This window comes from Pocillopora verrucosa, chromosome 1 (genome assembly GCF_036669915.1).
Source record: "Pocillopora verrucosa isolate sample1 chromosome 1, ASM3666991v2, whole genome shotgun sequence".
Lineage (NCBI taxonomy): Eukaryota > Metazoa > Cnidaria > Anthozoa > Scleractinia > Pocilloporidae > Pocillopora > Pocillopora verrucosa.
The window spans coordinates 10,649,481-10,720,857 of record NC_089312.1 but is presented as its reverse complement, the minus strand read 5'-3'; the positions used below and the strand labels follow the sequence as shown (position 1 = coordinate 10,720,857).

The 71,377-nt window shown below is 37.2% G+C and overlaps 4 protein-coding genes and 1 long non-coding RNA gene across 7 annotated transcripts in view; 1 reads left to right on the top strand and 4 right to left on the bottom strand.

Moving 5' to 3' along the window:
* LOC131774768 (major facilitator superfamily domain-containing protein 12) overlaps positions 1-8,849 on the bottom strand; it is a 9,300-nt gene extending 451 nt beyond the window's left edge. The window contains exons 1-11 of one of the 2 annotated variants that reach the window (XM_059090845.2): positions 8,531-8,849; positions 7,445-7,969; positions 6,691-6,799; positions 6,326-6,430; positions 5,121-5,181; positions 4,304-4,929; positions 3,385-3,477; positions 2,682-2,774; positions 1,538-1,711; positions 1,246-1,343; positions 503-636 (exon numbers count right to left, since the gene is read on the bottom strand). In XM_059090845.2, coding sequence (XP_058946828.2) covers positions 503-636; positions 1,246-1,343; positions 1,538-1,711; positions 2,682-2,774; positions 3,385-3,477; positions 4,304-4,929; positions 5,121-5,181; positions 6,326-6,430; positions 6,691-6,799; positions 7,445-7,944 — 1,993 coding nt within the window. In that variant the 5' untranslated portion in view covers positions 7,945-7,969; positions 8,531-8,849. Of the gene's footprint in view, positions 1-502; positions 637-1,245; positions 1,344-1,537; positions 1,712-2,681; positions 2,775-3,384; positions 3,478-4,303; positions 4,930-5,120; positions 5,182-6,307; positions 6,431-6,690; positions 6,800-7,444; positions 7,970-8,530 lie in introns of both variants that reach the window. The other variant, XM_059090844.2, reaches the window with a different exon arrangement.
* An 8,760-nt stretch (positions 8,850-17,609) lies between these two features.
* On the bottom strand, positions 17,610-27,233 carry LOC131780598 (major facilitator superfamily domain-containing protein 12-like). Of its 2 annotated transcripts, XM_066167945.1 has the most exons (13): positions 27,149-27,233; positions 26,861-26,890; positions 25,940-26,464; positions 25,178-25,286; positions 24,511-24,615; positions 23,311-23,371; positions 22,520-23,118; positions 21,602-21,694; positions 20,750-20,842; positions 19,542-19,715; positions 19,251-19,348; positions 18,493-18,626; positions 17,610-18,051 (listed from the first exon to the last, which is right to left on the bottom strand). In XM_066167945.1, the coding sequence occupies exons 3-13, from the start codon at positions 26,437-26,439 to the stop codon at positions 18,002-18,004; spliced, it is 2,016 nt and encodes a 671-aa protein (XP_066024042.1). In that variant the 5' UTR covers positions 26,440-26,464; positions 26,861-26,890; positions 27,149-27,233; the 3' UTR covers positions 17,610-18,001. The 2 variants fall into 2 exon arrangements, with proteins under 2 accessions (XP_066024042.1, XP_066024041.1); XM_066167944.1 differs by lacking the exons at positions 26,861-26,890; positions 27,149-27,233 and adding an exon at positions 26,712-26,804.
* A 9,340-nt stretch (positions 27,234-36,573) lies between these two features.
* LOC136283156 (major facilitator superfamily domain-containing protein 12-like) lies at positions 36,574-45,344 on the bottom strand. The gene is made up of 12 exons (XM_066171510.1): positions 45,255-45,344; positions 44,194-44,718; positions 43,440-43,548; positions 43,077-43,181; positions 41,870-41,930; positions 41,053-41,678; positions 40,317-40,409; positions 39,607-39,699; positions 38,480-38,653; positions 38,188-38,285; positions 37,444-37,577; positions 36,574-36,870 (listed from the first exon to the last, which is right to left on the bottom strand). The coding sequence occupies exons 2-12, from the start codon at positions 44,691-44,693 to the stop codon at positions 36,821-36,823; spliced, it is 2,043 nt and encodes a 680-aa protein (XP_066027607.1). The 5' UTR covers positions 44,694-44,718; positions 45,255-45,344; the 3' UTR covers positions 36,574-36,820.
* Positions 45,345-47,641: 2,297 nt separating this feature from the next.
* On the top strand, positions 47,642-53,461 carry LOC136283105 (uncharacterized). Its single transcript, XR_010718553.1, has 3 exons — positions 47,642-48,065; positions 52,565-52,713; positions 52,837-53,461. It is a non-coding gene; the product is annotated as an uncharacterized lncRNA (long non-coding RNA).
* A 1,139-nt stretch (positions 53,462-54,600) lies between these two features.
* LOC131774759 (major facilitator superfamily domain-containing protein 12-like) lies at positions 54,601-66,444 on the bottom strand. The gene is made up of 11 exons (XM_066171365.1): positions 66,344-66,444; positions 62,395-62,503; positions 61,567-61,689; positions 60,517-60,577; positions 60,078-60,337; positions 59,178-59,270; positions 58,299-58,391; positions 57,578-57,751; positions 56,160-56,257; positions 55,412-55,545; positions 54,601-54,971 (listed from the first exon to the last, which is right to left on the bottom strand). Exons 2-11 carry the CDS (start codon positions 62,491-62,493, stop codon positions 54,922-54,924), a joined length of 1,185 nt encoding a protein of 394 aa, XP_066027462.1. The 5' UTR covers positions 62,494-62,503; positions 66,344-66,444; the 3' UTR covers positions 54,601-54,921.
* Positions 66,445-71,377: the final 4,933 nt, after the last annotated feature.

The following is a 71,377-nucleotide window of genomic DNA, read 5'->3' as shown; positions in this document are numbered from 1 at the left end:
GATTCTGGCTATGCCTCGAGCATTTGTGTAATTCCTTTTTTAAAGGTTTTATCATTATCTTATCTTGAAGATAAACCATACTTGAGTGTAACGCAAATGTGTTAATTGCACAGTTTGGCGGGAATGTGGAAAGGGAAGGGGGGGTGGGGGTGGGGGTCTCTAGAATTTAAGAAACCACCTTTTCGAGCTTAAACCGTGACTCTAATTTTGAAGAGGGAGAGAGGAGGAGTATAGCAATTGAAATCCCTTGGAGTAAGATCTTCACGTTTGAGAAAAGAAAAGGAACTTGAGTACAAAGCGGATCCACATAATCTAGGGGAAGAGGGAGAAGTCTGGAATTGTTCTGCTTCTCAGTTGCTAACACTCTAGCTATGCATGTTTTGTTTCACTCTTCTTCCTTCTCTTCAGGAAGTGAGCCTTTATTACACGATTCTTTAGAGTTCACCCATATACAACTACACGTACAAACACGCCTCTAAGTCACCTAAAAGCTTCATCTCACCGTTTTTCCCGCGGATTGTCTCGTTAACTTGAAATATTATTACAATCAGCAAGCTAAAAGTAGCGAGTGAGCTAGGTACCAATGAGAACACATTTTGTACGTAACTCCTACACTCTTGGCAATCGGCAGATGCACTAGGAAAAAGAACGAAGCATTCCAAATGTTTATGTTTTGGAAAATATTTCTAAAGAGAATAACTCTTTTTTAATAACTGTATTGACATCGATACCTGAGTTATATGAAAGCTATTTATCTTCTTGAGTATCTATTTTGCTTTGGTAATTCTTCTGAATAGCCCTCGGGCGTAATTACTTTTTCGAATGAAAATTCCCCTTCGTTTACTCAAAATTTATCTTAAGCCTTTGTAGCCTCCTTTTGTTTCACGAGAATATCCCACTGATTTTAATACTCCTGGAACGCATTTTATGCACCATAAAATGCTGGTGGAAGTTACTGTTGAACAGGATGGAGGAAGGAGCCTGGTAGGGACGAAGGATGAACAGAAGAAAAGACTAATAGCAGCAGCGTTGAATAAAAAGAAGAACAAAGAGTCAAGAAGAAGAACATGTATAACACCGAAAAAAAAATGCTAACGAAAATGGAAGAAGAAAGAAACTAAGGAAGAACAAAGAACAACGAAGAAAAGAAGAATAAACAGTCTGGGAATATTTTGTTTCAAAATCACTTCATATTTTTCAGGGATGAAAATAATTCTAATTTTAAAACAAAAAATCCAAATTTACCTTCCTTCAGGAAATAAAACTTGTATGACGATATAAAGAGTTCCTGAGGTCAGGCTGGAGATCGTACCTACGACAGAAATCACAAAACCAGAGCTGCCCTGCAGGAAAATTGATTTAACAAAAAGGATTAGTTTTAAACCAGAAGAAAGGTGAAAAAAATCTTAACTAATAAATACACTTTTCGTAGCGTGATCTTACAATCTTAGTATTATAGCACAATTGGATTTGTATAGTTGTCATAAGTTCTATGGAAATTTAGATCAAAGCCAAAATAAAGAGTTCTCCAACTTACTTTGTTGTCTCCAATAAGTTCTGTTGCAAAACCAAGCGCATTAACAAGCATGGCGGAGGACCCTAACCCCAGTAGAACGACAGCCGGGTAAGTGAACACTCTCGATGACTGGTTAATACGCAGAAACCACATACACGATCCAGTCACGGTCAGAGCAGCCACAATGAAGGACCACTGAAACAGGATGAGGAGCTTCAACAGATAGCTAATGCATAAATCATTAAATTCTCGTTTCCGACTCCAGTTTTCTGATCTAGGTGCTGGTCACCAACTTATATACCGAATAACCTTACATGGAAAATAACCATCCAAGCTTTGCTGAGCTGGGTCAAGAAATACTAGTCAATGTGATCTCGGTAATAATAAAAAAAAGCTTAAGTAAAACTACGATATGACACTATAAGTACGTAACGTTAAGGTTTTTCGAAAAAATTACAGCTAAATCCAGGGATTTATGGTATAGAAAAAGTATAGCCACATCAGGCAAAAACAGCTGGTTACCTTAAAAAATTTCAGGATGACTCACAAATTTTCCCTAGAAATTGTCCCCTCTGGCTAGACCTTTAGTTACAAAAGCTTATTCACGCGTCTCACTCCGTTTGCTACCACACAGCAAAACATTTGTGAATATGCAAAAAGCTTCTTGATAAGCTGGAAGTTTTAGAAATTAAACCTTGAACCAAACGATTGTCTCGATGCGTTTGTAAATATAGTTTGTACATTTGGAGCAGGAAATATTGAGTTCAGTATGTCTAAGTGAGGGTCGTCTCGATCGCCTCATTTTCGGTTTCGTGAAAAAAAAAAACAAGCAAACAACAATTGGACAAACTGTACAGAACTTTAACGCTTGTTAACTATCTGGAACCGAAAAACACTGTCCAATGCTTGTCTCGGATAAATTCTTGCGCGTGCCCTCGCAAGAACGTTTTTTGGACTTTAAATCAATTTATTTTGTGTCGTGGTCAGATCCAACTGCGCAAACTGCTTAGCGTTTGAATTTCATTCAGCTCCGGCTTGTTGGCGTTTCAGACCAGACACAAAGAGGGTAATTAAATTGCTATTCGGTTATCAGCTTTCAATCTTGTCCACGATCATCGCTTACATTTGAAAATTACCTGGAAATAGTTTTCTTTCTTTTCATTACCTTTTTTCCTACTTTTCCAGAGAGCTTCCTTGATATTTGAGTGGACAATGTGGCGCTCACTAACAATATCAATGGCAGATTGGCAATCGCCTCCTTCAAAAAAAGCACAAACGTCTGAGGTTGTAGAAATTACAACCTAAAACCTGAAGGAGGTTTGTAGTTATCATGAGGATTGTTTTTCGCTCTTTGGTAATGCATAAACCAGCATCAAGTCGTTCTTACCTTGTAACTTTCCGCTCTTAGTAAAAGTGGGGCATTGACAGAGTAAGTTTCTTGGCTATAAACAGTAGAGTATGAACGCTAACAGGAAAGTGATTCTGGATGTTTTACTCGTAGTCTAACCTAAGCAGTAATTTGGCACAATTACTCCATATTTCAATTCTTTCAAATATTTAATAAATTAAATGATGATCTTTCTGCCTGTCTGCCTATCTATCTGTCTGTCGTGTGTGTCTACCTGTCCGCCTGCCTGCTTATCTGTTTGTCTGTCTGTCTGTCTGTCTGTCTATCTGTCTGTCTCTCCTTCCGTCTTACTGTAAAGTTGGCTAATTGACGGTAAAGAAGGAAGAAAGGAAACGGGAATGGACGAGTAACCAGGTAATTGGTTAACCATTGCAGAAGATCGTGTATAACTTTTACTATCTTTCAAGCACAGAAAAATTAATCAACGAAATCAATTCCTTAAAAGTTTGCTGGTACATACTTTTTCAAATTGCAGTTTGTCAGTCAGGAGAAGTGGCAGGTAAGCGTAAAACACATCCTCTGAACCCTTTGTACACGCGTAAATAATTGCGACCTGTAAAATAAGAGAAGTGATCTGCATTCGTACAAAAGTCACATCCAACCGTGCCAGAAATTTACTTATAACAATATACTAATTTACGATGTATTACCTGCACTAAAGTTTCCTACAATATAAAGACGGAGAAGTGTCCCGGAAACCACTTTGTCTTTAATTACGCCATTATGAAATCCAGTGTGTATAGAAATGTTTTACTCACGGCGTTTTTAGATTCCAAAAAGTACCCTAACTGTTCAAATTTTATCTTCCGAGGAGGCCGGAGAATATGGATGCCGTCAATTGAAAGCAACTCAGTAAGCTGGCCGCTTGCGCAAAATTGCAACACGCGGCTCACAAATAGCTGCTACATTGGTTATTGCAAGAAAAAAAAACTTTTTTTTTTAATTTAAAAATAATTTTTTCAGAACTCTTAATTGTGCAGAGAAATCGCCATGAAAAGGAAAACATGAAGACTGAGACTTTTTCACGTCACAGGTAAGAGGCCAAACATAGCGGGACTGGAATCGGTTTTTCAGCACCTTTACGGACAATTTTCGAGAAGTTAGGTTACCTTTTGAAATCTCATGGTCGGTGTCTTAATCTGTAAAACACATGTATTAATGGTGGAGAGAAAAATCATGTGGTTCAGGGTGTGTATTTCTCCTTGGATCATTTGCAATAGGCTCGCTTAAATTTCTTAAAATAAACTACTTAATTATGTTCATTTTTTTAGTGTGAAAGCTGAAGATTAAATTGCAAGTACATACGAGAGTTCAAATTACATGCACACAAAAATTGAAATTAGGCAAAGACTTTTTGATCGTACTCGAAATTAAGTTACCTTGTACAAATGAGGATCTTTGAGCCAGGTTTTCACTGCCTTTCGTTTTGGTGGTTGAGCGGATTCAATATCAGAAGCAACAGATGGCACGGCTTTTCCCTCATCCTGGCTATCATCTTGAGAATGTTGGTTAAGCTGTGTTTCTTTTGTATCGAATCCTTGATTGTCAAGACCAGAGTTCAGTTTGTGACCTTGGTCGTACACTTCTGACTTTTGTTGTCCATTTTCCATTACTCCCTGGCCATCCTCTTTGCTTATATCATTTACAATTCTGCCATTGCTTGGCTTCGCATCGTTTTCTTTTGTAGAATCTTCTTGTTTTGTCATGAGTTTATCAAAGATGCTCATCATGAGGCTTAGTTTTCGCTCTTTAGGCAACGTCTTAACGAACGCCAAGTCGTCTTCACTTGTGACTGCCATTGGCACAACAGCCATATTCGGTGTAGGATCATGAATTTCCTTATCCAAGGTCTTATTTTCAGCAGCTTCCCCAGTTTCACTTCCTGCAAATATGGCCTCGAAAAAATTTTGGAAGAAACTCCTTTCCCTAACAGGACCGGTTTGTTCTTCAAATAATCGTCGACTGTGAATGACTCTATCTCGAACATTTTCCTTTCGCTGCTGATCTATGGGAAATAAAAAATCAGAAACGGCGTCATATATCAATTTAAAAACATTAAGATAAAAAGAAATCACATAACAGGTGAAAAGCTATGGAATAAAGAAATGTTTTAGGGAGTAAAATGAAAGGAAACATTGCTGTAAACAAAGCAAGCGAGTTGTTACACGGTCTTATAAATGATGAATAAGAACTCACATCTGTCAAAATACACCAATGAATGTAAGTCAACGGGTGATTGTATGAAGGAGGTTTTTCTCTGCAACAAATGTAAGCGGTACATCAATTAAATGAGATCATTAAAGATGAAAACAGAGTTTACAATCGTTTAATAGTTAGTTAAATAAAACGCGCACTTCTCTCAAAAAATCAGTGGACATAGTCATGATAACCGGGAATCATAATTCCGGTAAGATGGGTAATAGTGTTAGTGGAGGTTAGTTCTGTACTGAGGAAAAATCCCTTCTCCGATGCAGTGGCAAGACTCCAAATCAAATATTTGTTTCAAATTGTACCCGTTGGGCCAACGTTAACATTTACGTGCAAATAAAGACTTCGGTAGGCACATGATTTCGAGGGAAATTTGGAATAAATCAGCACTCGCAAATTTTTCAAAGATAAAAATTTAACTCTGTTTTCCTTTTAGTTGTGTTTATTTTGTGTCATGGCTGGTTGGTTTGGCCACTTGCCTTGACGTTGTCGCTAGAGAAGTCGAGGTTTTCCAGAAAGAGCCTGCTTCGAGCTTTTAAACTTAAAGTCACGAAAATCGAGGATTTGGGTATCGCTTTAATAGCAGTAATCAGTAAACGGCTTGAATAGCAGTAATCTGTACACGAAGGCTATCACGCTCGTAATGTTCCCCGTCTTTCTTTTTACGAACCGTCGCGAGAACTCAAGACGAATTCTCCCCATAATGCCTCCGGTTTGTCCTCCTCAATACTTTCGTTACGACCGTTTTTGGTGCCCAAGATTTCCGCATCTCTAGCCAATTGTTTGTCCTTTCTTGGGTGTTTCATTCTTAGAGCTCTCCTTCAAATCATAAATTAAAACGTTCAACTTTCTCTCGACCTGTCTGCCATTTTGTTCACATATGGTATCGCGACTTACCAGTAAATCAGTTAAATGTCAACTTTCTGCATTGATTGGGATAAATTGTCGTGTTCTCAGCCAATGAGCGTGCTCAAATTTTTGCTTGCATTTTATTAAAAGGGAAACGATTGACAAATGTCCATTTAATGTGTGGTTATTCAAGAAAGGTAGTTCCTTCTCTGTCTCTTTTCTTAAAGTAGACAAATGAACGTTTCATCGTTTTTCTCATAATGTAGAGTCAGACTAAACAATTTTACTGATCGCAACGTTTCGAATGCTAGTCTTCTAAAATTTACCATATAATCTCCAATTACCCTGGACCGCCTGTTTTTCCCTGAATCGTCTGAAGGTTCGTTGGTTCCAAAATAGAAAATGGCAGAGCAAATCAGTCCAACTCCTGTCATGATCAGGGTTATCACCTGTAGATGAACAGACATCAGAACTGCAGTTAAGTGAGTTCATTGATAGACACTAGAAAGATAAAGTTATCTCACGCGATAACCCTAAATGGACATAAGCCCATCAACCACAAGCTGAAACCTCGGATACCCCTTGGTACTCTGTGTCTCAGCTGAAGGAACAGGAAGCTATACAGGAAGAAAGTGAGTAGAGAGAGAAATAACAGTGGAATAGTAATAGTCAGCGGCAGCACTAGAATCATGTGGATGTTATTAATTACCATAAAATCCATTGAGCTTTCTTTTGTTAATTGATCACGGCTATCTTGCCCAAGAATTAGCCATGCCACAAGGTAGGAAACGATGCCAGTTAAGTACATGAAACTCGTTCTGTTGATAAGAAGTCAACTGCGAGTGAGCTTTGAATAATGTTAACACTTTGTAGAGACAAGAACGGCCTGAGAATTTACTTGTAAGTTATTAAGTGTAACTGTTTCGGAAAGGAAATGAACTTCGACTAAGATAAATCTACAGAAGATTTGTCCGAAGTAAGATCTTGGGAAAACTTTAGACCCGAATGCAGACATACCGACGAAACCGGGAAGTCACACATGATTCATATAACCATTATCGCTATATCTATATTTGTCATTATGATTACTATCATTTTTAATCATTATTAATACTATTATCATTATTACTATCATTGTTTTACCCACACCATTTTAAGTACTAAGTACAATCGTGACGAGGGCTGTGCAACTCCCCTGATTTATTTGGCTCACAGCCAAGTTGGAAAAAAATAATCGTAATGATGCAAATACCTTGACATTATACCTTATGCTACGTCACAAAAGTACACGAATGTATGGCCTGGTTACTTGTCCCAGTCCCCAGTCACAGTCCGCGGGGAACACCCCCGTTTTGACCTAATCTGACTTTTAGGCTTATTGAGACTTTCAGTTCGAGTATAATCAACAAGTCCCAACATGGATATGAGTATATAAGTGTAGCGATCGAAAGAGTTTCACCAACCTCAAGGCAGTAAGTTTGGCGGCCTCACTTTGATCCTTTGCCAGAACCAAAATAATCGACAGGTGCGATATGTCAACGAAGTTGATGGAAAATGAGATTACGGTGGCGATGGAAAAGTAATACAACAACACCACCCACTCGCTGGTTCCACTGCCACAAACTAAACATTGGCTGAAAAGTAGCGGAACACCGATTGTAGCTGCAATAGTTCCAAACAAATGCCACGATTTTTTCTTTCCAAGCCTGCGTGACAGAACCGGAATCTTAACCTTATCACATAAAAAACCTGCCACTGGAGCAAATATTAATGCACCGGCAAAGAAACCGTAGAGAGTAAATAGGCCGGCATAGGTTGCAGAGATGCCAACGACTCTCATGAGAAAAATCATTCGGAATGACTGCAACAAGCGGCGAGTGACATCATTAATCACATGCCCCACTCCGCAGGAAAATTGCTGCAGGTAAGACATGCCTCTCTCAGGATTTTTCTCGATCTCCATGTTCACATCCGCAAACACCAACAGCCTAAAACGGAAACAAGGGTGAGAAAAAAAAAAAAACAAACAAAAAATAGTAACACTTAGTTTTGAGTCAACTTTTCAAACTGGGTAACCTATACCATTTCAGATATAATATCTTGACATCATTTCTCCAGATTATTTCATTAAATCCAGAAATCACAAAGTAAAACTTAGGGGGGCCAAGGGGACTGAAAGAAAATAAAATCTCACGAAATAATCTACTCTTAAACCTTGCCTACTTTTCGAGAATTTTTATGGGTTGTTAAAGATAACAGATAAGAGATATGAATAAGCCTAAATACGCGAAACAAATTGATTCAATTATTTGATTAATTCACTTGCTCGATTTTGCCTACTTTTTGTTATGAGCCTCCCGCTCCAAAGCCATCGGTATTTCCATCAGCTAATTAACCTTTCCGATTAACCGATACCAAAAGCTAAATGTAACGAATGCATGCTTAATTTTCAAATTACACGACGATCCCAGCCTCGAAATGCACACTAGAAAACAATAATCGAACGCTTTAACTAATATTTAACTTCAAGTAACAATCACCATACTTACGAATAGGCTAATGATCCTTGAGAAAGTTCTCTGGTGTGGTGAAAGGAAGAATGTTAAAGTGTTATCATCGCAAGGTGACAAGAGAAGATAGTTATACTTTCTTGATAGTGATTATGAATTGTTCAAAAGATTGAATTACGTCAAAGAGGTCAGGAAGCGGGATGAAATTTGACACTTCATTTTTCATTTGAAGTAATCTGTGCATCGCACTGCTACAACAAAGGCTGAATATTTCATGGCCCGTGTTAGTATAACTGCGACGAAAAGTATTGCAGAACGCAGACCTAACACTGAGGATAGTATAATTTCTCAAAATCGTTTCTTCAGATGATGATAATGACGATGTTAAGTCATAAAGACATTGAGAAAGTTCTCTGGTGTGGTGAAAAAACAATGTTAAAATGTATCATTGCACGGTGACAAGAGATGATATTTATACTTTCTTGATGGTGATTATGAATTGTTCAAAAGAATGAATTGCGTCAAAGGGGTCAGGAAGCGGGATGAGATTTGACCCTTCATTTTTCATTTGAAGTAATCTGTGCATCGCACTGTTACAACGAAGGTTGGACATTTCATGGCCTGTGTTGGTATAACTGCGACGAGAAGTATTGCAGAACGCAGACGTTACAGGATAGTATAATTTCTCAAAATTGTTTCTTTAGATAATGATAATGACGATGTTAAGTAAGACGTCTTCTTTTGAAAAAGTGCCAAATACTTTCGTAAAAACAAGTTGTGGTTATTCATCGTGGTGAATAACAATAAAAGCTAAGTTTTTCGTTTGTCTCACGATGTTGTCACGTGTGATGTAGATCGCGATGTTTCGACTGCATACTGCTGGTCTTCTTCATTTTATGTGCCAAACACTCTTTATTTTCTTCCATGCTCGAGTGAACTAAAATCGGTTGCGATAGATCAGATTCATAATGGTAGTACTGTAGTTGGGGTAGAACCACCCAACTACTATTCTACTGGCCCCATATAATATCCAATAATTTTGTGGTAATAGCATAGTCAAGTTTTGATATGAGATATTGGATGAAGTCACATTTTGTGAAGTCCCATTTTTGGATATAAGATGTTGTGTGAATTCACGTCCAACTTTCTATATCCCACGCATTTACCACGATGAATGAACAGGAAGTCGTTCATATGTTATATAACTTTTTAAAGCAAAGTTTATTCCAAAAGTTTATCGAAGATGGTGAGATTACTTTAAGGTGATCTAACATTTGAAATGTCCATAAGCGTAACTCATCATTCCATCTTCATGTATTTATCTCTTATCATCGAAGCGTGACAAAGACACTTAATTTAGTTCGTAACTACCAAGTTGATGGTTCTTGCTTCTAATTTTAAACATAGTAGGTTGTGTGAAGTCACGCGCAACTCCCTATATCCCACGCATTTGAATTGCGCATGCATAACACGAGCTATTGAGGGTAACGGGAAAATGCGGTCGCTCGATTGCTCATTGGGCTGCAAATGAGGCACGTGCGCTACTTACCTATAAATTGCTGTCCATGTTTTTTAAAGCTCCTTGAATTCGTAAGACCGTACAGAAAATTTTGAGAGCTCAGCTATTCACAGATTTTCTGTGCAAAATTGCACGCAGTCGTTCAGCTGGAATTTTTATTACGTGTGTGTAATGACAGCGATATTCAGAATAGGTTTGATGCTTCTCTGGTTTACAGATTTAATGAATGTAACCGACGAAGTTACAATTCATAGACCCAACGTTTCAGGATCCTTGGGTTGTAACTGGTTTTTGGCAGGTTTTTGTATGGCCAATTGCCTTTAGGACATTGGAAACATATTTCCTCCCCTCAGCCTTCGAACAGCGACTGGTTTTGCTGTTATTCCTTACATTTGAATCGCCACAACGTTAAAGTTGCTCAAAAAGCTTTTGAGACTTTGGGGCATATTTTCGCCAAACCAAGGGATCCTGTCACGAAAGAACAAAGAACTGACGCCATTTATTCTATTCCTTGCAATGACTGCGACAACGAATACATCGGACAGACCAAACGTCAGTTTGGTACACGTTTAAAAGAGCACTGAAAAGCGGTTTTCCTTTGCAAAAAGGAAAATTCAGCTTTATCGGAGCATGCATGCCTAACCAACCATACAATTGGGTGGGATAATTCTAAAATTATCACCACTAATCGGCGTTACCACCAGCGCCTTTGTTTGGAGGCTTGGCATTTTAACTCAGCCCACGCTCCTTTAAATCGTGACGATGGCGGTTTGCTTCCTGACGCCTATTTACACCTCGTCAGAAAAAAAGGCCGCTAATTAGTGATCATATAAAAGGACCTCTTGTTGCAGCGTTTAAATCACCCCTGATGAAGGCACTAGACAGGAGTGTCGAAACGTTGGGTCTATGAATTGTAACTTCTTCGGTTACATTCATTAAATCTGTAAACCAGAGTAGCATCAAACCATGTCTGATTGTCCACCTGGTTGCCGTGTGAATTTTAATATATTTTTTTGACAACGATATTAACAACGCATGTAATGAAAAGAAAACGTTTACCGTACCGGAACTGCACCGCGATGTAGTTTAGTCTGTAATTCTTTTTGTAATTCAATTTTCTTTTAAGTTTCAAGACAATTGAAAATTCAAACTAAATATTACCAACTCAAATGCGATAGTTGTACACCCCAAAATTGATAAATGGGCCTGGGATGAAATGTTACTTGTTCTTGATTATACGTTGCCTAGCACATGACCAAAATCTACCCAGGCGGAGAGTCATCAATGTTTTCATTACTCGGGCTCTCCGAAGGAAACGGCAGTGTTATAAATTCGTTTTTTTCTATTGTTTTTTTTGCCTTCAGTCACAAAACGGGGTTCCACTACAGCGTATGCGTGAAGTGTAAGCGCATGCGTAGAATGAACCCTAGAGCACATGGTTTAAAGCAATGGCTGCCTTCGTGGACAATTCCTTTCTTGATGTACGCGAAAGAAATTCGATGCCTATTACGCTCAATATACATACAAAGTCACACACCGGTCGCGGTAGACCCACACTAATACTTGTGGAGCGTTTTGGGAACGGTTCGGTCCGCGACACTTTACGAGAGATCAATTTACGAGCGATCCTTTACGAGTGAACCTTCTGTCGAGAAATATCAAGCGAAACCTGCTATATCAAACACGGCAAAAAAACAAGCGTTCACCGTACGAAAAACGAAGGTTGAATTCACAGAAAACGTGGCAATTTACTAACGTTTACCCGTGTTTTGCCTACGGAAAATCCGACGTTTTCTGCGCGTTTTCGCATCGGTGAATCCCAGTATTCGTTCCATTATTCAGTAGTTTCCTTCGCGGTTAATGTAGGTAAACAATTCATTTTCCGGCATTAACCGCTCGGTTAACACATGGCAAACAGCGTGTTTTCCTTTCGTTCATTGGCATTTTCCGAGTGAACAACAACGTATTCACCGGAGTTAACAGCTGAAAACACACATTTTCCGGGAAGGTTAATGTGTGTAAATACGGGAAAACATAATATTTTCCAGAGTTTGCAGTTCGTATAACGCATAGAAAATGCCATGTTTTCTTTTATTCGCAACCATTTTACGCCCGGTGAACGAAATGTTCACAAGAATTATCCAGTCGAAAGCATGCATTTTCCAACGTTTTTCCGCAATGGTGAATTCGAGAAATTTCGTGAAAACGCATTTTCAGGCGTTTTACCTTTTATTGTTGTTCGGTTAATCTATGGAAAAACAACATGTAATCTGCCATTTACAGCCATTTTGCGCATTCTAACGTTATATTCACTGGTATTAACCAGTCGAAAGCATGCATTTTCTGGTATTTTCTGTAACGGTAAATTCGTGCAAGGGATGCATTTTCCCGCGTTTACCGCCGCACGGTTAATTGCTGTTCGTCAAATTTCACTTCCTGGACTCAGCTCTACTGCAGGTTCTCAAAGCATTTTGTCCTATTTCCCTCTCCCAGACAGGATCAGCACTCCTTTAATGATTCTTATCAAGTTTATTAATGCACAATGATGTTAGCGGTACAATTTATTCAGAGTCCAAAACGGAGCCTGATAACAATCATGTTTGTCATCCTTATTTCACTTTACACATTTTTTTCTCTCTAAAGCCAAAAGAGGCAAAACTTAACCCGTATAGTATAACTGATTTTATAAAATTGGAAGGATGACTGTCTAAAAAATTATGTGTGGGTCTATATATATAAACTATAAACATTTTGCAAAAATGAGTGTCAAGGTTTGAAGAAAATATAATTATGTGAACTTCATGTGCTGAGGGAATCAAGGCAACATTCTGAGAATACCACCTTACATTTAATTTTATACCTTAGATCTATTTGAAACACTTCTAATCTATTTATCCAATGTCCATTGACAGATTTGATTGTCCATCCAGAGCCCTGAGATATCCATGTTGTGTTCTTGTTTTGAATCTCTTGGTGGAAGTTATAAGATCGTCTTCCAAAACATAAACATTCATTTCAGTTTTGGGTGCACTGTTGAAATAGGCTGTTTCATTTGATACACCATCTCGTGACATCTTTTCAAATGTGATGCGGATGGTCTCAACAAACGTTTCGTTTCTTTCATTTCTTGTGTCAGTCTTTATTGAATTGCTTTTCTTGTTTCCGTTTCTGTGTTTTGTCTAATGGATCCGTATCATTTCTGATTGTTATTTCAAATGATTTAGTATATCCTTTGAGAGCTTTACTTTTTTCTTCTATTTTTGTTCTTGATGCTGCAACTGGTACAACATTTTTTATTGCTCTTGGTTTGGGTGTTGGTTTCCATCCATCTCTAAATTCAAGTGGTGCATGGAGGAATAATATTATCTTTATATTCTTGCACCATCTGTTTGACACTTTTTCGTGGTGCTGGAATTGGTCCTAGGGTCTTTCCGGTTTCATATTTTGTTTCAACAATAATTTTATTAATTGAGATTAGGACAATTCTTCAAATATTTTTTATTCAACATATTCGATTCTTTAATTTTCATCATACTATATTATAATAAATAATTTTTATATGTCTTATTTAATCCGCTTTAAAAATTGAATAAAACATTTTAAAATAAGATTATTTTCGTGCGTTTTTTGATGCTTCTTACTTTTTTGATGTGTCCACCAAGTTTATAATCATGATTGTTATTTCAAATGTCATAATACCATTCTACCATTCTTTTCTAGACAAATAGTTTTCTTTTGTTCTTCTTATTTTGTGTTGCCTCGAACTTTGCTTTGTTTCCACATTCTCTGTTTTATTGTTCGGTTCCATCTTTCGACAACATTTGAGTTTTCTTCATTTTTAACTCGTGAATTGCGCGCATGCGCAAGAGCGAGTTATAGATACGATGGAATGGCATTCGCTCGCTCGCTCGATTGGTCGATTCCTGTAAACTTTTTTTAGATTTTAGGCTTTTGAGTGCATTTGATAGTTTTTGGCGAGCAATAAACAGACGAAATGGCGACCTTTGTTGCTAAGAATAGTGGTGGGGTGAAAAAGAAGCCAATGATAATCTTAAAAGAGTTTTTTTTTTCGTTTTAGTTTCAACAAGCGGCGCCAGCGACTAGCAGGCATGCAAGGATTCACACTGAAATAACAGAACAACCTTCGTTTTTCATAATTTAATTTACAGTCCTTGAACTTGAAAACAATCCGAAGATTCATTGAAAATATCACTTACTGCGAAGCGCTCGGAGTTTACAGATGTTCAAAAGCTTTTTCTGTGAGATTGAGGACAAAATTGATCATTACGTTTCGTCGCGTGTATTTTTCCTGTGTGAAGCAACAGAAGATGCCGACGACTGACGAAATTACAAGTTAACACGAAAATCAAATAACACCTGAACAAACAATTTTTTAGCTACCGATTTTCAGTGAATTTTTAAAGAACAATTTTCTTTTAAGTTTCAAGACAATTTGAAGATTCAACATACATACAACGTACTAAAATGCGAAAGTTACATACCACAAAATTGATAAATAGGCCTGAAATGAAATTCTATCTTGTTATTGATGATACGTTGCCTAGCACGTGACTTAAATCTACCCAGGCGGAGATCCAAGATGACGGTGGCAGGCTTGGCTTAGTTATATCACTCAAAACTCGTCCCCTTTTTTCTCATTTGATAAAGAGGGAATCGTTAATGTTTTCATTAGACAATATTGCCTTTATTTTCTAATATTTACAATGAAAGACAGTAAATTTCACTTTTCACCCACATTTACTTCCAACCTTTTCTTTTGAACCAGAAACAAAAATGATAGACGTTTAAAACACATGACATCATCCACCCTTGTCAAATGTAATAGCATGATCATTTCAATTGTAATGCCTTCTTATCCCAACGTTACTTTGTTTCTATGCTACATTAGCGAACACTGAAGTACTGCTCGTACTCTAGATATGACAATCAACCACAAAATTCCCTAAACCAGATAACATTAAACACAATCTAAAAAATCATATGTCAATTCACGAGTTTACTCACAGAGCACTTTGATCTGTTGAGTATATTGTTATATCATGTTTATCTAAAAACTCTTTAAGATGTTTATTATAGAACTCCTTACCCTTATCAATCCACACGCATTGGGGTTGTCTCTCTTCTTTGAAAATGGTCTTAAATGCTTTAGTTTCAGTTTCACCTTTCTTTTTTATCCAACCATATTTACTGAACACATCAATAACCGTAAGCAGATAATTTTGCATTTTAACAAGGTCTGCACTCCATATTTCATCAATTTGATTTACAATAACACGTCGTCGAGTAAAATCCCTCGACGTAGGTTTGTGTAATTCCTCTGATAATTGTTGTTGCCAACGTATTTCTTTACTCGAAGGCTTTTTTCGTTTTTTGAAACACTAAGATAAACTTTCTGTTTTGTGTTTATCATGTTTCGCGCCAAGAAATGTCCCTACTGTCTTTCATTATAAGGAACTGCATCAAGAGCTTGGACAATTTTCGATCTACTTCATTTTCGCACTTTTTGTTATCTTTGCATACAGAATAGTCAACATTATGCTGCATTGCAATGGCATCTGTCAAGTATTTGACCAATGTTTTTGTCATATTTCAGTTGTTTGTCAAGTGGGTTGTATGATCCTGTGTGTTTATGTCCAGGAAGTGTGAAACCTGATTTTAGTTTTGGTAATTTATCAATTGCTTTGTGGATATCAAGACTGCCACCTTTATATAATGGATCTTTTGGATCATTTACACCTTGAGGTGAGTACATACTCATTGGACACCATTTTGAATAATCAATCTGACCACCATGATGAAGAGGATCTAATTTTTTTGATACGTATTTATCAGCAATTTCTCTTATCGTCTTTTTTGCAAAATCAGATTTGATAGCCTTTGAAGCACCAAGTCGACCAAGATCATACTAACCTTTTACACCAGCTTTCAATGCCATTTCAATGTTTCCTACGAAACATAACTTATGTGTTGAACACGGCAGATTTAAGACAAAGATCTATTCAAAGATGCCTGGTATGTATCGTTGGATCAAGTAGGAATTCAAAGTTACCATGTTTGTGGCCGATAATGAAAAGATACGGGGACTCCCCGATAAAAAGGGTCAAGCTAATTTCAATGATTTAGTTATGACGGTGTTCTCTGAATGCTGGTGGAATTAATAGTTTAAACGCGACGGAGTAAGGACTCTCATCTGAGAATATTTTTTCCGGTTCACCACTCTAAGTTTGTTTACGATTAAGTAGTACGTGGTATGGTATGGCGCCTTCATCTCAGTGCCCAAAATATTAAGATAAATTAACCAGAATAATGTACTTTTCTGCAGGGAAAACTTCCTAGTTGATGTTGAATATGACTAACAACTTGTCAATTTTGTACTTCACAGAACATTATGGTTACGCTATTGCTTAACAGGTTCATTTTAATGAAGGACCTAGTTGTCTCTCGACGGACATTCTAAAAAGAATATCGTTCACTTATGATGAAAAGGAATTCTGTTTCATACCGGTGCATGGCATTAAAACAAAATAATATTATAACAGTACTGCTGAAAAATCACCTCAGTTTGCCAGCTAAGTCACAAAAGGTGGCCGATCGCAATTAAATTTGTGTTGTTTTTCATCATTACTATTATTTTCAGGTCAGTTTTGCATTATTATTAGGTTCCCGCAATTCAGATGTGCGCATATCAGTTAATATTATGAAGTAACACCTCATAGCTTGCTAAAAATAGACAATGTTTGATTAAATAACGCATTTGAAAGCCGAGAGAAGGAAACTCCGAAAGACCGGTCAAATGGAACTCAGTTAATGACTCACTTTTTTCTTTGATAAAATCTCACAGACCTACTTGTCAAGTGTATCACAAAATCAACGTTTCTAAAACGGAATGTGGATTCTTTTTTTGTTAGAATTAGATATAAAGGTATTTATAAACGTTTAAAATGGTTTTCAGTTAATCATTTAGTTTAAAATTGTTCCCACAACACTTTCATTTGCGCGTCAACTAGCCAGAATTTTCGAATCCCTTTCCATGTAAAACATTGAGACTGTTAATACAAAAGAGATTTAATAGATTATCAAGACGTTATTGATATCAGATTCAATTTAGGCCACGAAAACAAAACTTTGTGACGGAAAAGTGGATTTCGCGTACCTGCGACAAACTTCATCGTAAACTGCCCTCGAAGCTGGTGAAGACACGAAGTGTATTCTCCTTTGACTTAAAATTTTCTCCTTGTTTAGGAACAATTCCCTCCTTTTGTAAAGATTTTGCTACTCGTGCAATCACAAGAAGTAAAGAAGAATTGACCGGTAGGCCTCATATTTCTATCTGAAGGATAGGTCCATAACAGTTACTCTTATTTTTAGAAAATATTCAATATCATAATCTTTAAGATCTCGGTTGCTCGAGAACGAAGTTACATGGTTGCGATATTTATGCTTGTTGTGTCAGCAATTTAAAATACCTCGTGTCTGCGCGCTGGTTTGTTTAGATCGGGTGCACTGCAATACTGAACCGTTCTCCTACAAAAGCAACGTTTTGACGTGTTGTAAACAAAACAATTTGACAACCAAACATGTTATTGAAACTCTTTATTATGTAAAATGCGACTAAAAAATACATTTCGTTGTATTTCAGTATCAGAAAAATGTCTAAAAGAACAGAGAGTATCAGTGCTAAAAAGAAAAAAATAGCATGACTACCTTTTTTCACGAGACAAAGTTTTCAATGAAAAATGCTCAAATCTGTCCATTTTCAGTAAAAAAAATTATCAGAAGATAATCGGTCTGCGATACTGACAGTCCGCTCACAAGCGCCAAGTTCATTAGTGAGAAAATAAAAGAGAAATACAACACAAGCTTGAAATTACTGTCATTATTATAGAGAATATAAATGAGGTAAACGTAATTAAATGCCACCAAGTTCAGCCAGCCAGCATCTCAACATGTTATTTCCTTCGAACAATACATTACAGATGAGTTGTAAAGCCTAAGTCTGTTCCAGTCTCCTTTTCGGTTCCTTTTTAGTGTTGGGTAAAAAATAAGAAATAGATCTGAAATTGGATCTTTAATCATTAATGATATTGATAATTAACAATTCTGGCTATGCCTGGAGCATTTATGTAACTCCTTCTATTATCTTATCTTAAAGATAAACCATAAACCGAGCATTAGCCCTTCGCTCTGACGAAAGGGTAAGGCTCGAAACGTCAGCCTTTAAACTCTTTACGATGGCCAATTTACGTTATCAACTCAGTTGCTAATACTAAATTACCTTGTTATACTCTCCCATCGACACAGTACCGCGGTTTTTCTATTAAAAACTTACCCCCGTTACATTTTTTTTAATTCTTCCTTTTCTTCAGGAAGTGAGCCTTTGTTTTATGATTGCTTGGAGTTCATCCATCTTCAACTACACGCAAAAATACGGCTTTAAGTCACCCAAAAAGCTGCATCTTACCTTTTTTCCCGCAGACTGTTGGGTGAACTTGAAAAATTATTAGAAGCAGCAAGCTAAAAGTAGCGAGTGAGCTTGGCACGAATGAGAACACATTTTGTACGTAACTCCCACACTCTTGGCAATCGGCAGATGCACTAGGAAAAAGAACGAAGCACTCGAAATGTTTACGCTTTGGAAAATATTTCTAAAAAAAATAACTATCTTTAATAACTGTATTGACATCGATACCTAAGTTTTATAAAAGTTATTTTATCATCTTGAATATTTATTTTGCTTTAGTAATTCTCCTGAATAGCCCTTGGGCGTAATTACTTATTTTTAATGAAAATTCCATCTTCGTTTACTCAAAATTTATCTTGAGGCTTTGTCGCCTACTTTCGTTTCGCGAGAAAATCCCATTGATTTTAATGCTCCTGGAACGCATTTTATGCACCATAAGATGCTGGTAGAAATTATCGTTGAACAGGATGGAGGAAGGAGCCTGGTAGGGACGAAGGATGAACAGAAGAAAAGACTAATAGCAGCAGCGTTGAATAACAAGAAGAACAAAGAGTCAAGAAGAAGAACATGTATAACACCGAAAAGAAAATTAGAAACGCGAAAGAAAATGGACGAAGAAAGAAATTAAGGAAGGACAAAGAACAACGAAGAAAAGAAAAATAAACAGGCTGGGAAGTCACATTTTGTTTTAAAAATCACTTCATATTTTACAGGGATTAAAATATTTCTTATCTCAAAACAAAAAAATCCAAATTTACCTTCCTTCAGGAAATAAAACTTGTATGACGATATAAAGAGTTCCTGTGGTCAGATTGGAGATGGTACCAACGACAGAAATCACAAAACCGGAGCTGCCCTGCAGAAAAATTGAATCAGGAAAATAGATTAGTTTTAAACCAGAAGAGAGGTGAAAAAATCTTAATTAATTAATATACTTTTCCTAGCGTGATCTTACAATCCTAGTACTAAAGCACAATTGGATTTGTATAGTTATCATAAGTTTTATTAAAATTTAGATAAAAGCCAAAATAAAGAGTTCTTCAACTTACTTTGTTGTCTCCAATGAGTTCTGTTGCAAAGCCAAGCGCGTTAACAAACATGGCGGAGGACCCAAACCCCAGTAGAACGACGGCCGGGTAAGTGAACACTCTCGATGACTGGTTAATACACAGAAACCACAAACACGATCCAGTCACGGTCAGAGCAGCCACAATGAAGGACCACTGAAACAGGATGAGGAGCTTCAGCAGATAGCTGATATATATATCATTAAATTGTCGCTTTCGAATATTATATTTCCAGTTTTCTGATTGCTTAACTCGGTGCTGGTCACCAGTTTATATACCGAATAACCTTATATGGAAAATAATCACCTAAGCTTTGCTGAGCTGGGTTTAGTTGCTTTTAGCTGCAAGAGAACACTTCTCCGGAGCAATAGAAATTAAGTAAAAAGAAATACTAGTCAATGTGATCTCGGTAACAATAAAAAAAGCTCAAATGAAACTACAATGTGACACTATTAGTACGTAACGTTAACGTTGTTGAAAAAATTGTAGCTGAATTCAGGGATTTATGGTACAGAAAAAGTATAGCCACAACAGGATAAAGCAGCTGGTTACCTTGAAAATTTCAGGATGACTAACAAATTTTTCCTAGAAATTGTCCCCCCTGCCTAGACCTGTAGTTGCAAAAGCTCATTCACTCGTCTCACTCCGTTCGCGACCACACAGCAAAACATTTGTGAATATGCAAAAAGCTTCTTGATAAGCTGGAAGTTTTAGAAATTAAACCTTGAACCAAACGATTGTCTCAATGCGTTTGTGGCTATAGTTTGTACATTTGGAGCTGGAAATATTGAGTTCAGTAAATCTAAGCAAGGGTTGTCTCGATCGCCTCATTTTCGGTTACGTGAAAAAAAACAAAAAATCAGTTGAACAAACTGTGCACAACTTTAATGCTTGTTGACCAAGCTTTGACTAGTTGGAACCGACAAACACTTTCCAATGCTTGTCTTAGATGAATTCTTGTGCGTGCCCTTGGGAGAACGTTTTTTGGATTTCAAATCAATTTATTTTGTGTCGTAGTCAGATCCAGCTGCGCAAACTGCTTAGCGTTTGAATTTCATTCAGCTCCGGCTTGTTGGCGTTTGAGACCAGACACAAAGAGGGTGCTATTCGGTTATCAGCTTCCAATCTTGTCCACGATCATCGCTTACATTTGAAAATTACCTAAAAATAGTTTTCTTTCTTTTCATTACCTTTTCTCCTATTTTTCCAGAGAGCTTCCTTGATATTTGAGTGGACAATGTGGCACTCGCTAACAATATCAATGGCAGATTGGCAATCGCTTCCTTCAGAAAAAGCACAAACGTCTGAGGTTATAGAAATCACAAGCTTTCTCGGGGGTCGAATTGTTGGTTTTGCTGTCATCAAGAAGCATTCTGTCAATTGGATACGTGTAACTTAATTCCCCCATAAAAGGAACCAGTCTTCCTATGGTAGAACTTTGGTAGTCATCATGAGGGTTATTTTTCGCTCTTTTAGTAACGTCTAAACCAGCATCAAGTCGTTCTTACCTTGTAAATTTCCGCTCTTAGTAAAAGTAGGGCATTGACAGAGTAAGTTTCTTGGCCATAAACAGTAGTGTATGAAAGCTAACAGGAAAGCGATTCGGAATTTTTAACTCTTAGTCTACCCTAAACAGTAATTTGGTACATCTACTCCATATTTCAATTCCTTAAAAATGGATGTTTAATAAATTAAATAATGGTCTCTCTGCCTGTCTACCTATCTGTCTGTCGTGTGTGTCTACCTGTCCGCCTGCCTGTCTGTCAGTCTGCCTGCCTGTCTGCCTGCCTGCCTGCCTGTCTGTTTGTCTGTCTGTCTGCCTGCCAGTCCGCCGGTCTGTCGGCCTGCCTTTCTGTCTCTCCTTCCCTCTTACTGTAAAGTTGGCTGAATGACGGCGAAGGAGGAAGAAAGGAAACGAGAATAGACGAGTAACCAGGTAATTTGTTAACCCTTACAGAAGATCGAGTATAACTTTTAGTATCTTTCAAGCCCAGAAAAATAAATCAACGAAAGAAATTCCTGAAAAGTTTGCTGATACATACTTTTTCAAATTTCAGTTTGTCAGTCAGGAGTAAGGGCAGGTAAGCGTAAAACACATCCTCTGAACCCTTTGTGCACGCGTAAATAATTGCGACCTGTAAAATAAGAGAAGTGATCTGCATTCGTGCAAAAATCACATCCAACCGTTCCATTTACTTATGACAATATAATAATTTACGATGTATTACCTGCACTAAAGTTTCTTACAATATGATGACCGAGAAGTATGTTCCGTGAACCATTTTTTCCTTAAATAAAACAAACTAAGTAATTATGAAAATCCAGTGAGTATAGAAATGTTTTACTCACCGCGGTTTTAGATTCCAAAGAGTATCCTAACTGTTCAATTTTTATCTTCCGAGGTGGGAGACTACGGATACCGCCAGTTTGAAAAAAACTCAGTAACCTGGCCGCTTGCGCAAAACTGTAACGCTCTCGAATAGCTGCTACATTGGTTATTGCAAGAAAAAAAAACTTTTTTTTTTATTTAAAAATTCACTTTTTCAGAACTCTTAACTATGCAAAAAAATCGCCATGAAAAGGAAAACATGAAGACTGAGACTTTTTCACGTCACAGGTAAGAGGCCAAACATAGCGGGACTCGAATCGGATTTTCAGCACCTTTATAGACAATTTTTGAAAAGTTAGGTTACCTTTTGAAATCTCATGGTCGGTGTCATAATCTGTCGAACACATTTTAATGGAGGAGAGAAAAGCCATGTGGTTCCTGGTTATGTGTTTCTCCCTAGATCATTTGCAATAGGCTCGCTTGAATTTCTTAAAATAAACTATTTATTATGTTCATCTTTTAGTGTGAAAGCTGAAGATTACATTGTAGGTACATAAGAGCGTTCGAATTATATGCACGCGAAAATTGAAATTAGGCAAAGACCTTTTCACTGTACCCTAAATTAAGTTACCTTGTACAAATGAGGATCTTTAAGCCAGGTTCTCGCTGCCTTTTGTTTTGGTAGTTGAGCGGATTCAATATCAGAAGCAACAGGTGGTACAGCTTTTCCCTCATCCTGGCTAACATCGTTAGTATCGAATCCTTGATTGTCAACACCAGAGTTAAGTTTGTGACCTTGGTTGTACACTTCTGACTTTTGTTGTCCATTTTCCATTACTACCTGGCCATCCTCTTCGCTTATATCATTTACGAGTCTGCCATTGCTTGGCTTCGCGTTGTTTTCTTCTGTAGAATCTTCTTGTTTTGTCACGAGTCTATCAAAGATGCTCATCATGAGGCTTACTTTTCGCTCTTTAGGCAATGTCTTAACGAACGCCAAATCGTTCTCACTTGTGACTGCCATCGGTACAACAGCCATATTCGGTGTAGGATCATGAATTTGTTTTTCTAAGGTCTTATTTTCAGTAGCTTCCCTAGTTTCACTTCCTGCAAATATGGCCTCAAAAAAATTTTGGAAAAAACTCCTTTCCCTAACAGGACCGGTTTGTTCTTCAAATAATCGTCGACTGTGAATGACTCTATCTCGAACATTTTCCTTTCGCTGCTGATCTATGGGAAATAAAAAATCAGAAACGGCGTCATATATCAATTTAAAAACATTAAGACAAAGAGAAATCACATAACAGACGAAAAGCTATGGAATTAAGAAAATGTTTTTGGGAGTAAAATGAAAGGAAACTTTGCTGAAAATGAAACAAGTGAGTTGTTACACGGTCTTATAAATAACGAATAAGAACTCACATCTTTCAAAATACACCACTGACTGTAAGTCAACGGGTGCTGGTATGAAGAAGGTTTTTCTCTGCAACAAATGTAAGCGGTACATCAATTGAATGAGATCACTAGAGATGAAAACGGAGTTTACAAATATTTCATAGTTCGTTAAATAAAGCGTGCACTTCTCTCAAAAATTCAGTAGACACAGTCATGATAACGTGATATCATAACTCCAGTTAGCTGGGTAATAGTGACAGTGGGGGTCAGTTCTGTGGTGTGGGAAAATCCCTTCTCCGATGCAATGGCAAGATTCCAAATTCCGTTTGTAAGGATCAAATATTTCTTTCATATTGTACCCGTTGGGCCAACGTTAACATTTACGTGCAAATAAAGACTTCGAAAAGTATGGTTTGGCACATGATTTTTAGTGAAGTTTTGAATAAATCAACACTCGCAAATTTTTCAAAGGTAAAAATTTAATTCTATTTTCTTTTTAGTCGTGTTTATTTTGTGTCATGGCTGACTGGTTCGGCCGCTTGTCTTTACGTTGTTGCCAGAGAAGTCGGGGTTTTCCAGAAAGAGTTTACTTGGAGCTTTTAAACTTAAAGTCATGAAAATCGAGCATTTGCTTGCTTTCTCAGTTAGGTATCGCTTTAATAGCAGTAATTAGTAAACGGCTTGAATAGCAGTAATCAGTACACGAAGGCTATCATGCTCGTCATATTCCCCGTCTTTCTCTTTACGAACTGTCGCGTGAACTCCAGGCGAATTTTCCCTATGGCCTCCGGTTTGTCCTCTTCAATACTTTCCTTACGACCGTTTTTGGTGCCCAATTGTTTGTCCTTTCTTGGGTGTTTCATTCTTAGAGCTCTCCTTCAAACCCTAAATTAAAACTTTTTAAAACTTTCTCTCGACCAGTCTTCCATTTTGTTTTCATGTGCTATCGCGACTTACAAGTAAATCAATTTAATTTCAACTTTCTGCACTGTTAGGAATAAATTGTCGTGTTCTCAGCCGATGAGCGGAAAGGGAAAAGATGGACACATGTCCATTTAACGTGTGGTTATTCAAGAAAGGTAGTCCCTTATCTGTCTCCTTTTTTAAAGTAGACAAATGAACGTTTCATCGTTTTTCTCATCATGTAGAGTCAGACTAGAAAATTTTACTGATCGCGACGTTTCGACTGCTAGTCTTCCAAAATTTACCATATAAATCTGAAATTACCCGAGACCGCCGGTTTTTCTCTGAATCGTCTGAAGGTTCTTTGGTTCCAAAATAGAAAATGGCAGAGCAAATCAGTCCCACTCCTGTCATGATCAGGGTTATCACCTGTAGATGAACAGACATCAGAAATGCAGTTACGTGAGTTCAGTGATAGACACAAGAAAGATATAGAGAACAATACATGGGCGCGCGTAAATATGGAATTTCTCTCCGAGTGTTCAACTCGATAGCTCACGAGTTAGCGCAGCGAACGAGTGAGTTGTCGAGTTGAGTTTTGTCGAGTTGTTGTCGAGGTGAATTTTGTAATCATGATTCAACGCATTTTTCCATCTTAAGAGTGAGCGCCAACGCACTTTACGATTGTTATTTGGGGATCGTCGATTCATTTATTTTCATTCATTAATGAAGTCGGCTTTTCTCTTCAGTAAAGGGCTATTGTGTTTCCATATCTACGCGCGCCCATGTATCATTCTCTATGTCTCAAGCGATAACCCTAAATGGACATCAGCCCATCAACCAAAAGCTGAAAGCTCCAATACCCCTTGGTACTCTGTCTCAGCTGAAGGAATAGGAAGCTATACAGGAAGAAAGTACGTAGAGAAAGAAATAACAGTGGAATAGTAATAGTCAGTGGCAGCACTAGAATCATTTAGATGTTATAAATTACCGTAAAATCCATTGAGCTTTCTTTTGTCAACTGATCGCGGCTATCTTGTCCAAGAACTAGCCATGCCACAAGGTAGGAAACGATGCCAGTTAAGTACATGAAACCCGTTCTGTTGATAAGAAGTCAACTGCAAGTGAACTTTGAAAAATGTTAACACTTTGTAGAGACAAGAACGGCCCTAAGGATTTACTTATAAGTTATTAAATGTAACTGTTTCGGAAAGGAAATCAACTTCGACTAAGAGAAAACTACATAAGATTTGCCCGAAGTAAGATCTTGGGAAAACTTTAGACCCGAATACAGACATACCGACGAAACCGGGAAGTCACGCATGATACATATAATCATTATCGTTATATTTATATTTGTCATTATGATTACTATCATATTTAATCATTATTCTTACTGTTATCATTATCATTATTACTATAACTGTTTTACCCAAACCATTTAAAGTACCAAGAACAATCGTGACGAGGGCTGTGCAACTCACCTGAATTTATTTGGCTCACAGCCAAGTTGTAAAAAAATAATCGTAAGGATGCAAATGCCTTGATATTGTACCTTATGCTACGTCATAAAAGTACACGTATGTCACGTCTGGTTACTTGTCCCAGTCCCCAGTCACAGTCCGTGGGGAACACCCCCGTTTTGACCTAATCTAACTTTTAGGCTTATTAAGACTTTCAGCTCGAGTATAATCAACTAGTTCTAACATGAATATGAGTATATGAGTGTAGCGATCGAAAGAGTTCCACGAACCTCAAAGCAGTAAGCTTAGCGGCCTCACTTTGATCCTTTGCCAAAACCGGAATAATAGACAGGTGCGATATGTCAACGAAGTTTTTGGAAAATGAGATTACGGTGGCGATGGAAAAGTAATACAACAACACCACCCACTCGCTGGTTCCACTACCACAAACTAAACATTGGCTGAAAAGTAGCGGAACACCGATTGTAGCTGCAATAGTTCCAAACAAATGCCACGATTTTTTCTTTCCAAGCCTGCGTGATAGAACCGGAATCTTAACCTTATCACATAAAAAACCTGCTGTTGGAGCAAATAATAATGCACCGGCAAAGAAACTGTAGAGAGTAATCAAGCCGGCATTGGTTGCAGAGATGCCAACAACTCTCATGAGAAAAATCATTCGGAATGACTGCAACAAGCGGCGAGTGACATCATTAATCACATGCCCCACTCCACAGGAAAATTGCTGCAGGTAAGATATGCCTCTCTCAGGATTTTTCTCGATCTCCATGTTCAGATCCGCAAACACCAACAGCCTATAAAGGAATGTAACAAACAAAAAAAATAAACTCTTAGTTTTGATCATTTCGGCAATCAGCGGGGATGAAACAAATTTTCGAAGACCTCATAGTTTTATCATGACAGTTAAGCCACAGAATTTTTGGTTTTCAAAGCATAATATTTTTTGTAAGTCGCTGCTTGGCTGAGAAGATAGCGAAAATAAAAAGTTCTAAAATCTTTATCCACGTTCAGTAGCATGTCTGGTCATAGGGGAATACTTACCGATATCAAAAGCTTGATGTAACGAGTGTATGCTTACTTTACAATTACACGACGCGCAAAATGATCCCAGCCTCAAAATGCACACTGGAAAACAATAATCGAACGCTTTTAACTGATATTTAATTTCAAGTAACAATCACCATACTTACGAATAGGCTAATGATCCTTGAGAAAGTTCTCTGGTGTGGTGAAAGGGAAAATGTTAAAATGTTATCATTGCACGGTGACAATCTCTATATCTATGCTTTCTTAATGGTGATTATGAATTGTTCAAACGACTGAATTACGTCAAACAGGTCAAGAAGCAGGATGAAATTTGACACTTCATTTTTCATTTGAAATAATCTGTGCATCGCACTGTTACAACAAAGGCTGAAAATTTCATGGCCCGTGTTGGTATAACTGCGACGAAAAGTATTGCAGAACGCAGACCTTACATGATAGTATAATTTCTCAAAATTGTTTCTTCAGATGATGATGATGACGATGTTAGGTAAGACGTCTTTTTTGAAAAAGTGCCAAGTACTCTTTGTTTTCTTCCACGCTCGAGTGCACTAAAATCAGTTGCGATAGATCAGATTCATAATAGTAGTGAGTAGTATTTTAGTTGGGGTAGAACCACCCAACTACTATTCTACTGGCCCCATATAATATCCAACAGTTTTTTGGTAATAGCATAGTCAAGTTTTGATATGAGATATTGGATGAAGTCACATTTTGTGAAGTCACAATTTTGGATATAGTATGTTGTGTGAAGCCACGTCCAACTTCTCTCATCATCGAAGCATGACAGTGACACTTACTTTAGTTCTTAACTACCAAGTTGATGGTTCTTGCTTTTGATTTTGAATAAGTAGGTTGTGTGAAGTCACGTCCAACTTCCTATATCCAACGCATTTACCTCAATGAATGAACAGGAAGTCGTTCATTTTTTATATAAGATTTTAAATTAAAGTTTACTCCAAAAGTTTATCGAAGATGGTGAGATTACTTTAGAGTGATCTAATATTTGAAATGTCCATAAGCATAACTCGTTATTCCATCTTCATGTTTATCTCTTATCATCGAAGCATGGCAATGACACGTAATTTAGTTCGTAACTACTAAGCTGATGGTTCTTGCTTTTGATTTTGAATAAGCAGGTCGTGTGAGGTCACGTCCAACTTCCTATATCCAACGCATTTACCTCAATGAATGAACAGGAAGTCGTTCATTTTTTATATAAGATTATAAATTAAAGTTTACTCCACAAGTTTATCGAAGATGGTGAGACAGATTACTTTAGAGTGACCTAACATCTGAAATGTCCATAAGCATAACTCATTATTCCATCTTCATGTTTATCTCTTGTCATCGAAGCATGCCAATGAAACTTAATTTAGTTCATAACTACCAATAGATGGTTCTTGCTTTTGATTTTGAATAAGTAGGTTGTGTGAAGTCACGTCCAACTTCCAATATCCCACTCATTTACCCCAATGAATGAACAGGAAGTCGTTCATTTCTTATATAAGATTTTGAAGTAAAGTTTACTCCAAAAGTTTATCGAAGATGGTGAGAATAACTTCAGAGTGATCTAACATTTGAAATGTCCATAAGTGTTACTCATTATTCCATCTTCATGTTTAGCTCTTATCATCGAAGCATGATAATGACACGTAATTTAGTTCGTAACTACTAAGTTGATGGTTCTTGCTTTTGATTTTGAATAAGCAGGTCGTGTGAGGTCACGTCCAACTTCCTATATCCAACGCATTTACCTCAATGAATGAACAGGAAGTCGTTCATTTTTTATATAAGGTTTTAAATTAAAGTTTACTCTACAAGTTTATCGAAGATGGTGAGACTGATTACTTTAGAGTAACCTAAAATTTGAAATGTCCATAAGCATAACTTATTATTCCATCTTCATGCTTATCCATTGTCATCGAAGCATGACAATGAAACTTAAATTAGTTCGTAACTACCAATAGATGGTTCTTGCTTTTGATTTTGAATAAGTAGGTTGTTTGAAGTCACGTCCAATTTCCTATACTCCACGCATTTACCCCAATGAATGAACAGGAAGTCGTTCATTTCTTATATAAGATTTTAAAGTAAAGTTTACTCCAAAAGTTTATCGAAGATGGTGAGATTACTTTAGAGTGATCTAACATTTGAAATGTCCATAAGTGTAACTCATTATTTCATCTTCAAGTATATATCTCTTATCGTTGAACCACCCAACTACTATTCTACCGGCCCCATATAATATTTAACAGTTTTTTGGTAATAGCATAGTCAAGTTTTGATATGAGATATTAGATGAAGTCACATTTTGTGAAGTCACATTTTTTAATATAGTATGTTGTGTGAAGTCACGTCCAACTTCTCTTATCATCGAAGCATGATAATGACACGTAATTTAGTTCGTAACTACTAAGTTGATGGTTCTTGCTTTTGATTTTGAATAAGCAGGTCGTGTGAGGTCACGTCCAACTTCCTATATCCAACGCATTTACCTCAATGAATGAACAGGAAGTCGTTCATTTTTTATATAAGGTTTTAAATTAAAGTTTACTCTACAAGTTTATCGAAGATGGTGAGACTGATTACTTTAGAGTAACCTAAAATTTGAAATGTCCATAAGCATAACTTATTATTCCATCTTCATGCTTATCCATTGTCATCGAAGCATGACAATGAAACTTAAATTAGTTCGTAACTACCAATAGATGGTTCTTGCTTTTGATTTTGAATAAGTAGGTTGTTTGAAGTCACGTCCAATTTCCTATATTCCACGCATTTACCCCAATGAATGAACAGGAAGTCGTTCATTTCTTATATAAGATTTTAAAGTAAAGTTTACTCCAAAAGTTTATCGAAGATGGTGAGATTACTTTAGAGTGATCTAACATTTGAAATGTCCATAAGTGTAACTCATTATTTCATCTTCAAGTATATATCTCTTATCGTTGAACCACCCAACTACTATTCTACCGGCCCCATATAATATTTAACAGTTTTTTGGTAATAGCATAGTCAAGTTTTGATATGAGATATTAGATGAAGTCACATTTTGTGAAGTCACATTTTTTAATATAGTATGTTGTGTGAAGTCACGTCCAACTTCTCTTATCATCGAAGCATGACAGTGACACTTACTTTAGTTCTTTTAAAACTAACAAATTAATGGTTCTTGCTTTTGATTTTGAATATAAGATCTTAAAGTAAAGTTTACTCCAAAAGTTTATCTAAGATATTGAGATTACTTTAGAGTGATCTAACATGTGAAATGTCTATAAGCATAAATCATTATTCCATCTTCATGTCTATCTGTTATCAGCGAAGCATCACAACGAAACTTAATTTAGTTCGTAACTACCAAGTTGATGGTTCTTGGTTCTGATTTTGAATAATTAGGTTGAGTGAAGTCACGTCCAACTTCCTAAATCCCACAAATTTACCTCAGTGAATGAACAGGAAGTCTTTCATTTTTTATATAAGATATTAGAGTAAAGTTTGCTACAAAAGTTTATCGAAGATGGTGAGATTACCTAAGAGTGATCTAATGATTTGTTATGTCCATAAGCATAACTTATAAACAATATAAACTTGATGTATAATATAAACTCTGACACCTCCCCTAACTCAATAACAGTCAATTGATAACAAGTTAGGGTTAATGTTGGGTTAGGGGAGGGGTAGGTGGGCAGTTGCCCAGATACTGATATTGATCCGAAGCACCGAGTCGACCAAGATCATACAAAGCTTTAACACCAGCTTTCAGTGCTATTTCACCAAGACTATGGCTTTTAATACAGTAAATGGTTTGAACCCGGGGGTAACATGTAATGGTGTAGTTTGATCGTCCGGGTGAGTGGAGTCCTGAGAAGGACTGTTGTCGGTAGTGGTGACTAACGTTTCGACAACCTGAGCGGAAGTCATCATCAGAGTCAAGTATCAATATCATCACTTGATGACTTCCGCTCAGGTTGTCGAAACGTCAGTCACCACTACCGACAACAGTCCTTCTCAGGACTACACTCACCCGGACGATCAAACTACACCATTACACTATGGCTTTTTACAGAATCAAAATATCTGCCCCCCCAGCTTGTGAGGGCTCTTCTAGTTTCCTTGTTTGACATACTTGGTTTTAATGGCACCACAAGAAGCACAGGTGCATTTTAATATCAATCTGTTGTTTTTTGGTCTTTTCATACCTTTCACTACCTAGTTTCATACCTTTCACTACCAGTTTGCTTTTTTTTCCCCCTCACACAAGATGATTTTTCCATGATAGAATATGATTACATATTTCATCAAAATTCTTCATTTTGCTTTTATTCTCTTTGTTCAAAAACAGGAATTCATATGGTCCCAATCTTTCGAATAATTTCGGATCGACCATGTCTTCTTTTCCAATCAAATTGCGATGGTATTTTTGACTCAGGAGGATTGAGTATCGTATGGGAAGAGTTAAATGTCAGGTTTTGTTTGAGGTACATCATAACAGGATTGACTGGGATAGATTGGTGAAATATCGTGATGTATTCCATCTGTAGAATGATTGGCTATCTTTGATTGGATTTTAACCCTAAGCATTGACAATGTTACAGCTAACATTGAACAGCGTATGTACACATTCGTGTGCCCAAGTTTAACTTCCCATGGGAGTGAACGACAACTGAAACATGTTGTAAACGGACGTTACAAGAAACGCCTTAATACATATGTTACTGCGTGTTGTTAAATTTAAGGGGTCATGCGACTGATTGCTGCTAATCTGAAACTGATACTGTCGCTCAAGTTCTCAATGAAACCGGCACGCTACGATAGCTACTTGAAAGAATAAAATAATATCAATGTTTTGGTTTATACCCTGTGTTATAATCGTTATAATCACAAGCAATGCAAGATATGCGATAATGACACAATATTGAATTTGCTTTCGATGAAAAACAAACATTAAAGATGTAACAATAATTGCCATCAAGTTTAACCACCCCGTATATACAGATATGTTATTTTCTTACAGCAGTTCATCACAGTTAGGTTGTATTCTCCTTCCTTCTTGGTTCCTGTTCTGTAAAGAAAATAACAAGAACACTGAATATTTCATGATTGTAATAAGTTTCAAGAGCTTTACTTCGAGTACTTGTGTATTTCCCGTCTCGTCACTAACACCTTATGTCAAAAGTAAACAATGCCAGAATATGAAGTTAAAAAGGAAGAAGATTAGTTTGAAAAGCATCAGCGTTATGCGAGCGAAAATCTGGACTCGCTTTGATGAACCTCCATAATATATATTGGCAAATTGACTTCAATGCATCAAACGAAATTTTTGAACGGAAATATTGACACTGCTGATACTCAGCCAAGTTTCAGTAGAAGTTATATCACAAACAGCAGTATTTCGGTGATGAATGTATCTACTCTATATTTTAGAGAATGCTCGAACTAGTTCATTTCTACTGCAATCTCTTCATGTAGCAAGATTTGCATTCTTTTTTCATTTTGCTTTTATTCTCTTTGTTCAAAAACAGGAATTCATATGGTCCCAATCTTTCGAATACTTTCGGATCGACCATGTTTTCTTTTCCAATCAAATTACGATTGTTTTTTGACTTAGGAGGATAGAGTATCATAAGAGAAGAGTTTAATCTCAGTTTCTGAGCAAGATTTGCATTCTTTTTTCATTTTTCTTTTATGCTCTTTGCTCAAAAACAGGATTTGCATTCTTTTTACATTTTTCAAAAACAGCAAGATTTGCATTCTTTTTTCATTAATGTTGATTACATTTGGGTTGGAATTTTTTGCATATCTGAGCTCACTATCAAGAAAATGACCGTTCTGAGAACGGTATTCATCTTAGTTAGGATGTAGATTACAATGTTACACACCTATAAAAGGTGCTTTTAACGTCTTTTTTTATTATTAGAGTTTCCTGGGATTTCGCACGGTCTCGACCTTTTGCTAAATTTCGATCAATTCGCAACCTTTTGCGCAAAGGTCTCTTGGTTAAGGACACGCCTAAAGCGATGCCACGGTTCTAATTAGTTTTAGTTGCTAGAAGCGCTAAAAAGCTGGCCACACTCTTGATATTTGAGCCTTCTTGTTACAATTCCCATTTACCACCACGTGCACGAACTCGTCTAATGTCTGCTAAAAAACTGCATTTCACATTTTTTCCCGCCGACTGTTTGATGAACTTGAAAAATGATCTCTAGCAGCAACTGAGCAGGGAACAACTGCGAACGCACGTCGCACGTAATTCCCCCATCCTTGGCAATCAGAAGACGCACGAGAGCAAAATATTTCAATTCAATTTTTACGCTGAGAAAAATAAATATGATGGGAATCACCCTTTCCAGTAAGTATGAGCACGAGTATCTTAATATCGATGACTGAGTTATCCAAATAGAAATCTATCACTGAGAAGTAACACTTACGTTAAATGGACATTCAATTTGTTTTAATAAATTGCTGACCATGTCAGTGTCAGTCTTCATCAATTCTCGAGCCTTTGTTACTTTCTTGTTGTTTCATTAGAACATTACTTTGATTGGCATGTTTCTGGAACACTTTCTCTAGTCTAGATATTTCTACGAAACACATCGGCAGAAATATTGAACAAGATGGCGGCCGCGCGTGCGTATTTCGTCCATAATGGCGTCCAAATAATATAAGAAACTGTATGGAAATTTGTGAAATTTCTAAAATATAACAATCAGGAGCAGGAGCTCATGGTCCCGTCTGCTCTCGATCGAGACATATTCAGTACTGATTCTGCTATTCATGAAACCTCACAGGGACTCGATAAATAAAAACCCCTTACTTCCCGAGCCAGTTCTTTTGTCATTGATCGTTGACCTAGGTCGCCATACAGTTCTTCAAAATCCGTCGTTCTCCATCCCAAACACTCGCCTATTACAGGAAAGTGCATCAATAAAGTCAATTGCTCTCGATCGAATTGACTGCTACAGAGTTCGAAGCTTCCAAATATCCTGTAAAATTGCCATTTCCTCCCATCAAAAAACTTCCCAACGCGCCAGAATATCCCTTATTTTCCATGTTGAATAAGTGACGAGACGCCATGTTGAAAACTATGACTGAAATAGTTAAACACGAGCAACGCTGATCTTCGAATCGTCGGCCATATTTGTTTATGTTCTTGTAGGGAAATAAATTAGTTCTCAAGTCCTTTTCGGAATAAAAATATGCCAGGCATTGAATGCTTCATGTGAACAATTACCTAGAAAATCAGTTCTCCACGAAAAAAGTCCCTCGATTTCGGCCAAGCCATATTTCTCCACCAGGGTATACCGTAAATTAAAAACATCGGTCGCAGTGTCACGCAACATTGCGTGATTTTCCAAACGTGACATTCAGTTGCTGCATTATTTTGAAACTTAGAAACTACATGGCCCTGTATTAATAAAAGAAGGTTTCGTTAGCAAGCACCGTTCACTTCAACATAAGAAGAACCTAATAAATCGCTCTTTCACTTTTTATCTCATTGCATAAATTATTTAGCCACAACGAGAAAAAATTAATATACGCACGAGTTGGAGCCATTCCTGTCAGCGGTGAAATACAGGAATGGCTCAAGTCTCTGATCGTCCGCCTAAACTGACTAAATGAGTTTTGTCAGCGGAGCTTGGCAGCGGATAACTTTTTCATCACCGGAATATCGCTGAACGAACTCGCTGAACAAGATAGACTCTGCCTTCTCTTTGTTATGTAAGTAGCCATTTCTTGTTTGACACATCGGTGTTTTCACATTGATATTTCATTGTTCCGCCTCGAGACACGCGGTTATCAATACTCACGAACAAGGAGTTAAGATATAACTTATTAACTTTCACTATTTTTATCATCCAATCACAGATCGGAGCAATTCCTGTATTTAGTCGCTAGTAACTGTTGCATTGCCCGCCATCTTGTTTCCCTAGGGAGCGGTCTGGGACCCCGTGTTTAGTGATTGGTTAGTAGTCTTGTGCTTACGCTTATGCTTATTTTATTATTTTTTTTTTTAACATTTTTTTTTTATTTTCACTTAAAGCACAAATACTAGAGTAATACAAACAAATACAAAGTTAATTACACTAACGCTTACGCTACTCACTAACACTAATTACGAAATACTGCGTTACATTACATTCACAGTCGGCTAGATTTAATTTATGTTGTGGTTATATAATAATATAAACCTAATTTGTACAAATACTTCTACATCAAATTCCTTTTTTGGTAGAACGACTGTATATACAACTGCGTCTATAACTGTTAATACCCGATACTCATCTATTGAGTTACAATAACATGTTTTCCCATGTAACATGTTACGCTTATGCTTATGCTAACCGTGTCCTCACTGGAAATAACAACGACATAAGCATAAGCCTAAGCATAAGAAGAACGCAAGGTTTTGATATTCTTATGCTTATGCTTATGTCGCGGTTGTCCTCACTAGCGCATAAGCTTCTTATGCTTATGCTTATGCTTGTGTCGCTAGTGAGGACCGGGCTTAAGTAGTACTTGGTATGGTAGTGCGCCTTTATCTCGGTGACCAAAATATTAAGATAAACTAACCAAAATAATGTACTTTTCTGCATTGAAAACTTACTAGTTGATGCTGAACATGACTAAAAATTTGTCAATTTTGTATTTCACAGAACATTTATTGTTACACTATTGCTTAACAGGTTTATTTTAATGAAGGACCTAATCGTCTCTCGACGGACATTCTGATAAGAATATCGTTCACTTATGATGAAAATGAATTCTGTTTCATACCGGTACATGGCATTAAAACAAAATGTTATTATAACAGTTCTGCCGAAAAATCACCTCAGTTTACCAGCCAAGACACAAAAGGCGGCCGATCGCAATTAAATGTGTCTTTTTTCTCATCATCATATCATATCTTGTTAACAATGGACAATGTTTGATTAAATAACGCATTTGAACGCCGAAAGAAGGAAACTCCAAAAGACTGAAGGATTGGAACAAAGTTGAAGACTCATTTCTTTCTGTGATAAAATCTCACAGGCCTACGTGTCAAATTTATCAGAAAATATTTTTTACGTTAGAATTATAATTGAAGGTATTTATAAACGATTAAATTAGTTTTCAGTTAATCATTCAGTTTATAAATAGTTCCCACGACACTTTCATTCACACGTCAACCGGCCAGAATATTCGAGTCCCTTTCCATGTAAGGCATTGAGACTATCAGTACAAAAGAGATATAATAGATTATCGAGACGTTATTGATATTGGATTCAATTTAGGCCACGAAAACAAAACTTTGCAATTGAAAAGTGGATTTCGCGTACCTGTGGCAAACTTCATCTTAAACCGCCCTTGAAGCTGGTGAAGACGTGATTTTCATTATCCGTTGACTTAAAAATTTCTCCTTGCTTAGGAAAAATTCCCTCCTTTTTGTGAATATTATGTGATATTACAAGAAGTATTGACCGGTAAGTCTCATATTTCTTTCTGAAGAATAGATTCATGACAGTTACTCTTATTTTTAGAAAATATCCGATATCATAAACTTTGAGATCTCGGTTGCTCGAGAACGCAGTTACATGGTTGTGATGTTTATGCTTGATCTATCAGCAATTTAAAATACCTCATGTCTGCTGGTTTGTTTAGATCGGGTACAATGCAGTAAGGAACCGTTCCTCGAATAAGCAACATTTTGATATGTTATAAACACAATCATTTGGCAACCAAACATGTGACTGACACTCTTTATTATGTAAAATGTGACCAAGAAAATGCATTTCGTTATATTTCAATACTAGAAAAAGATCTAAAAGAACAGAGATTATCCGTGAAAAATAGCATAACAACTTTTTCACGAGACAAAATTATAAATGAAAAATGCTCAAATCTGTCTAATTTTAGTAAAACAATTTATCATATGGTAATCGGTCTGCGATACCGACAATCCTTTTACAAGCGCCAAACTCGTAACTAAGGCAATAGAAGAGAACGACAACACAAGCTTGAAGTTACTGTCAGTATTGTAGGGAATACAACTGAGGTCAACGTAATTTAATGCCAGCAAGTTCAGCCAGTCAGCTCTCGACATGTCATTTCCTTCTAACAATACATCACAGATGGGTTGAAAAGCCTGAGTCTGTTACAGTCTCCTTTTCGGTTCCTGTTTAGTACCGCGTAAAAAAATAGGAAATAAAAAATTGAACCTTTAATCATTAATAATATTAATAGCTAACGATTCTGGCTATGCCTCGAGCATTTGTGTAATTAGATTTTTTAAAGGTTTTATCATTATCTTATCTTGAAGATAAACCATACTTGAGTGTAACGCAAATGTGTTAATTGCACAGTTTGGCGGGAATGTGGAAAGGGAGGGGGGGGGGGGGTTGGGGTCTATAGGATTTAAGAAACCGCCTTTCGAGCTTAGACCGTGACTCTAATTTTGAAGAGGGAGAGAGGGAGAGTATTGTAATTGAAGTCCCTTGAAATAAGATCTTCACTTTTGAGAAAAGAAAAGAAACTTGAGCACAAAGCGATCCCCATAATCTAGGGAAAAAGGGAAGAGTCTGGAATTGTTCTGCTTCTCAGTTGCTGACACTCTAACTATGCATGTTTTGTTTAATTCTTCTTCCTTCTCTTCAGGAAGTGAGCCTTTATTACGCCATTCTTTGGAGTTCACCCACATACAACTACACGTACAAACACGCCTCTAAGTCACCTAAAAGCTTCATCTCACCTTTTTTCCCGCGGATTGTCTCGTTAACTTGAAATATTATTACAATCAGCAAGCTAAAAGTAGCGAGTGAGCTAGGCACCAATGAGAACACATTTTGTACGTAACTTCTACACTCCTCGCAATCGGCAGATGCACTAGGAAAAAGAACGAAGCATTCCAAATGTTTACGTTCTGGAAAATATTTCTAAAGAGAATAACTCTTTTTTGATAACGGTATTGACATCGATACCCGAGTTATATGAAAGCTATTTATCATCTTGAGTATCTACTTTGCTTTAGTAATTCTTCTGAATAGCCATCGGGCGTAATTACTTTTTCGAATGAAAATTCCCCTTCGTTTACTCAAAATTTATCTTAAGCCTTTGTAGCCTCCTTTTGTTTCACGAGAATATCCCATTGATTTTAATACTCCTGGAACGCATTTTATGCACCATAAAATGCTGGTGGAAGTTACTGTTGAACAGGATGGAGGAAGGAGCCCGGTAAGGACGAAGGATGAACAGAAGAAAAGACTAATAGCAGCAGCGTTGAATAAAAAGAAGAACAAAGAGTCAAGAAGAAGAACATGTATAACACCGAAAAAAAAAATGCTAAAGAAAATGGAAGAAGAAAGAAACTAAGAAAGAACAAAGAACAACGAATAAAAGAAGAATAAACAGTCTGGGAATATTTTGTTTCAAAATCACTTCATATTTTTCAGGGATGAAAATAATTCTAATTTTAAAACAAAAAATCCAAATTTACCTTCCTTCAGGAAATAAAACTTGTATGACGATATAAAGAGTTCCTGAGGTCAGGCTGGAGATCGTACCTACGACAGAAATCACAAAACCAGAGCTGCCCTGCAGGAAAATTGATTTAACAAAAAGGATTAGTTTTAAACCAGAAGAAAGGTGAAAAAAATCTTAACTAATAAATATAATTTTCGTAGCGTGATCTTACAATCTTAGTATTATAGCACAATTGGATTTGTATAGTTGTCATAAGTTCTATGGAAATTTAGATCAAAGCCAAAATAAAGAGTTCTCCAACTTACTTTGTTGTCTCCAATAAGTTCTGTTGCAAAACCAAGCGCATTAACAAGCATGGCGGAGGACCCTAACCCCAGTAGAACGACAGCCGGGTAAGTGAACACTCTCGATGACTGGTTAATACGCAGAAACCACATACACGATCCAGTCACGGTCAGAGCAGCCACAATGAAGGACCACTGAAACAGGATGAGGAGCTTAAATTAAATTAAATTCTCGTTTCCGAATTCCAGTTTTCTGATCTCGGTGCTGGTCACCAACTTATATACCGAATAACCTTACATGGAAAATAACCATCCAAGCTTTGCTGAGCTGGGTCAAGAAATACTAGTCAATGTGATCTCGGTAATAATAAAAAAAAGCTTAAGTAAAACTACGATATGACACTATAGGTACGTAACGTTAAGGTTTTTCGAAAAAACTACAGCTAAATTCAGGGATTTATGGTATAGAAAAAGTATAGCCACATCAGGCAAAAACAGCTGGTTACCTTAAAAAATTTCAGGATGACTCACAAATTTTCCCTAGAAATTGTCCCCTCTGGCTAGACCTTTAGTTACAAAAGCTTATTCACGCGTCTCACTCCGTTTGCTACCACACAGCAAAACATTTGTGAATATGCAAAAAGCTTCTTGATAAGCTGGAAGTTTTAGAAATTAATCCTTGAACCAAACGATTGTCTCGATGCGTTTGTAAATATAGTTTGTACATTTGGAGCAGGAAATATCGAGTTCAGTATGTCTAAGTGAGGGTCGTCTCGATCGCCTCATTTTCGGTTTCGGGAAAAAAAAAACAAGCAAACAACAATTGGACAAACTGTACAGAACTTTAACGCTTGTTAACTAGCTGGAACCGAAAAACACTGTCCAATGCTTGTCTCGGATAAATTCTTGCGCGTGCCCTCGCAAGAACGTTTTTTGGATTTTAAATCAATTTATTTTGTGTCGTGGTCAGATCCAGCTGCGCAAACTGCTTAGCGTTTGAATTTCATTCAGCTCCGGCTTGTTGGCGTTTCAGACCAGACACAAAGAGGGTAATTAAATTGCTATTCGGTTATCAGCTTCCAATCTTGTTCACGATCATCGCTTACATTAGAAAATTACCTGAAAATAGTTTTCTTCCTTTTCATTACCTTTTTTCCTACTTTTCCAGAGAGCTTCCTTGATATTTGAGTGGACAATGTGGCGCTCACTAACAATATCAATGGCAGATTGGCAATCGCTTCCTTCAAAAAAAGCACAAACGTCTGAGGTTGTAGAAATTACAACCTAAAACCTGAAGGAGGTTTGTAGTTATCATGAGGATTATTTTTCGCTCTTTGATAATACAGAAACCAGCATCAAGTCGTTCTTACCTTGTAACTTTCCGCTCTTAGTAAAAGTGGGGCATTGACAGAGTAAGTTTCTTGGCTATAAACAGTAGAGTATGAACGCTAACAGGAAAGTGATTCGGGATGTTTTACTCGTAGTCTAACCTAAGCAGTAATTTGACACAATTACTCCATATTTCAATTCTTTCAAATATTTAATAAATTAAATGATGATCTTTCTGCCTGTCTGCCTATCTATCTGTCTGTCGTGTGTGTCTACCTGTCCGCCTGCCTGCTTATCTGTTTGTCTGTCTGTCTGTCTGTCTGTCTGTCTATCTGTCTGTCTCTCCTTCCGTCTTACTGTAAAGTTGGCTAATTGACGGTAAAGAAGGAAGAAAGGAAACGAGAATGGACGAGTAACCAGCAGGTAATTGGTTAACCATTGCAGAAGATCGTGTATAACTTTTACTATCTTTCAAGCACAGAAAAATTAATCAACGAAATCAATTCCTTAAAAGTTTGCCGGTACATACTTTTTCAAATTGCAGTTTGTCAGTCAGGAGAAGTGGCAGGTAAGCGTAAAACACATCCTGTGAACCCTTTGTACACGCGTAAATAATTGCGACCTGTAAAATAAGAGAAGTGATCTGCATTCGTACAAAAGTCACATCCAACCGTGCCAGAAATTTACTTATAACTATATACTAATTTACGATGTATTACCTGCACTAAAGTTTCCTACAATATAAAGACGGAGAAGTATGTCCCGGAAACCACTTTGTCTTTAACTACGCCATTATGAAATCCAGTGTGTATAGAAATGTTTTTTTATTTAAAAATATAATTTTTTCAGAACTCTTAATTGTGCAGAGAAATCGCCATGAAAAGGAAAACATGAAGACTGAGACTTTTTCACGTCACAGTTAAGAGGCCAAACATAGCGGGACTGGAATCGGTTTTTCAGCACCTTTACGGACAATTTTCGAGAAGTTAGGTTACCTTTTGAAATCTCATGGTCGGTGTCTTAATCTGTAAAACACATTTTAATGGTGGAGAGAAAAATCATGTGGTTCATGGTGTGTATTTCTCCCTGGATCATTTGCAATAGGCTCGCTTAAATTTCTTAAAAAATAAACTACTTAATTATGTTCATTTTTTTAGTGTGAAAGCTGAAGATTACATTGCAAGTACATACGAGAGTTCAAATTACATGCACGCAAAAATTGAAATTAGGCAAGGACTTTTCCACTGTACTCGAAATTAAGTTACCTTGTACAAATGAGGATCTTTGAGCCAGGTTCTCACTGCCTTTCGTTTTGGTGGTTGAGCGGATTCAATATCAGAAGCAACAGATGGCACGGCTTTTCCCTCATCCTGGCTAACATCTTGAGAATGTTGGTTAAGCTGTGTTTCTTTTGTATCGAATCCTTGATTGTCAAGACCAGAGTTCAGTTTGTGACCTTGGTTGTACACTTCTGACTTTTGTTGTCCATTTTCCATTACTCCCTGGCCATCCTCTTTGCTTATATCATTTACAAGTCTGCCATTGCTTGGCTTCGCATCGTTTTCTTTTGTAGAATCTTCTTGTTTTGTGATGAGTTTATCAAAGATGCTCATCATGAGGCTTAGTTTTCGCTCTTTAGGCAACGTCTTAACGAACGCCAAGTCGTCTTCACTTGTGACTGCCATTGGCACAACAGCCATATTCGGTGCAGGATCATGAATTTCCTTATCTAAGGTCTTATTTTCAGCAGCTTCCCTAGTTTCACTTCCTGCAAATATGGCCTCGAAAAAATTTTGGAAAAAACTCCTTTCCCTAACAGGACCGGTTTGTTCTTCAAATAATCGTCGACTGTGAATGACTCTATCTCGAACATTTTCCTTTCGCTGCTGATCTATGGGAAATAAAAAATCAGAAACGGCGTCATATATCAATTTAAAAACATTAAGATAAAAAGAAATCACATAACAGGTGAAAAGCTATGGAATTAAGAAATGTTTTAGGGAGTAAAATGAAAGGAAACATTGCTGTAAACAAAGCAAGCGAGTTGTTACACGGTCTTATAAATGATGAATAAGAACTCACATCTGTCAAAATACACCATTGAATGTAAGTCAACGGGTGATTGTATGAAGGAGGTTTTTCTCTGCAACAAATGTAAGCGGTACATCAATTAAATGAGATCATTAAAGATGAAAACAGAGTTTACAATCGTTTAATAGTTAGTTAAATAAAGCGCGCACTTCTCTCAAAAAATCAGTAGACATAGTCATGATAACGGGGAATCATAATTCCGGTAAGATGGGTAATAGTGTTAGTGGAGGTTAGTTCTGTACTGTGGAAAAACCCCTTCTCCGATGAATTGGCAAGACTCCAAATCAAAAGTATTTGTTTCAAATTGTACCCGTTGGGCCAACGTTAACATTTACGTGCAAATAAAGACTTCGGTAGGCACATGATTTCGAGGGAAATTTTGAATAAATCAGCACTCGCAAATTTTTCAAAGGTAAAAATTCAACACTGTTTTCCTTTTAGTTGTGTTTATTTTGTGTCATGGCTGACTGGTTTGGCCACTTGCCTTGACGTTGATGCTAGAGAAGTCGAGGTTTTCCAGAAAGAGCCTGCTTCGAGCTTTTAAACTTAAAGTCACGAAAATCGAGGATTTGGGTATCGCTTTAATAGCAGTAATCAGTAAACGGCTTGAATAGCAGTAATCTGTACACGAAGGCTATCACGCTCGTAATGTTCCCCGTCTTTCTTTTTACGAACCGTCGCGAGAACTCAAGACGAATTCTCCCCATAATGCCTCCGGTTTGTCCTCCTCAATACTTTCATTACGACCGTTTTTGGTGCCCAAGATTTCCACATCTCTAGCCAATTGTTTGTCCTTTCTTGGGTGTTTCATTCTTAGAGCTCTCCTTCAAACCCTAAATTAAAACGTTCAACTTTCTCTCGACCTGTCTGCCATTTTGTTTACACATGCTATCGCGACTTACCAGTAAATCAGTTAAATTTCAACTTTCTGCATTGATTGGGATAAATTGTCGCGTTCTCAGCCAATGAGCGTGCTCAAATTTTTGCTTGCATTTTATTAAAAGGGAAACGATTGACAAATGTCCATTTAATGTGTGGTTATTCAAGACAGGTAGTTCCTTTTCTGTCTCTTTTGTTAAAGTAGACAAATGAACGTTTCATCGTTTTTCTCATAATGTAGAGTCAGACTAAACAATTTTACTGATCGCAACGTTTCGAATGCTAGTCTTCTAAAATTTACCATATAATCTTTAATTACCCTAGACCGCCTGTTTTTCCCTGAATAGTCTGAAGGTTCGTTGGTTCCAAAATAGAAAATGGCAGAGCAAATCAGTCCGACTCCTGTCATGATCAGGGTTATCACCTGTAGATGAACAGACATCAGAACTGCAGTTAAGTGAGATCAGGGATAGACACAAGAAAGATAAAGTTATCTCACGCGATAACCCTAAATGGACATAAGCCCATCAACCACAAGCTGAAACCTCGGATACCCCTTGGTACTCTGTCTTAGCTGAAGGAACAGGAAGCTATACAGGAAGAAAGTGAGTAGAGAGAGAAATAACAGTGGAATAGTAATAGTCAGTGGCAGCACTAGAATCATGTGGATATTATTAATTACCATAAAATCCATTGAGCTTTCTTTTGTTAATTGATCACGGCTATCTTGTCCAAGAATTAGCCATGCCACAAGGTAGGAAACGATGCCAGTTAAGTACATGAATCCCGTTCTGTTGATAAGAAGTCAACTGCGAGTGAGCTTTGAAAAATGTTAACACTTTGTAGAGACAAGAACGGCCTGAGAATTTATTTGTAAGTTATTAAGTGTAACTGTTTCGGAAAGGAAATGAACTTCGACTAAGATAAAACTACACAAGATTTGTCCGAAGTAAGATCTTGGGAAAACTTTAGACCCGAATACAGACATACCGACGAAACCGGGAAGTCACACATGATTCATAGAACCATTATCGCTTTATTTATATTTTTCATTATGATTACTATCATTTTTAATCAATATTAATACTATTATCATTATTACTATCATTGTTTTACCTACACCATTTTAAGTACTATGTACAATCGTGACGAGGGCTGTGCAACTCACCTGATTTATTTGGCTCACAGCCAAGTTGTAAAAAAATAATCGTAATGATGCAAATACCTTGACATTATACCTTATGCTACGTCACAAAAGTACACGAATGTATGGCCTGGTTACTTGTCCCAGTCCCCAGTCACAGTCCGCGGGGAACACCCCCGTTTTGACCTAATCTGACTTTTTGGCTTATTGAAACTTTCAGTTCGAGTATAATCAACAAGTCCCAACATGGATATGAGTATATAAGTGTAGCGATCGAAAGAGTTTCACGAACCTCAAAGCAGTAAGTTTGGCGGCCTCACTTTGATCCTTTGCCAGAACCAAAATAATCGACAGGTGCGATATGTCAACGAAGTTGATGGAAAATGAGATTACGGTGGCGATGGAAAAGTAATACAACAACACCACCCACTCGCTGGTTCCACTGCCACAAACTAAACATTGGCTGAAAAGTAGCGGAACACCGATTGTAGCTGCAATAGTTCCAAACAAATGCCACGATTTTTTCTTTCCAAGCCTGCGTGACAGAACTGGAATCTTAACCTTATCACATAAAAAACCTGCCATTGGAGCAAATAATAATGCACCAGCAAAGAAACCGTAGAGTGTAAATAAGCCGGCATAGGTTGCAGAGATGCCAACGACTCTCATGAGAAAAATCATTCGGAATGACTGCAACAAGCGGCGAGTGACATCGTTAATCACATGCCCCACTCCGCAGGAAAATTGCTGCAGGTAAGACATGCCTCTCTCAGGATTTTTCTCGATCTCCATGTTCACATCCGCAAACACCAACAACCTAAAACGGAAACAAGGGTGAAAAAAAAAACAAACAAACATAAAATAGTAACTCTTAGTTTTGAGTCAACTTTTCAAACTGGGTAACCTATACTATTTCAGATATAACATCTTGACATCATTTCTCCACATTATTTCATTAAATCCAGAAAAAATCACAAAGTAAAACTTAGGGGGGCCAAGGGGACTGAAAGAAAACAAAATCTCACGAAATAATCTACTCTTAAACCTTGCCTACCTTTTTGAGAATTTTTATGGGTTGTTAAAGATAACAGATAAGAGATATGAATAAGCCTAAATACGCGAAACAAATTGATTCAATTATTTGATTAATTCACTTGCTCGATTTTGCCTACTTTTTGTTATGAGCATCAGCTAATTAACCTTTCCGATTAACCGATACCAAAAGCTAAATGTAACGAATGCATGCTTAATTTTCAAATTACACGACGATCCCAGCCTCGAAATGCACACTAGAAAACAATAATCGAACGCTTTAACTAATATTTAACTTCAAGTAACAATCACCATACTTACGAATAGGCTAATGATCCTTGAGAAAGTTCTCTGGTGTGGTGAAAGGAAGAATGTTAAAATGTTATCATCGCACGGTGACAAGAGGAGATATTTATACTTTCTTAATGGTGATTATGAATTATTCAAAAGATTGAATTACGTCAAAGAGGTCAGGAACCGGGAAGAAATTTGACACTTCATTTTTCATTTGAAGTAATCTGTACGTCGCACTGCTACAACACAGGCTGAACATTTCCTGGCCCGTGTTGGTATTACTGCGACGAAAAGTATTGCAGAACGCAGACCTAAAAGGATAGTATAATTTCTCAAAATTGTTTCTTCAGATGATGATAATGACGATGATAACTCATTAAGACATTCAGAAAGTTCTCTGGTGTGGTGAAAAAAAACGTTAAAATGTTGTCATTGCACGGTGACAAGAGAAGATATTTATACTTTCTTAATGGTGATTATGAATTGTTCAAAAGACTGAATTGCGTCAAAGAGGTCAAGAAGCGGGATGAAATTTGACCCTTCATTTTTCATTTGAAGTAATCTGTGCATCGCACTGCTTACAACCAAGGCCGAACATTTCATGGCCCGTGTTGGTATTACTGCGACGAAAAGTATTGCAGAACGCAGACCTATTCGTGGTGAATAACAATAAAAGCTAAGTTTTTCGTTTGACTCACGATGTTGTCACGTGTGATGTAGATCGCGACGTTTCGACCGCATACTGCTGGTCTTCTTCATTTTATGTTCCAAACAACTCTTTATTTTCTTCCATGCTCGAGTGAACTAAAATCAGATCAGATTCATAATGGTAGTACTGTAGTTGGGTAGAACCACCCAACTACTATTCTACTGGCCCCATATAATATCCAATAGTTTTGTGGTAATAACATAGTCAAGCGTAACTCATCATTCCACCTTCATGTATTTATCTCTTATCATCGAAGCGTGACAATGACACTTAATTTAGTTCGTAACTACCAAGTTGATGGTTCTTGCTTCTAATTTTGAATATAGTAGGTTGTGTGAAGTCACGCGCAACTCCCTATATCCCACGCATTTATCTCAATGAATGAACAGGAAGTTGTTTATTTTAAACTCGTGAATTGCGGATGCGTAACACGAGTTATTGAGGGTAATGGGAAAATGCGGTCGCTCGATCGCTCGTTGGGCTGTAAACATTATGCAAATGAAGCACGTTTACTACTTACCTATAAATTGCTGTGCATGTTTTTTAAAGCTCCTTGAATACGTAAGACGGTACAGAAAATTTTGAAAGCTCAGCTATTCACAGATTTTCTGTGCAAAATTGCACGCAGTCGTTCAGCTGGAATTTTTATTACGTGTGTGTAATGACAGCGATATTCAGACATGATTTGATGCTACTCTGGTTTACAGATTTAATGAATGTAACCGAAGAAGTTTCAATTCATAGACCCAACGTTTCGACACTCCTGTCTAGTGCCTTCATCAGGGGTGATCTAAACGCTGCAACAAGAGGTACTTTTATATGATCACTAATTAGCGGCCGTTTTTTCTGACGAGGTGTAAATAGGCGTCAGGAAGCAAACCGCCATCGTCACGATTTAAAGGAGCGTGGGCGGTGTTAATATGCCAAGTCTCCAAACAAAGGCACTGGTGGTAACGCCAATTAGTGGAGATAATTTTAGAATTATCCCACCCAATTGTATGGTTAGTTAGGCATATGTGCTCCGATAAAGCTGAATTTTCCTTTTTGCAAAGGAAAACCGCCTTTTGGTGCTCTTTTAAACGTGTACCAAACTGACGTTTGGTCTGTCCGATGTATTCGTTGTCACAGTCATTGCAAGGAATAGAATAGATGGCGTCGGTTAGTTGTTCTTTCGCGACAGGATCCTTAGGTTGTAACTGGTTTTTGGCAGGTTTTTGTATAGCCATTTGCCTTTAGGACATTGGAAACATATTTCCTCTCCTCAGCCTTCGAATCGAGTAAAGCTATTGATGAAAGGGAACCAGCGACTGGTTTTGCTGTTATTCCCTACATTCAGGGTGTTACGAAACCCATCAAGAGAATTTTGAATAGCCACAACGTTAAAGTTGTTCAAAAACCTATGGGGCATATTTTCGCCAAACCAACTCAAATGCGATAGTTTACCAAATCAAATGCGATAGTTGTACACCACAAAATTGTTAAATGGGCCTGGGATGAAATGTTACTTGTTCTCGATTATATGTTGCCTAGCACATGACCAAAATTTACGCGGGCGGAGAGTCATCAATGTTTTCATTACTCGGGCTTTCTTAAATTCGTTTTATTCTATTGTTTTTTTTTGCGTTCAGTTACAAAACGCGGTTCCACTACGGTTGCGTGAAGTGTAAGCGCATGCGTAGAATGAACCCTAGAGCACATGGTTTAAAGCAATGGCTGCCTTCGTGGACAATTCCTTGCTTGATGTACGCGGAAGAAATTTGATGGCTACTACGCTCAATATACATACAAAGTCACACACCGTTCGCGGTAGACCCACACTAAGACTTGTGGAGCGTTTTGGGAATGGTTCGGTCCGCGAACTTTACGAGAGATCAACTTAAGAGCGATCCTTAACGAGTGAACCTTCTATCGGGAAATATCAAGCGAAACCTGCTATATCAAACGAGCTATCTCATATCATGTTTACATGTAAACACAATCGTGTATTTAGACGTGATCGAGAACCCAGTAGAATACCAGAAGCTACTCTGAAACGTCTCAGAAGAAAGGGCAGGAAACCGAGGGAATTTGTTTATGAGTGTTTTCGTCCAAGCATACCGAAGTCCTCTTGGCTACGTCGTTATGTGAAGGTTAGAAGAGTTACAAATAATGTTTGTAGGCTTCATACGAAGAGGGTAATATTAAATAAAGTTTCACAACATGAGAAGTAGTATTTGTTGAATTGTTCTGTGAGGGTATATCAAAGGATAATTAAGTTGAAGCATAGAGCAAGTCGGTATTTATCAATGTTTCTTGTAATAGACCCATGTGTCTTTATAAGAGTCAGACACACGTATCAAACTATTGTAAATTTCAACTGAGTTCAGATATAGAAAAAAACCCCTGCACCATACAGCCAAGCTAATGAGTTGGTATTTAGACAAAATTCAGGACAACAATGTGTTGCAATGACTTTATGCTCTTTGATTTACAGTAACAAACAAGGAATCAATTCTGCTAATGATCTCGTGTCAATAATGAATATTGGAGCAAGTTGGTATTTATCAATGTTTCTTGTAATAGACCGATGTGTCTTTATAAGAGTCAGACACACGTATCAAACTATTGCAAATTTCAACTGAGTTCAGATATAGAGAAAAACCCCTGCGCCATTCAGCCAAGCTAATGAGTTGGTATTTAGACAAAATTCAGGACAACAATGTGTTGCAATGACTTTATGCGCTTTGATTTACAGTAACAAACAAGGAATCAATTCTGCTAATGATCTCGTGTCAATAATGAATATTGGAAATCAGATGTATTCAAGTTTGTTTCAGTTAACTTTACGGTGGCATATAACGACAATTCCACAGTTCTCTCTGTTATCCTACAAAAGAAGAAGATCGAATGAAGAGACGAAATCACCGTCAACATGAATATTTCCCTTGGCGACAACGATAACATATATATGTCAACCTTTGTTTTACGTGAGTCAGATTCTGTTAAAATGTCATTCAAAATATTAACAAGAACTGATCATCCAAGAAACTGAAGAGAGAACATTGAACCTCATGTAATAACTTATGAATAATTCCTCGGTTAGACCCATTTGACGTTGTTTCCGATCAATACATAGGAAAAGAACACAGCATTGATACCAAATATTGAAACATCTCTAACATTTTGTTACAGTTTTGTTATACGTAATTCCAAAAATTGATTCTCTACCAAGAACACTCAATCTAGCTATACAATGTTGCAGTGGTTTCAGAGATTTTTCTATTTAAAAAAATATGAACTATTGAACAGTAATATTGCTTAAATCTACTGATTTCTGACAACTCTCCTTGGGTGAACATTTGGCAACAAACTACGACTCGGTACCAATAATAGATTAAAAATTCCCTTCTCCTTGCAGTTAAAGGCAAATGAATTAGCTATTCAGGGTTCGTAAAAGCCTTGAAAATCCTTGAAAATCCTTTATTTAAAAATAAAAATTCAAGGCCTTGAAAAGACTTGAATTTGAAGACTAGGGCTTGATTTTTGCAACGTGTTTTCTTTAGCAATTTCCAAGTTGAAAATTACAGTACTTTCATGGAAAAGCTGAGAAATAATGTTCAATAATTTTAAAATTGTTTATGCAAACCTTTCCAAAAGTGGTCCTTCAATTTTCTAAAACTTGGCCTTCCAAGTCATTAAAAAGTCCATGAATTTCAACCTTTGGCATCTGTAGGAACCTACTCATATTTGGTAATATATTATTTTGATTGTTGTCTAATACGATAACAACATTCATTACACTCCAGCAGACAAAAATAAACACAAGTAGACTTATTTATGACCGGCAATGACGTTATTGCGTGAAGACAATAATAATGGAAATATGGCAGTCCCCTAAAGATAACTTCAGGTGTGCGATATCGAAAGCCTGAGTACACGATGCTATGCGTCCAGTTAATAAAGTATTGCCTTGATTTCCCAATATTTACAACTGAATGAGAGACAGTAAACTTCACTTTCACCCACATTTACTACCAACTTTTTCTTTTGAAGCATATACAAAAATGAGATATGTTTAAAACACATGACATCATCCACTCCTGTCAAATGTAATAGCATGATCATTTCAATTGTAATGCCTTCTTATCCCAACGTTTCTTTGCTACATTATCAGCAAACACTGAATTACTGCTGGTACTCTAAATATGACAATCAACCACAAAATTCCCTGACCAGATAACATTAAATATAATCCAAAAAAATCATGTAAGTCATCTGTCAGTTCACGAGTTTGCTCACAGAGCACTTTGATTTATATAAGATTTTAAAGTAAAGTTTACTCCAAAAGTTTATCAAACATGGTGTAATTACTTTAGAGTGATCTAACATTTGAAATGTCCATAAGCGTACCTCATTATTCCATCTTCATGTAAATATCACTTATCATCAAAGCATGAAAAGGAAACTTGATTTAGTTCGTAACTACCAAGTTGATGGTTCTTGCTTCTGATTTTGAAAATAGCAGGTTGTGTGAAGTCACGTCCAACTTCCTATATCCTAAGCATTTACCTCAATGAATAAAAAGGAAGTCGTTCATTTTTTATATAAGATTTTAAAATAAAGTTTGCTACAAAAGTTTATCGAAGATGGTGAGACTACTTTAGTGTGATCTAATGACTTGAAATGTCCATAAGCGTAACTTATAAACAACATAAAACTTGATGTTGTTCTGCTTTTCAATTTTGTTGTATTGCTTCACAGATACTGGAAATTCAATATTTGAATAATCTAATTTATTAATATATATTAATATATTTTTTTATTATTATTCTTTTTATTGAAGAATTTCCTACGTTTACATACAAAATAGAAATTAAGAAAGAAAAAAAGGGAAAACAACACACACACACACACACACTTATATAGTACAAGTACAAGAATTTATTAATATATATGATGCTTGTAGTTTTTTCAAATTTTTTGAGGATCCTTATCTTGCGGTTTAACATGTGACACCATCGGAAAAATTCATTGTCTTTGGTTTTAATGTTGATCGATCCTTTTGCGCAATTTATCAATTCAGATGGAAGTTTGATGTATGAAGATCTTTTTACAGCATTGTATTGCACAATATTTATCCAATGTCCATTGACAGATTTGATTGTCCATCCAGAGCCCTGAGATATTCATGTTGTAATCTTGTTTGAATCTCTAGGTGAAAATTGTAAGATCGTCTTCTAAATCAAAAACATTCATTACAGTTTTGGGTGCATCGTTGAAATAAGCTGTTTCATTTGATATACCATCTTGTGACATCTTTTCAAATGTGATGCGGATGGTCTCAACAAATTTCAAACCTTTCGTTTCTTTCATTTCTTGTGTCAGTCTGTATTGAATTGCTTTTCCTGCTTCCGTTTCCATGTTTTGCTTAATGGTCTGTATCATTTCTGATTGTTATTTTAAATGATTTGGTATATCCTTTGTGAGCTTTACTTTTTTCTTCAATTTTTGTTCTTGATGCTGTAACTGATACAACATTTTTTATTGTTCTTGGTTTGGGTGTTGGTTTCCATCCATCTCTAAATTCAAGTGGTGCATTGAGGAATAACATTATCTTTATATTCTTGCAACATCTGTTTGACACTTTTTCGTGGTGCTGGAATTGGTCCTAGGGTCTTTCTGGTTTCACATTTTTTTCCAACAATAATTTTATTAATTGAGACTAGGACAATTCTTCAAATATTTTTTTATTCAACATATTATTCGATTCGTTAATTTTCATCGTACTATATTGTAATAAATAATTTTTATATGTCTTATTTAATCCGCTTTAAAAATTGAATAAAACGTTTTAAAATAAGATTATTTTTGTGTATTTTTTGATGCTTCTTACTTTTTTATGTGTTCACCAAGTTTATAATCATGACTGTTATTACAAATATCACAATACCGTTCTTTTTAGACATATAGTTTGCTTTTGTTCTTCTTATTTTGTGTTGCCTCGAACTTTGAACTGTTTCCACATTCTCTGTTTAATTGTTCGGTTCCATCTTTCAACAAAGCTTGAGTTTTCTTCATTTTCTGTTGAGTATATTGCTATATCATGTTTATCTAAAAACTCTTTAAGATGTTTATTATAGAACTCCTTACCCTTATCAATCCACACGCATTGTGAAGATGGTCTTAAATGCTTTAGTTTCAGTTTCACCTTTCTTGTCTTTTAAAGGTTTTATCCAAGCATATTTGAACACATCAGTAACCATAAGCAGATAATTTTGCATATCAACAAGGTCTGCACTCCATATTTCATCAATCTGATTTACAATAACATGTCGTCGAGTAAAATCCGTCATCATAGGTTTGTGTAATTCCTCTGCTAATTGTTGTTGCCATCGTATTTCTTTACTCGACGGCTTTTTTTGTTTTTTGAAACACTAAAACCAACTTTATGTTTTGTGTTTATCATGTTTCGCGCCAAGAAATTTCCCCATTGTCTTTCATTATATGGAACTGCATCAAGAGCTTTGACCATTTTCGATCTGCTTCATTTTCGCACTTTTTGTTATCTTTGGATACAGAATAGTCAACATTATGCTGCATTGCAATGGCATCTTTCAAGTATTTGACCAACGTTTTTGTCATATTTCAGTTGTTTGTCAAGTGGGTTGTATGGTCCTGTGTGTTTATGTCCAGAAAGTGTGAAACCTGATTTTGGTTTTGATAATTTACCAATTACTTTGTGGATATCAAGACTGCCACCTTTACATAATGGATGTTTTGGATCATTTACACCTTGAGGTGAATACATACTCATTGGACACCATTTTGAATAATCAATCTGACCACTTTGATGAAGAGGATCTAATTTTTTTGGTACGTATTTATCAGCAATTTCTATTATCTTCTTTTTTGCAAAATCAGATTTGATAGCCTTGAAGCACCAACTCTACCAAGATCATATCAACCTTTTACACCAGTTTTCAATGCCATTTCAATGTTTCCTACGAAACATAAACACGGCAGATTTAAGACGAAGATCTATTCAGAGATGCCTTGTCTGAATCGGTGGATCAAGCAGGAATTCAAAGTTACCATGTTTGTGGTCAATAGTAAAAAGATACGGGGACTTCCTGATAAAAAGGGCACCTGATCAAGCTAATTTCAATGATTTAGTTATGACGGTGTTCTCTGAATGCTGGTGGAATTAATAGTTTGAACGCGACGGAGTAAGGACTCTCATTTAAGAATCTTTTTTCTGGTTCACCATTCTAAGTTTGTCTACGTTTAAGTAGTACGTGGTATGGTATGGCGCCTTTATCTCAGTGCCCAACATATTAGAACTAACCAAAATAATGTATTTTTCTCCAGTGAAAACTTCCTAGTTGATGCTGAATATGACTAACAACTTGTCAATTTTGTATTTCTAGGAACCTTTATTGTTACACTATTGCTTAACAGGTTTATTTCAATAAAGGACCTAATCGTCTCTCGACGGACATTCTGAAAAGAATATCATTCACTTATGATGAAAATGAATTCTGTTTCATACCGGTGCATGGCATTAAAACAAAATAATATTATCACCTCAGTTTGCCAGCCAAGACACAAAAGGTGGCCGATCGCAATTAAATGTGTCTTGTTTTTCATCATTACTATTATTTTCAGGTCAGTTTTTTATTATTTTTAGGTTCCCGCAATTCTGATGCGCGCATATCAGTTAATATAATGAAGTAACACCTCATACTGTAGCTTGCTTAAAATAGACAATGTTTGATTAAATAACGCATTTGAAAGCCGAGAGAAGGAAACTCCGATAGACCGGGCAATTGGAACTCAGTTAAAGACTCACTTTTTCTTTGATAAAATCTCACAGGCCTACGTGTCAAGTGTATCACAAAATCAACGTTTCTAAAACAGAATGCGGATTATTTTTTGGTTAGAATTATATATGAAGGTATTTATAAACGTTTAAAATGGTTTTCAGTCAACCATTGAGTTTAAAATTGTTCCCACGACACATTCATTTGCACGTCAACTCACCAGAATATTCAAATCCCTTTCCATTTAAGGCATTGAAGACTGCTGATACAAAAGAGATTTAATAGATTATCAAGACGTTATTGATATCAGGTTCAATTTAGGCCATGAAAACAAAAGTTGCGACTGAAAAGTGGATTTCACCTACCTGCGACAAACTTCATCGTAAACTGCCCTTGAAGCTGGTGAAGACACGAAGTGTATTCTCCTTTGATTTAAAATTTTCTCCTTGTTTAATTAGGAACAATATCCTCCTTTTGTAAAGATTTTGCTACTCGTGCAATTACAAGCAGTAAAGAAGTATTGACCGGTAAGCCTCATATTTCTTTCTGAAGGATAGGTCCATAACAGTTACTCTTAGTTTTAGAAAATATCCGATATCGTAAACTTTAAGATCTCGGTTGCTCGAGAACGCAGTTACATGGTTGTGATATTTATGCTTGTTCTGTTAGCAATTTAAAATATCTCGTGTCTGCTGGTTTGTTTAGATCGGGTACACTGCAATACTGAACCGTTCTCCCACAAAAGCAACGTCTTGACGTGTTGTAAACACAACAATTTGACAACCAAACATGTTATCGAAACTCTTTATTATGTAAAATGTGTTTAAAAAATGCATTTCGTTGTATTTCAGTATCAGAAAAATATCTAAGAGGACAGAGAGTATCAGTACTAAAAAAAAAAAAAAAAAACAGCATGACTACTTTTTTTCACGAGACAGAATTTTCAATGAAAAATGCTCAAATCTGTCCATTTTTAGTAAAAAAAATTATCAGAAGATAATCGGTCTGCGATACTGACAGTCCGCTCACAAGCGCCAAGTTCATTAGTGAGAAAATAAAAGAGAACTACAACACAAGCTTGAAATTACTGTCATTATTATAGAGAATATAAATGAGGTAAACGTAGTTAAATGCCACCAAGTTCAGCCAGCCAGCATCTCAACATGTTATTTCTTCTAACAATACATTACAGATGAGTTGTAAAGCCTGAGTCTGTTCCGGTCTCCTTTTCGGTTCCTTTTTAGTTTTGGGTAAAAAATAAGAAATAGATCTGAAATTGAATCTTTAATCATTAATGATATTGGTATTAACAATTCTGGCTATGCCTCGAGCATTTGTGTAACTCCTTCTATTATCTTATCTAAAAGATAAACCACAAACCGAGCATCAGCCCTTCGCTCTGACGAAGGGGTAACGTTCGAAACACCAGCCTTTAAACTCTTTACGGTGGCCAATTTACGTTATCAACTAAGTTGTTGATACTAAATTACCTTGTTATACTCTCCCACCGACGCAGCACCGCGGTTTTTCTATTAGAAACTTACCCCCTTTACAATTTTTTTAATTCTTCTTTCTCTTCAGGAAGTGAGCCTTTGTTTTATGATTGCTTGGAGTTCATCCATCTTCAACTACACGCAAAAACACGGCTTTAAGTCACCCAAAAAGCTGCATCTTACCTTTTTTCCCGCAGACTGTCAGGTGAACTTGAAAAATCATTACAAGCAGCAAGCTAAAAGTAGCGAGTGAGCTGGGCACGATTGAGAACACATTTTGTACGTAACTCCCACACTCTTGGCAATCGGCAGATGCACTAGTAAAAAGAACGAAGCACTCGAAATGTTTACGCTTTGTAAAATATTTCTAAAGAGAATAACTCAAATAACTGTATTGACATCGATTACCTGAGTTTTATAAAAGTTATTTTATCATCTTGAAAATCTATTTTGCTTTAGTAATTCTCCTGAATAGCCCTTGGGTGTAATTATTTTTTCTAATGAAAATTCCATCCTCTTTTACTCAAAATTTATCTTGAGGCTTTGTCGTCTCCTTTCGTTTCGCGAGAAAATCCCATTGATTTTAATGCTCCTGGAACGCATCCTATGCACCATAAGATGCTGGTGGAATTTATTGTTGAACAGGATGGAGGAAGGAGCCTGGTAGGGACGAGGGATGAACAGAAGAAAAGACTAATAGCAGCGTTGAATAACAAGAAGAACAAAGAGTCAAGAAGAACATGTATAACACCGAAAAAAAAATTAGAAACGCGATAGAAAATGGACGAAGAAAGAAACTAAGGAAGGACAAAGAACATCGAAGAAAAGAAAAATAAACAGGCTGGGATGTCACATTTTGTTTTAAAAATCCCTTCATATTTTACAGGGATAAAAATAATTCTTATCTCAAAGCAAAAAAATCCAAATTTACCTTCCTCTAGGAAATAAAACTTGTATGACAATATAAAGAGTCCCTGAGGTCAGATTGGAGATGGTACCTACGACAGAAATCACAAAACCAGAGCTGCCCTGCAGAAAAATTGATCCAATAAAAAGGATTAGTTTCATATCAAACTCATGGGGTACAAATAGCCTTAACATGAATGTAGTGACCACGCCCACTTCAACACCCCCTGAAATCGAGTGTAATTTTCGAATGTTTTACCATCGTGCGGATTCTCTACGGAAAAAGCACTCAATGTACCTCTGAAATATTAAACTATAATAGTGTGGCTTTCTATTTTACTAATTTTCTAACTTGAAGGTAAAGTTTTTTCCCTCAGTCATTTTTACCTCTCTTTCTCCGAGCGGTTGCGTGAAATTAACAAGGCGTTTTTGATCAAAACACGACCGAGCGAAGGGTCTCTGGCGATATCTTTTTTACGCAGGCGCAAATTAAAAATGTACCGCCAGAATAAAAAAGGGGAATAAATTTCCTTTGTTTTGATATGTAAAGTGTCGAACAAAAAGCAGATTTGCCTTCGTCATACAGCTGTATCTTCCTCCTTTTGATTTTTCCTGTTTTGTAAGCGTGAAAACAGTAGGAGAGGGATCGGGAAACTCAGAAAGCGCTTCGGGAATTAATCTGCCATTGTTTACTTACAAGATAAACAAGTAAGATTTGTGAAGTTCGTTGAAGTATGAAGTCTAAATAAATGCCTTTTTAAAGCTTGTTTGCTGGATTTTTCGTAAACTTCCCTGATTAATTTTTCGTTTCAGCTTACTAGTCTATACTATTTCAAAGCAATGTCAAGACGAAGACGGAGAACCATGAGTCGGTCCTTTCAACAATCGTAAACAAAGTGTTTGAGCAATCAGGTATACGAGGTGTAATAATCAATAGCCGCATATCAGAAGTCTTCAGAAAGAAAGTATTCTGTCTTCAGAAAGCTGTCAAGAAAGCTAATAATCATGGCGGAAGGCAATTAAACGGGCCCTCGGTATCGATTTAATATCATATCGATCTCAATATCATACAGTTTTGTATCTTTCTTCCATGGATTCGCCTTTCTAACGAGGGTGTATGTTGAGAATTCATTGCAAAATCGCTTTGTTTTTTTAATTTCCCTCTTTGACCTGTCCGCCATTTTGAAAATTCGTAACAGAGAGCATGCGCATTACGTGGGGTTAGTGGTTGCGTACACCTGGAACCGAGAAAAACAAATGTTCGTCGCACTGGGGAAAGAGTTTGATATGAAACAAGAAGAAAGGTAAAAAATCTTTAATAACTATACTATTCGTAGCGTGATCTTACAATCCTAGTATTAAAGCACAATTGGATTTGTATAGTTATCATTAGTTTTATGAAAATTTTAGATCAAAGCCAAAATAAAGAGTTCTTCAACTTACTTTGTTGTCTCCAATGAGTTCTGTTGCAAAGCCAAGTGCATTAACAAACATGGCGGAGGACCCAAACCCCAGTAGAACGACGGCTGGGTAAGTGAACACTCTCGATGACTGGTTAATACACAGAAACCACAAACACGATCCAGTCACGGTCAGAGCAGCCACAATAAAGGACCACTAAAACAGGATGAGGAGCTTCAACAGATAGCTAATACATATATCATTAAATTGTCGCTTTTGAATATTATATTTCCAGTTTTCTGACTGCTTAACTGGTATGCTTATATACCGAATAACCTTATATGGAAAATAACCATCCAAGCTTTGCTAAGCTGGGTTTAGTTGCTTTTGGCTGCAAGAGGACGCTTCTCCGGAGTAATAGAAATTAAGTAAAAAGAAATACTAGTCAATGTGATCTCGGTAACGATAAAAAAAAAAGCTCAAATAAAACTACGATGTGACACTATTAGTGCGTAACGTTAACGTTTTTGAAAAAATTGCAGCTGAATTCAGAGAGAGAACGTTTTATGGATTTTAAATCGATTCACTTTGTGTCGTAGTCAGATCCAGCTGCGCAAACTGCTTAGCTCCGGCTTGTTGGCGTTTGAGACCAGATATTTAAGGGTAATTAAATTGCTATTCGGTTATCAGCTTTAAATTTTGTCCACGAACATCGCTTCCATTTGAAAATTACCTGAAAATATATTTTTTTTCTTTTCATTACCTTTTTTCCTACTTTTCCAGAGAGCTTCCTTGATATTTGAGAGGACAGTGTGGCACTCACTAACAATATCAATGGCAAATTGGCAATCGCTTCCTTCGAAAAAAGCACAAACGTCTGAGGTTATAGAAATTACAAGTTTTCTCGGGGGTTCGAATTGATTGTCTTGCTTTCATCAAATTTGCATTTTGTCGAATCCTTGATTCTCCCATATATACCAATCGGGTACGTGCAACTTAATTCCCTCACAAGAGGAACTAGTTTTCCGTAGGCAGAACTTCTACCTGACACCTGAAGGAGGTTTGTAGTCATCATGACGGTTATCTTTCGCTCTTTTGGTAATGCCTAAACCAGCATCAAGTCGTCCTTACCTTGTGATTTTTTATTCTTAGTAAGTGGGGCATTGACAGAGTAAGTTTCTTGGCTATAAATAGTAGGGTATGAACGCTAACAGGAAAGCGATTCGGGATGTTTAACTCGTGGTCCACTCTGAATAGTAATTTGCTACAACTACTCCATTTTTTTACTCAATTCTTTCAAATGTTTAAAAAATTGAGTGATGGTCCTTCTGTCTGTCTGTCTATCTATCCGTCTGTCTGCCTGTCCGTCGTGTGTCTGCCTGTCTGTCTATCTGTCTGTCTACCGGTCTCTCTGTCTGCCTGTCTGTCTGCATGTCGTGTGTATCTGCCTGTCTGTCTCTTCTTCCGTCCTAATGTAAAGTTGGCTAATGGACGGTGAAGGAGGAAGAAAGGAAATGAGAATGGACGAGTAAGCAGGTAGTTGATTAACCATTGCAGAAAAATCGAGTATAACGTTTAGTATCTTTCAAGCCCAGAAAAATAAATCAACGAGGGAAATTCTTAAAAGTTTGCTGGTACATACCTTTTCAAATTTCAGTTTGTCAGTGAGGAGTAGGGGCAGGTAAGCGTAAAACACATCCTGTGAACCCTTTGTACACGCGTAAATAATTGCGACCTGTAAAATAAGAGAAGTGAACTACATTTGTAGATAACCACGTCCAACCGTTCCAGAAATTCACTTATGACAATATCCTAATTTACGATGTATTACCTGCACTAAAGTTTTTTACAATATAATAACGAAGAAGTATGTTCCGGAAACCACTTTGTCCTTTACTACATAATTATGAAAATCCGGTGTGTATAGAAATGTTTTACTCACCGCGTCTTTTGGATTCCAAAGAGTATCCTAACTGTTCAAATTTTGTCCTCCGAGGTGGGAGACTATGGATGCCGCCGTTTTGAAAATAGCTCAGTAACCTGGCCGCTTGCGCAAATATGTAACGCGCGGCTCATAAGTAGCGGTTACATTGGTTATTGCAAAAAAAAAACCAAACTTTCTTTACTTAAAAATTTACTTTTTTAAGAACTTTTAACTATGCAAAGAAATCGCAATGAAAAGGAAAACATGGAAACTGAGACTTTTTCACGTCACAGGTAAGAGGCCAAACATAGCGGGACTCGAATCGGATTTTTAGCACCTTTATAGACAATTTTCGAGAAGTTAGGCTACCTTTTGAATTCTCACGGCTGGTGTCATAATCTCTCAAACGCAATTTAATGGTGGAGAGAAAAATCATGTGTTTCCTGGTTTGTGTTTCTCCCTGGATCATCTGCAATAGGCATTTTTTAGTGTGAAAGCTGAAGATTACATTGCAGGTACTCAAGTGCACTATGATTACATGCACGCAAAAGTTAAAATTATCCAGGAAAGAACGAGTCAGTGTTAAAGAAATTTTCATTGTACCAGAAATTAAGTTACCTTGTACAAATGAGGATCTTTGAGCCAGGTTCTCACTGCCTTTTTTGGTGGTTGAGCGGATTCAGTATCAGAAACAACAGATGGCATAGCTCTTCCCTCATCTTGGCTAACATCCTGAGAATGTTGGTTAAGCTGTGTTTCTTTTGAATCGAATCCTTGATTGTCAAGACCAGAGGTCAGTTTGTGACCTTGATTGTACAATTCTGACTTTTGTTGTCCATTTTCCATTACTCCCCGACCGTTTTCCTTTCGCTGCTGATCTATGGTTGATGAAAAAACAAAAACGGCGTCATATGTCAATTTATAAAAACATTGAGATCAGAAAAGCTATGGAATTAAGAAAATGTTTTAGGGAGTAAAATGAAAGGAAACTTTGTTAAAAAAAAAAAACAACAAGTGAGTTGTTACACGGTCTTATAAATAATGAATAAGAACTTACATCTGTCAAAATACACGAATGACTGTAACACAACGGGTGATGGTATAAAGGAGGTTTCTCTCTGCAACAAATGTATGCGGTACATCAGTTGAAAAAGATCATCAGAAATGATAATAATAATTAGTGAAATACGGCGCAATTTTCTCTCAAAAATTCTGTAGACGTAGTCATGATAAAGTGCAATCATGATTCCAGTAAGGTGGTTAACAGTAACAATGGGGGTCAGTTCTGTGGTGTGAAAAAATCCCTTCTCCGATGCAGTGGCAAGATTCCAAATTCCGTTGGTAAGGATCATATAATTGTTTCAAATTATACCCAACGTTTACATTTACATGCAAATAAGGACTTCGAAAAGCTTAGGTAGCCACATGATTTTTAATGTAATTTTAGATAAATCAGCACTCATACATTTTTCAAAGACAAAAATTTAACTCTGTTTTCTTTTAAACTTATTTTTAAGAAAATCGAGCATTTGCTGGCTTTCTCAGTTAGGTATCGCTTTAATAGCAGTAATCAGAAAATAGCTTTAACAGCAGTAATCAGTACGCAAAGGCTATCACGCTTGTAACATTCCCCGTCATTCTTTTTCACGAACTGTCGCGTAAACTCCACGCGAATTTTCTTATGGCCTTCAATACTTTTGTTACGACCGTTTTTGGTGCCCAAGACTTCCCCACTCTTAGCCAATTGTTTGCGCTTCGTTGGGTGTTTCATTCTTAGAACTCTCCTTCAAACCCTAAGTTAAAACATTCAACTTTCTTTCGATCTGTCTATCATTTTGTTTTCATGTGCTATCGCGACTTACCAGTAAATCAATTTAATTTCAATTTTCTGCACTGTTCGGGATAAATTCTCGTGTTCTCAGCGAATGAGCTTGCATGTTATTAAAAGGGAAACGATGGACAAATGTCCATTAAATGTGTGGTTACTCAGGTAGCTCCTTCTCTGTCTCCTTTTTTTTAAGATGGGCAAATGAACGTTTAATCGTTTTTCTCATAATTTAGAGTCAGACTAAACAATTGTATTGATCGCGACGTTCCCAAAATTTACCATATAATCTGCAATTGACCTAGACCGCCTGTTTTCCCCCGAATCGTCTGAAGGTTCTTTCGTTCCAAAATGGAAAATGGCAGAGCAAATCAGTCCTACTCCTGTCAAGATCAGGGTTATCACCTGTAGATGAGCAGACATCAGAACTGCAGTTAAGTGAATTCAGTGATAGACACAAAAAGGATAAAGTTGTCTTAGGGCCTGTTTACATGGAGGTGGGGGACCCCAGGTAGGAGGGGTAGCCCGCCTGTCCATATAATTTCTTATTCGACTTGATACGTTATACGGAATAGTTTGGGAAACCAACTCTAAATATTCCGAAATGTGATCATTTCACACTCCTTGTATGTCCGTTGCGGTTTCTGGTGATTTCTGCCATGAAACGGCTAAGAAATGTACAAAGTTTTAAAACATACTTGTTTCGCTTTTGAGCTTTTTGCCACGAACGCGACCCCGGCTAGGCGGGTTACCCCACCTTGACACGTTTACATGGCAAATTATCACCCCGGCTGACAGGGCTACCCTACCTGGCAGACAGGGCAACCCGCCTAGGCAGGTCACCCCACCCATCATGTAAACGTGATCAAAATGAAATAAGAAATCATATGGACAGGCGGGTTACCTCACCTGAGGTCCCCCACCCTCATGTAAACAGGCTTAAGCGATAACTCCAAATGGACATGAGCCCATCAACCACAAGCTGAAAGCTCGGATACCCCTTGATGCTCTGTGTCGGATATACAGGAAGAAAGTAAGTAGAGAAAGAAACAACAGTGGAATAGTAATAGTCAGTGGCAGCACTAGAATCATGTGGATGTTATCAATTACCATAAAATTCATTGAGCTTTCTTTTGTTAACTGATCACGGCTATCTCGTCCAAGAATTAGCCATGCCACAAGGTAGGAAACGATGCCAGTTAAGTACATGAAACCCGTTCTGTTGATAAGAAGTCAACTGCAAGTGAGCTTTGAAAAATCTTTACACTTTGTAGAGGCAAGAACGGCCTAGGGATTTACTAGTTAGTTATTAAGTGTAACTGTCTCGGAAAGGAAATCAACTTCGACAAATACATAAAACTACATAAGATTTGAAATTAAGAGATCCTCGCAGCTAAGAACACTACTGAAACGAGTAGTTGTAAATAGGACCTGAAAAAATTCAGGCCCGTACGGGATTTGAACCCTACATAAGATTTATCCGAAGTAGGATCTTGGGAAAACTTACGACCGAAATACAGACATACCAGCGAAACCGGGAAGTCACGCATGATTCATGTAACCAATATCGCTATGTTTATATTTGTTATTATGATTACTATAATTTTATTATGATTACTATAATTTTATTATTATTATTATTATTATTATCATTATTATCATTATTGACATTACCATAATTGTCTATAATAAAGTTCGGATATAACACGTGCTGTCATTGGTTGAAAGAGCGTGCTCTATGAGGGTATAAAGCATAGAGCTGAGCTAAAGCTGTCACGTCATCAGCTAAATTGTACTATATGTTTCACCTTTTCCGGGACTTCTCTCTGGCTTTTTTAAGTTAATTGAAAGTGAAATTTCGGAACAAGCGAGCTGGTAAGTAGCAACAGAATGAAAAATATAACCAAACTGGCATAACTGTTAAAAGTCATACTAATCATGCCGGTGTCAGAGCGACTGCGATCACGCTGAGGTCCATCGTGGCTAGCTCATCATGGCGATCTTCGGTCATCGAAGCGAAGCAAGCCTCAGGAACTACATCGGCTGCCCTTCGAGTGAAAAAATAAGAGCTTGCTCTGATATCCTTTCCGATGCGCTTTCATCCCGAGCGATCTCTACGTTCCGGTGAATTCGGCTGTCGTTCATTCATAAAACACTCGCCTTGAACTGTTTGTTTTCTACCTGTCATGTGAAAAAACTCGTGTGTTTCATGAGCCACGATTCGGCCGAGTTTCAGTGAACATTTCGCTTTCAGATTCTGTATTAGAGACTAAAAAACTTCAGGCAAAAGTGTTAAATTAGACCTGCCGAACTATTTAAGTTTGTAAACTATTGCAGAATGTGAACTTTGATGGTGTTTTAACTTTGATGGTTTGACACTTTTGACAGCTTTCGTCTTGCACAGCTAATCAGATTATTTAGGCCATTCTAACAGGGATTCTGATTGGCTTATTGTAGCGTAGGAGTTATGAGAGTATAGAGCATGCTGACAACACTATTGTTCGCTTTGGAAATAAAGTTTGTTTTGAAAATTGAAAGTAATGCTTGGGAGTTTGCTTTGGGAATTTAACGGACTCTTTATTATAAACAAATAGAGAAACCTTGACTGTGCTCTATTTTGTTTTAAAGCGCTCAGGAAGCGGTTTGAGCTATGTCTTGTGTTTCTCACTTCTTTCGTACTCTAGCCGCTTCCTGCGTGCTTTACAAAAGAACAGAGCACAGTCAAGGCTTCTCTATCGGTTAATTTACCCAAACCATTTTAAGTACCAAGTACAATCGTGACGAGGGCTCTGCAACTCGCCTAAATTTATTTGACTAAGAGCCAGGTTGTAAAAAAAATCGTAATAGTGCAAATGCCTTGACACTGTATATGTTGCTACGTCACAAAAGTACACGGGTGTCAGGCCTGGTTACTTAGTTCTTTGGTGGCTAAACTGATCGGTCCCCAGTTCCTATACGTGGGGCAGGGAACACCCCTGTTTTGACCAAATCTGACTCTAAGGCTAATTAAGCTAAAGTATAGTCAACTTGTCCCAACATGGATACGAGTATATAAGTGTAGCAATCGAAAGGGTTTCACGAACCTCAAAGCAGTAAGTTTGGCGGCCTCACTTTGATCCTTTGCCAAAACCGGAATAATAATAACCTCGAAGCATGCCTTCACTGTTTAGACTGATAGTCCTAAAGCTTTTTGAGCATGCATTCGAATATCTTATGACGATAAGCCCGCCAACCACCCCACCCCGCGCTATGCTATTTTCACTCAGCAGCTGGTCAGCGGTCACGTTTACGAGGTAAACAAACCGATCGATTCTTGATCGCCGTTCTTGTCGATCGGAAAATCAAAATACCAGCGTGATATTGCCGCGAAGATGAAGCAGTTATGTTATTTGATTCGTACTTCACATTCGAGTCGAAGCTTGGGTGGCACAGGTTATTTCTTGCGGTGGAATCGACGAGGGGAATTCAGAAAGTTGTAGTGTTTGTATTGTTGGAATAAATGGTCGCATGGGGATGGTAAGTTTAACAAACAATTTCAAATTTTGCCGCTTGAATTGAAAGAAAAGTTCATTTGAATTGCTTTCTTATATATTTCTGACGGTTTAAGATTAACCTGCTTGATTTATATCGGTTACGCTTCATGTTGACAAGTCCCTCAAAATGGCGGCCAAACTTGGAGATTGCCGAAAATTAGGTAAGTTCACGGAGTTATAAAGTTCTCGTAAAGGTCGGGCCGCAAAGTTTTTTTCTGTAGTTATCTCTTCTATGGCACCTACTTCCTAGCTATGTTAGTTGGATCAGTTAAGAACGCCTCACTTTTTCAAAAATTTACCTTGAATTTGATCGGTTTTGGCGTGTTTGATTTAGGCGAACCGATAAGGTGTCATTCAAGTCTTCCTGTTTCCTTGATTGACACGTGATGTTTACGAAAGTCGCCTCGATAGATAAGATAGAGTTAATATACATGGCTGTGGTTTTTTTTATTTGCTGAGTTCCGTAGTTTTTTGTAAATTGTCCTCTAAAGTTGTATGAAATTAAAGTCTTGAAAAGTGTCACAACAAGCCTTCGCTCTAGTGAAATTTAATTTCCGTAAAACTCTGAAAAATAAAGAGATCCGATCAAACTGATTGTGGTTTTAGTATAGGTACATGAATGTCTTACAACACACGAGAAACGAGCGAAATCCGTGTCTCAAGCAAAATCGACCGGACCGCTCTTACAGAGACACTCTCTTAAGCGCTCATAACAGATATCATAACTGATGATAATTTACAGCCTTGCTTTAATAAGTGAATATGCACGAACAAGGCTGAATTCGAAAGATAAAGACTTTGCCAGAAAAAAATTGTTTGGAATAAAAGAGATTGTTCATTTTGATTTTCTTTGTAATGGTTGATTCTGTGTTCAATAATGCTATTAAACTTATGACTCATACCCTTTGATTCAAAATTCAACTAGGCATTGTAGGCTTCCCAAATCTATCTATGAATCTCTCTTTTTCGAGTCTTTCTTCAACAGGAAACACATTCGACAACAGAAAGTGACTAAATTCAGACCTCAACTTTTTGCTATAAATAGAACAATGATGACAATGTCTAACGAGAAATTAGAGCAGTCGCCGGGAGAAAGACTCTTTGAAGTTCTCTGTTCTCCACCTCGACTCATGGTTAAATCTTTGCTTAAGCGATCTTACGCTTTGCGTGAAGTAAGTCGGAAAGGAGGAAACTGGAAGAAATCGCAAGGCAGCATGGCGCGCAATGCCTCCGTATCACATAAGACCTTTGATCGACTAACGTATAGCAGCTACTAAATTACATTTGTTACCTTCTGCCAAGTACAAACTTTGGGCAACACTAATCAATGGAAAGTGACTAGGAATTCACTTAAAGCTACTTCTCTCAAACTCTGAGGAACATCGAGTGAAGTAACAGTACATCGACATGCAACATACAATGATTGAGTCTTCGTCAATCCCGTAGAGTTTGAAAAACATGTGCAGACAACCGTGAAATGTTATTTCAGTGATATAACGTGAATCAATGATATGCATTATACTTACTATGTCGAGATATTCGTGAATTATACAGCAAAGTTGCAATACTATCACTTGAGTAAAAAAAAAATGCTCCTACCTCCAATCATCCAGGATCGTATATCTAAAGCAAACATGGTCGAATCACGTGTATTTATCAAAGGCCTGTTCTAAATGTGCGTTGAACTGTTTATAATAAACCGCTACTAAAGTACATGTGTTACCTTCTGCCAAGTACAAACTTTGGGCAACGCTAATCGATGGAAAGTGACTAGGAATTCACTCAAAGCTACTTCTTTCGAACTCTGAGGAACATCGAGTGAAGTAACAGAACATCGACATGCAACATGCAATGATTGAGTCTTCATCAATGCCGTAAAGTTTGCAAAAGATGTGCAGACAACCGTGAAATGTTATTTCAGTGATATAACGTGAATCAATGATATGCATTATACTTACTATGTCGAGATATTCGTGAATTATACAGCAAAGTTGCAATACAGAGAGCTGAAAACAGCATTTGTTATGTAATGTGAAGACCATTTTCTGGGGTGGGGTGGGGGGAGATAGTACCATATATTATAGGCTATTATTTCAAAACACATTACTAGACACTATTTCCATTTTTTTTGTGTTTGTTTTGACTTGATTAAATTTTGTTTTGCGGTTAGGGGGTTGTTCCAAGGTGAGACATTTGCCAAATAGGCTTTCTTCTTATGTTTTCTTTTTCTTGGTTAACAAAAGATTCAAGCCTGAGATAGATTTTAATTATAAAAAGCCCCAAGTGCTGAGGTGATGACACTTAAAACACGCAAGAAAACCCATTGCTTATTTTTCTTATCACTAAAAGAAAACAAAAAGTCACTATTAAAGCCAATTAACAGATGAACTATTAATTTTATCGGGTTGTTAGAGTGGTTCTCGTGAACTAGTGAAATACACTTTAGAATATTTTGTACCATTACCCTCCAATTTCTTTGTTTCCATTCAGACCTAGCAAAGAGAGTATAGAGCTACAGCACAACTTAGATTGAAGTTTGTGGTTGAGAAACATCCTATTTTGTATATTCTCAATTTGTACTTCTCGCACTTCAAATATATCACTATTACGTGAACTCCGAAAATAATGCTTTAAACTATCAACGGACGATACTTCGAGAAGAACACATGTACCATATTAAACTCACTGTTAACAAAAGCCTCCATCAAGTCTCGGCCACCACGCCCCCAACCACTGCCTGACTGAAGAACACACAAAATTTGGAACCTTTGGCTCGATTACCAGGAGACGTTTTGACAGAGATTAATTTTATCAACAAGATTTAAAAGACGAATATTAAAGCTACTTTATAAGTTATTTTGAAATACCAAAGCTTCAAGATTTAATGGATCAAAATTAATTTTTTAAAATTACGATTCGGCAATTTTCGAAGGCGTTTGAAGTGTCATACCACGGTTAACGCGTAAGAATGGGTCTTAGCTCTTTCGCACATGTTCAAATCTCAATTGTACCGCCACATTCAAATGGAGCGAGAAATTTCCTATATTTTGGTATACAATTCGTCTAGTTTGCGACCGATTTAGATGGGTCAAATGGCCACTCAAGTAGTAGCACTGTCACTGGTTTTACTTCTGGTCTTCAACGGATCCGTAAAAGCATGGAAAAAAGATCAGAGGGTCCAAACACAGGATGATTTTCCGGCCATTCGTTACCTTCGTTTACATGCAGTATTACCAAGTAAGTAGTCTCATAAATGAATTAAACGATTTGATTTTTTCCTCTTGTTCTCAGAGATACGGAATTTGTTGCCTGTAAGTCTCGAATATGTCTGATACCGGTATATAGTGTTTGACAATTTTTCAGCTATCTTCTCTACAGAATTGCCAAAGAGAATGGAGAGGGAAGTGGCGAATCTACCTTCGCTGCAGTTGTGGAGAAAATCATGTAACAAACGGGCGTTAAATGCATCGTCGTCAACAATCGTTAACAAATGTCTTAAGGAAAAAGATTGGGACCATGTGTGCAAAGCTAAAGCGAGCAAGAGGAAAAGTGGAGGTTTCGGTGTCAAGAGGCTCACTGACTTATTCTGTCAAGTTATTTTATCACGAGTTAGATAATTACTTTATTGAAAACGAGCTCTGGAAGAATCTTTGCAGAACGTAATTACTAAGCGACGGAAACTTGAGGAAGGGTTCGAGGACACAGAGAGAAGCTGCAAGTATCACAAACTGAAAAAGATTCCAAAGATTCCAACGTGATGAATTTCACTCGCTTTGCGACTTTATCTACGGCTGTCACAACGACAGGATGAAAGTTTACGGTCGTTGGTTTTCGATCTTGTCTTCTTTTCTGAATAAAAGCCTCGTTGAAAAGACCTCGTCGGAGTATCGTTTTGGGACTCTCCTTTCCCTTGCAGCCGCCATGTTTACAAATGTAAATTGTCACTAACGCGATTGATACTCTGATGCGCAAGCGCAGTTAGGAAAGCGTTGTTCGCGCCAGCCTGGACGCGAATTAGAGCAAATGTTCACGCTTATGGGAAATAGGTTTGATATGTTGAGGTTACCCTCTGCCATACAAATCTTTCGCATGACAATCAAATATTTTGAACCCATTATTATTATTACAATAGGTTGCAACAGCAATACACCTTACTGTTAAAATGAAATTGGTGTAGTTTTCAGATATGAGCGACACTAAGGCTCTTCGCAAAGAAGTACAGTGCTGATATCCCTCTTTAGTAGTTTCTTGGTGAACAGTACCGGAGTAATCTTTACTGTATTCCAGATGGTAATCAGTATCAAACACATTTAATGCTGTTGGTCATTCTGGCTGCATTTAAAACGCCTGTCTGGCTAATTGTGACAAACTTGAATAAAACTGATCTATACTCAAGATAACGGCTTCAAAGCAAAGCGATCGTCACAACATCGTACACAATTCTGAGTTTTTCCGGAGGTCTGAGTTTTCGAGACACCCCATGAAAGAATATGTGCGTAGACAAATTCTCTAACCTTTCTGCTCTTGTTCCTTAAACTTTTAAACTTCGTATTGGTATTCTGCTTGGTTCACGATCACATCTACATATAAGATGAGATTTGCGTTACGTTTAAACTTCATTTGATTAACATTAGATAGCTCAGCTGATATGGCATGTTTCTCCATGAAAGGTTCACTCATAAACGTTCGCTCACAAAGAGATCTCTCATAAAGTTGGCGGACCGACCCGTTCCGAAAACGCTCGACATCTTTTAGAGAGGGTCCACCGCGAACGCTGTATGCATATTTTGTGTGCGTTTTAAGCGTATTATACACAGTATCTGTGCTGATTTTGGACCGCAAAAATTTCTCTTCTTCCGCCTTTACACCATGCCACGTGCTTATCAGTTAAAACTTCGCGCGTGCGTTCCAAGGGCTTGATTGCGAGCCGGAATTTTAACTCGGGCGTTTCCTTTGGAAAGCCTGAGTAGTAAACCCGTGGAGTGACGAATAACTACATGTTCATTACTGCGAAGATCACTTCGCTATTCACTTGTCGATATGTAAGTTGGTCTCTTAAAAGGTTTTTAAACCTGGCGTTTCGAGTGTTACCCTTTCGTTATTGCTCTGACGGAGAGCTTGTTGAAGGCCTAAATGTAATAACTGTCCTAAATGTAATAACTGTCCTAAATGTAATAACTGACCTAAATGTAATAACTGTCCTAAATGTATAGTAAATTCCTAAATGTGATAACACTTGGTCCTAAATGTAATAGGCCTCCAATGCAATCATTTAACTCCGCCAGTGCATTGTTGTTATAGCGGACATCCACATTGAGATGTTAAAGTGACAGCTGTTGCACCAAAAAATCCTCCGACCGATATTCATGTCACATTGCGGACTCGCTGATATTAATCAGCGTCTTTTTTTAGTTTGCTAGACTGAAGTCGATAAGTATTGGCTGCAAACCGTTACTCTTATGAACAATTGGCAACAAATTACAGCCGGCAAAACGATGAGAACGCTGACCAATACGTCTTCATGTATCACTGGCTCAGACTCTTAAGAGGCCCTGCGCCTAAGAAACGACCGATGATTTCTGGCTAAAAATTAAAATCGGCCGATTTTTATTTTCCAAGTAGAGGTTACCTAATACTATTTAAAAATGAATTTCTTTTGCTTCAGTTTCGCTTTAAACCAAAAATATCGAGCCGCGAACTTGTTATGTCTGATAGCAGCAAAATCTGTCCCAAAATATGCCCTTTCAAAAACCGGTTCAATAATCACTATCGCATCACAAAATGATGAAAAAACTACGCAGTTATGAAGAAAAAGGGCTTTTAATGCAATAGCATTCGATAAACATCGAAAAACTACAGAAGCGAATGAAAAATAAATTTTCAAATATTGCATATCAATTTAGATGGAGCGTTGGAGATGATTTTAAAATAAATATTTCTACAAAATCCAACGCTGTTGAAAGCAATCACAGTGGTGAATCAGACACTAGAAGGATATGCATTACGTTTCAGGAAAAAATTTTTTCGGCCAAAATATATTGACCTTGTACGAAGCGTTTAAAGTTGCAGTGTTTACCGTTATGTTGCTACTTCGACGAAACACTTCTCTGTTGCCAATACGTTCATGGATAGCTTGGTAAATGTCACTTTAAACCTTGCTAGGCGCTCAAATATCACCCTAAATAGAATGATATGGTATTAAAAGAGAAAGGAAGATGAAAAATAGGTAGAAAAAGAAAATAATTTACATTTACCATGTGCTGAGGTGAGTTGAATCTTGGAAAGTTATCGCGTGACAACACTCATTTCTCCAAACTACGGCGGAATCCAAGCAACTGCTTAGAACATAAGTAAGAAAAACAACTCTTCCGCGCCAGAAATCCTGAAGTGAAACAGTTTTATATTATTGCCATGAATGATGATGAATTCAAGGGACAGTTAGCCTCAGATAGTGTCCATTTAGTACTTTGGTGGGCTGCATGTATTTCGTTACATTCCAACGGACGTTACGGGTCAGTACTTACAGGGGTCAGCGGACGTAAAAATAGAAACAACCAGGT

Bases quoted from the DNA above. Each gene is read 5' to 3' on its own strand.
- LOC131780598 (XM_066167945.1), bottom strand. From the start codon at position 26,439: ATGGAGATCGAGAAAAATCCTGAGAGAGGCATATCTTACCTGCAGCAA. The intron at 19,349-19,541 runs GTAAGTTGAAGA...ATTTTTCTGCAG, and splicing joins AACTCATTGGAGACAACAAA to GGCAGCTCCGGTTTTGTGAT. The intron at 18,627-19,250 runs GTAAATTTGGAT...TCTTTTTCCTAG, and splicing joins GTTTTATTTCCTGAAGGAAG to TGCATCTGCCGATTGCCAAG.
- LOC136283156 (XM_066171510.1), bottom strand. From the start codon at position 44,693: ATGGAGATCGAGAAAAATCCTGAGAGAGGCATGTCTTACCTGCAGCAA. The intron at 40,410-41,052 runs GTAACTTAATTT...CTTATTTTACAG, and splicing joins AAGATCCTCATTTGTACAAG to GTCGCAATTATTTACGCGTG. The intron at 36,871-37,443 runs GTGAGATGAAGC...GGTACTAAACAG, and splicing joins GACAATCCGCGGGAAAAAAG to GAACCGAAAAGGAGACTGTA.
- LOC131774759 (XM_066171365.1), bottom strand. From the start codon at position 62,493: ATGTACTTAACTGGCATCGTTTCCTACCTTGTGGCATGGCTAATTCTT. The intron at 61,690-62,394 runs GTAATTGATAAC...GCTCATCTACAG, and splicing joins AAAGCTCAATGAATTTTATG to GTGATAACCCTGATCTTGAC. The intron at 60,578-61,566 runs GTAAATTTTGGG...CATTTGTTGCAG, and splicing joins GGTCAATTGCAGATTATATG to AGAGAAACCTCCTTTATACC.